Source organism: Notolepis coatsorum (genome assembly GCF_963971535.1).
Source record: "Notolepis coatsorum genome assembly, chromosome: 8".
Taxonomy (NCBI): domain Eukaryota; kingdom Metazoa; phylum Chordata; class Actinopteri; order Aulopiformes; family Paralepididae; genus Notolepis; species Notolepis coatsorum.
The window spans coordinates 155731013-155803101 of record NC_140172.1 but is presented as its reverse complement, the minus strand read 5'-3'; the positions used below and the strand labels follow the sequence as shown (position 1 = coordinate 155803101).

At 44.1% G+C, this 72089-nt stretch overlaps 2 protein-coding genes across 2 annotated transcripts; one reads left to right on the top strand and one right to left on the bottom strand.

Annotated features, from left to right (window-relative positions):
• Nucleotides 1-22907: 22907 nt before the first annotated feature.
• Nucleotides 22908-37718, top strand: msantd2 (Myb/SANT DNA binding domain containing 2). The gene is made up of 4 exons (XM_084320010.1): nucleotides 22908-23373; nucleotides 28905-29160; nucleotides 34480-34543; nucleotides 36487-37718. The coding sequence occupies exons 1-4, from the start codon at nucleotides 22909-22911 to the stop codon at nucleotides 37385-37387; spliced, it is 1686 nt and encodes a 561-aa protein (XP_084176136.1). The 5' UTR covers nucleotide 22908; the 3' UTR covers nucleotides 37388-37718.
• Nucleotides 37719-55907: 18189 nt separating this feature from the next.
• LOC311233651 (G protein-activated inward rectifier potassium channel 3-like) lies at nucleotides 55908-63086 on the bottom strand (the record flags this gene model as incomplete). Its single annotated transcript, XM_084320616.1, has 3 exons — nucleotides 55908-56083; nucleotides 61316-62549; nucleotides 62964-63086. The coding sequence occupies 3 exons, from the start codon at nucleotides 63084-63086 to the stop codon at nucleotides 55908-55910; spliced, it is 1533 nt and encodes a 510-aa protein (XP_084176742.1).
• Nucleotides 63087-72089: the final 9003 nt, after the last annotated feature.

Below are 72089 nucleotides of genomic sequence, written 5' to 3'. Positions count from 1 at the left end.
GACTCCACTTCTTTTTGTAGAAGGGAGTGTCAGCTGTTTCTGCCTCTGCTAGAGCAGACTGCAGGTTGCCGGCTACGAACGGTGTGCTTGGCATGACAACAAGCCCTGGGTTGAAACCCTCTTTTCAGCCCGTCAATGAGGTAATCAACCAACTCTGTTGGGGTGTGATTCTAGTTGGGATTCTATCACAGCCAGCCGTAGCCATCTGGGGACCCATTTCAAGAGCAATTATGGGAGAAAAGAAAGACCCATACTCAGTGACCATTGACCCAAATTCACAACAGTGTGATTTATTTTAATAGAGGCATGCTATGGTATTAATCATTTAGTTCAAACTAATCAATTTTTTTAAATGCGTTTATTAAACTTCACAGAACATGTCATGCAAGTTGCCAGGCCACATTGAGAGAAAATAAGCAATTTATTTTATCAATACCATTGTTATTATTATAAACTCTATTTCCGCTAAGAAATAAAGTTTGATTCAACCTGAGGTAGTCCTGTCAAGCTGTCTACTTCACCTTCCTATAATTCTTGGCGCTGAGAATGCACTAATAAGTTCATCTTTGTCCAGCGACGTTGTTACTTCATGCTCAAGTGAGATGTGAGTGAGAGCTGCAGACGTCACCTCTCTGCGCGGCAGGATGGACCAGTGAGAGGAGTGCAGTGGCAACATTGGGAAGCCGCTAGCGGCAGGATGGACCAGTGAGGGGAGTGCAGTACTGCAGTGGCAACATTGGGAAGCCGCTAGCGGCAGGATGGACCAGTGAGGGGAGTGCAGTGGCAACATTGGGAAGCCGCTAGCGGCAGGATGGACCAGTGAGAGAAGTGCAGTGGCAACATTGGGAAGCTGCTAGTGGCAGAACTCTTGAATATCTGTGTCATCAGGTTGTTTTTTATTTTTTTATTTTTTTTAATTATCTTTTTTCCCCCTTTTTCCATTTTGCTCCCTTCTCAATGTTAGTCGTTGTGCCAATTCCCAATCCCCTTCCTGGTCGTTGCGCACTCTACCCCCTACCGTCGGTCTGGGAGGGCGGAGACTATCACATGCTTCCTCCGACACATGTGTAGCCAGCCCACCGCTTCTTTTCACCTGGCAGCGCGAACTCTCACTGGGAGAGTGTAACGTGTGGAAGGTCACACTACCTCCCTCCAGATCCTTCCCTCGCTGTGCAGGCGCCCCCGACCGAACTGTAGGAGTCGCTGTTTACAACGACCAGGACCCACCCTCGCCGGGTTTCCCACCCGCTAACACCACCAATTGTGTCAGTATGGACGGTCGGCCAAGCCGGAGGTACCGCGGCAGCTGGATTCGATCCCACTGTCTCTGCGGTGGTAGACAGACGCTTAGTCCGCTGCGCTACCCGGCCGCACCCCGTCATCAGGTTGTTTGATGAGATGGCCGCCTCATACCTCCCAGCATGGCTTAACACGGCTGTTAAATCTAGGATTATTTAACCCCAAATAATAGCTTAGAGATAATTTTTTTATTACGTGTATTTGCTTTAGTTTGAGAATTTACTAGTCATATTTTTGGTTCCTGGCGAGAGGAAAGGGGGGGACTATCGAATTGCTTATGGGTCAGTCGGGGGCCCTTACGAGGGTGGGGGCCCGTTTCAGTTGAAACGAGTGAAACGTAGCAAAGGCCGTCTATGGATTCTAGAGCAGACACAGTGATGGGGGTCGACAGAAAATATTTAACGGTTTTAATTAGGCAGCTTCTTTTTTTGTATCCACTTTTTCTCCTCCTATTTTTCTGTATTTTCCTCCCATCCCAATTTAGTCGTTATGCCAATTCCCCCCTCCCCTTTGGTCTTTTGCGTGCATGTGCCCCCCGCTGGTCGGTCTAGGGAGCCCTGAAGTCTATCACATGCTTCCTCCGATACATAGGAGACAGCCAGCAGCCTCTTTTCACCTGGCAGCGAGGACTCTCATTGGGCGAGGTGTAACGCGTGGGAGGTCACACTACCCTCGCCATCTCCCTCCCTCGCTGTGCAGGCACCCTGACCGACCTGTAGGAGTCGCTGTTTACAACGACCAGATTACCACCCCACCGGCTTCCCTCCCGCTGACTCTGCCAATCGTGTCAGTATGACGACCGGCCCAGTGTGCACAGATGTCTGTGAACCCGCACGCGTGCAGCCTCTTGAAATGACGTTGTTGCACAGCCCCCTCTCTCTGCTGAAGACGACGGGCCTTCCTGGTGTCCCACACAGGGGGGCCAGCCATGTAAAAACCGAGGGGACAAGAGAAGTGGACGGGGAGGCTCCATGAGGGTGTGTGTGTGGGGGGGGGGCATAGTGGTGGTCAAGTGGTGGTGCAAAAGTGCAGGGAGACCCGTGACAATCTGCGGGGGGGCAGGTCGCTCTCCACCGCTCCCCTGTACACCTGCTCCAGTGCGGGAGCCAAGAGGCGGCTTTGGCAGAGAATACCAGGCGATAAGTGCCTCGTCGAACCGCACTGCCATTTCTGCCACGATAGATAGATAGATAGATAGATAGATCGCACAGCTCCAAGCGCTGCTGGGGTAACTGGAATTTTATTTTTCCTTTTTAAATTATTATTATTATTATTATTTTTTTACATTCGCGTAATGTGAAAAAGCAGTGGTAAATTCCGGAAGAGAGAGGATGCAGGGAGCTGTCTTTTTGGCAGAGCTGCTTGGCTTGGGAGGGGTATATAAGGTGAGTTAGGACAAGTGATATGTTGCAAGGATTCTTTCTGTCTGAAGTGGAGGCTGTTGGAGGGTGGAGGGGGAACGGGGATAGCTATGGACCCAGCACCTGGCTCGACTGGGCTTGGATTGGAGCACCTGGGTGAGGTACCCATGGGTATGGTGCGCCCCCTAGTGGCATGAAGGGAGTTCCTGCTGCGTGCGGTAAGGCCTCCAACCGGACCCTGCCCCAGGGATCCACACTCACTCACAGATCCTTCTCGACTGCCAGGGACACGTGTCACCACTCAGGAGAAAACACCAACACCCTCAAAGTTCTGCTCCAGCTTACTGGTACATACGTTCATATATAATAGTCTTTAGATGACTAAATATAGATGAATACTCATGAAATTTGATATATATATTCTAAAATAAGTATAATTTCACTTCACCTACCCGTCGACATGAAAATCCCAACCGCTGACAGTAAAAAAAAAAAAAAAAAAACGGATGTCACACAAAATGGGGCGTGAACGAATTTGGTCATGGGCGTTCCCAGAGAAAGAGAGTAATCGAAATTGGCCAATGTTCCGTTAGGCCCCAGCAGCCCTCCTACCACCAGACCAGGCCTAGGCCCCAGCAGCCCTCCTCCTACCACCAGGCCTAGGCCCCAGCAGCCCTCCTGCCACCAGGCCTAGGCCCCAGCAGCCCTCCTCCTACCACCAGGCCTAGGCCCCAGCAGCCCTCCTCCTACCACCAGGCCTAGGCCCCAGCAGCCCTCCTCCTACCACCAGGCCTAGGCCCCAGCAGCCCTCCTGAGTCCTGCCACCAGGCCTAGGCCCCAGCAGCCCTCCTCCTACCACCAGGCCTAGGCCCCAGCAGCCCTCCTCCTACCACCAGGCCTAGGCCCCAGCAGCCCTCCTCCTACCACCAGGCCTAGGCCCCAGAAGCCCTCCTACTGTTACGACCCAAGGGCCGGTCCTGCTGACCGGCAGGAGAATAACATTGGACAGTGCTCTCCTCCTGACATTGCTCCCTCTGGTGACCTAAGCCCGATGGTGCGGTCGGCCATTTTGTGTTGGTTGCACATTGTTGATTTGATTTGTAATATTATGTTATGCTGGGCCATCCCTGTCTGTGTTTGATGTTACACCCCTGTTGAGTTGTTGTGTGTCATTGCCTTAGTGTCTAGTTGTGTTTAGTGTGTCATGGCCTTAGTGTCTAGTTGTGTTTAGTGTGTCAGTGCTTTTGTGTCTAGGTTGTGTTTGTGATTCTGTGTTTTGGCCTGGCCCTGCCAGGTGTTGATCGTTATTAATTAGTGTTAGTATTTAGGTGTCTGTTTGTTCCTCACTTCCTGTGGCGACATTCCTCCAGTATCCTGTGTGTTCCCCGTGTCGTGCCTGCCTTCCCCGTTGATGTCTAGTGAGTCCTGTATACTTCTGTCGTTTTCTTGTTTTCCGTCATTGTGTTATTAGTAGTGTTGTTTTGTATTTACGTTTGGATAAGAAGTAAACACCCTTCTTCAAGCATCGCTCCTCGTTTCTGCCTACGTTCATTCTCCCTTGTCTGCTAACTGTGCTCTCATCTTCAATTAGTACCCGAGCGTTACAGAATGTCGCCACCAATCAAACGCACAGCAGGCAAGGTGGTAGATACTTTTGTTATCCTTCAAAACTTGATGGACGGTAATCTGGAGCAGTACACGCCTGCCAAGTGGGTGTTCTGGCTCCAGACGATCGACAGGGTTGCAAGAGAGAGCCCGACACAGGCGCCTGCGATGCGGGTTATGGCCGACCACGTCTCCGCCCTCATGGAAGGGTTTATGCCGATCCCTAGTACCCTACCCACCAGTCTGGTCCCGCTTGCTAGCTTTTCCCCCGCAGCTAGCCAGCCGACTAGCATTCAACTCACGGTCAGCCTAGAGCCTGTAGCTAACCGTGCGTCCCCAGCTAACGCAGCTCCGCCCGTTAGCATCTCTCCGGTAGCTAACCGTGCATCCCCAGCTAACGCAGCTCCGCCCGTTAGCATCTCTCTGGTAGCTAACCGTGCATCCCCAGCTAGCGTAGCTCTGCCCGTTAGCGTCACTCCTACAGCTTGCGTGGCTAGTGCAGCAGATGAGGCCTCCACAGCTAACCCAGGCCCTACTGTTAGCTTAGCCTCTGTAGCTAGCCAGACCCTCCCAGCTGACACAGACGCTACAGCTTGCATGGCTGGTGCAGCAGATGAGGCCTCCACAGCTGACCCGGCCGTCGCTGCCAGCCTGGTTCCGCTCGGTGTAGCCCCGGCTGTCATCACTCCCCCTCCGGCTTCCACGACCAGCCCAGCCTCTACGCCACGCATCGCCGCCGAGACCGGACTGGTCTCCACGCCCAGCCCAGCCTCTACAACTGGTCCGGCTGCAACGCCGGGCTCCGGCTCCTCGACTGGTCCTGGCTTCCCGTCTGGTCCACCCCCACGCCGTGACCGGCGTCCTGGTCCTCGCCGTGGTCTTCGGCGTGGTCTTCGGCGTGGTCTTCGCCGTGGTCTACGCTGGGTCCTGCTCCGGGGGTCGCCGCCGCCGCCCCTCCGTTCCGTCTCCCCTGAACCGGTTCCTAGTCCGGCGGCTGGAGGGGCTCTCGTCCGGGATCCTGCTCCGGGGTCCAGCTCCCCTTCCCGGGCTTCGGCACCTGTTCCTACCCCCCCTCGTCGGGCCTCTGTTCCCAGGTCCAGCCCCCCTCCCCGGGTCTCGGTGCCCGTCCCCTCCCCCCCTCGTCGGGCCGCTGCTCCCTTCCCCTCCCCCCCTCTCCAGGCCGCTGCTCCCTTCCCCTCCCCCCCTCTCCGGGCCGCTGCTCCCTTTCCCTCCACCCCTCTCCGGGCATCTGCGCCCGTTTTCAGCCCCCCTGGCTGCTATGCCCCTCCTGGGGTTTTCGCTCTGTCTCCCGGCTCCTGGTCTCCGGGTCCTCTCCTTGTGCCCCCTCCGGGGTTCCGGCTTCCTCCCTCGCCTGGGTGCGGACGTTGTTCTCGGGGGTCTGGAAGCCCCCCGTTGAGAGGGGGGTACTGTTACGACCCAAGGGCCGGTCCTGCTGACCGGCAGGAGAATAACATTGGACAGTGCTCTCCTCCTGACATTGCTCCCTCTGGTGACCTAAGCCCGATGGTGCGGTCGGCCATTTTGTGTTGGTTGCACATTGTTGATTTGATTTGTAATATTATGTTATGCTGGGCCATCCCTGTCTGTGTTTGATGTTACACCCCTGTTGAGTTGTTGTGTGTCATTGCCTTAGTGTCTAGTTGTGTTTAGTGTGTCATGGCCTTAGTGTCTAGTTGTGTTTAGTGTGTCAGTGCTTTTGTGTCTAGGTTGTGTTTGTGATTCTGTGTTTTGGCCTGGCCCTGCCAGGTGTTGATCGTTATTAATTAGTGTTAGTATTTAGGTGTCTGTTTGTTCCTCACTTCCTGTGGCGACATTCCTCCAGTATCCTGTGTGTTCCCCGTGTCGTGCCTGCCTTCCCCGTTGATGTCTAGTGAGTCCTGTATACTTCTGTCGTTTTCTTGTTTTCCGTCATTGTGTTATTAGTAGTGTTGTTTTGTATTTACGTTTGGATAAGAAGTAAACACCCTTCTTCAAGCATCGCTCCTCGTTTCTGCCTACGTTCATTCTCCCTTGTCTGCTAACTGTGCTCTCATCTTCAATTAGTACACGAGCGTTACACCTACCACCAGACCAGGCCTAGGCCCCAGCAGCCCTCCTCCTACCACCAGACCAGGCCTAGGCCCCAGCAGCCCTCCTCCTACCACCAGACCAGGCCTAGGCCCCAGCAGCCCTCCTTCTACCACCAGACCAGGCCTAGGCCCCAGCAGCCCTCCTACCACCAGACCAGGCCCCAGCAGCCCTCATTCTACCACCAGACCAGGCCTAGGCCCCAGCAGCCCTCCTCCTACCACCAGACCAGGCCTAGGCCCCAGCAGCCCTCCTCCTACCACCAGACCAGACCAGGCCCCAGCAGCCCTCCTCCTACCACCAGACCAGGCCTAGGCCCCAGCAGCCCTCCTCCTACCACCAGACCAGGCCTAGGCCCCAGCAGCCCTCCTACCACCAGACCAGACCAGGCCCCAGCAGCCCTCCTCCTACCACCAGACCAGGCCTAGGCCCCAGCAGCCCTCCTACCATCAGACCAGGCCTAGGCCCCAGCAGCCCTCCTCCTACCACCAGACCAGACCAGGCCCCAGCAGCCCTCCTCCTACCACCAGACCAGGCCTAGGCCCCAGCAGCCCTCCTCCTACCACCAGACCAGGCCTAGGCCCCAGCAGCCCTCCTCCTACCACCAGACCAGGCCTAGGCCCCAGCAGCCCTCCTCCTACCACCAGACCAGACCAGGCCCCAGCAGCCCTCCTCCTACCACCAGACCAGGCCTAGGCCCCAGCAGCCCTCCTACCACCAGACCAGGCCTAGGCCCCAGCAGCCCTCCTACCACCAGACCAGGCCTAGGCCCATGCAGCCCTCCTCCTACCACCAGGCCTAGGCCCCAGCAGCCCTCCTCCTACCACCAGGCCTAGGCCCCAGCAGCCCTCCTCCTACCACCAGGCCTAGGCCCCAGCAGCCCTCCTCCTACCACTAGACCAGGCCTAGCCTCCTACATGAGTTGCAATAACAAGGCGATACAAGAGTCAAGAGTCCCTTTTGGGAAATTTGTCTTGGGCTTACACCCACACTACAGCCACAGACACATACATACAGACATGACACAACACAACTGACTCCAAACAGAGGAGATACACAATATAAAAGATACAGTAAAGTACCTGCACAGCAGGATGTCTGGCAACACACCACATTAGAATAGTATACCCAAATATCGGTTATCGAATATCGATAATATAACAACCAAATATCGGTTATTCGATAATTGCCATTTATCTGGCACTATTTAAAAGTTTAACTGAGATCGGAATAAAGGAGTTTTTTTAAACCTATTTAGTCTCTGTGATTAAAGCGTTGGTGGTATTGATGTGTCTGTCTACTGCTGCTACTTATATATACCGACATTCGGCGTGTATACAGAGGCCTTCTGTAGCCCACGGCAGGTTTTACACCTGCGATTATTTCTGCGTCGAATGTCGGCTATCTTTGGTCTTTCAAGTCGACCCCCAGTTATTTCACTAGAGTCAGCAGCTCCTCGTTGGATCCCACCGCGACCGCCGCCGCATTAATAATTGACTGTGAAAAGAGTGCATTCGGTGCCGCTTAAGGAACACACTTTCATTTTGGGAGCGGGTCGATGTATTGACCCACTTCCACAGATTTTATTTGGTCTTCTTCGACCGTGCACCGCCACTGCAGAGCTGCTCGATGCCGTCGACGGCACTTTCATATTGATCTCTCCGACCCATGCCACACGAATAAACATTGGTATTTGTTTATTTTTCAAAGCTCTTGTTGCTAAGCAACCCGTTTACATTACAACAAGGTTGGATTGGAATTCTGGATTCTATCAGAGTCTCTCAGGTGATCTGCTTAAGGTTCCCAGATCTTGTTCTAACTTTGGAAAAACTGCCTTTTCTTTTAGCGCTTCATACTCTTGGAACGCCCTCCAATGCACTTTAAAGTTTGATACTCTTCCAACCTTTGGACCTTTGCTTTTCCTGTTTCTTGTTTCCTGTTTTTTAATCTTATTTTAACTTGATTGTATCGTGCTGATTACTTGTTTTTATCTTATTTTAACTTGATTGTATCGTGCTGATTACTTGTTTTTTATCTTATTTTAACTTGATTTTATCGTGCTGATTACTTGTTTTTATCTTATTTTAACTTGATTTTATCGTGCTGATTACTTATTTTTATCTTATTTTAACTTGATTTTATCGTGCTGATTACTTGTTTTTTATCTTATTTTAACTTGATTGTATCGTGCTGATTACTTGTTTTTATCTTGTTTTAACTTGATTGTATCGTGCTGATTACTTGTTTTTATCTTATTTTAACTTGATTGTATCGTGCTGATTACTTGTTTTTATCTTATTTTAACTTGATTGTATCGTGCTGATTACTTGTTTTTATCTTATTTTAACTTGATTGTATCGTGCTGATTACTTGTTTTTATCTTATTTTAACTTGATTGTATCGTGCTGATTACTTGTTTTTATCTTATTTTAACTTGATTGTATCGTGCTGATTACTTGTTTTTTTATCTTATTTTAACTTTATTTTATCGTGCTGATTACTTGTTTTTTATCTTATTTTAACTTGATTGTATCGTACTGATTACTTGTTTTTTATCTTATTTTAACTTGATTTTATCGTGCTGATTACTTGTTTTTTATCTTATTTTAACTTGATTGTATCGTGCTGATTACTTGTTTTTTTTCTTATTTTAACTTGATTGTATCGTGCTGATTACTTGTTTTTATCTTATTTTAACTTGATTGTATCGTGCTGATTACTTGTTTTTTTCTTATTTTAACTTGATTGTATCGTGCTGATTACTTGTTTTTATCTTTGTGTTATTTTATCTTTTAGTTGTATACTCGGCGTCACTAGTATACATGATGGAAACCTCAGTGTAAATAAAGGTTGAATGAAAATGTAATGGAAAGATATTGGGGAAGATATACAAGTATTGTTGTACAATAGAGGCCTTGTATGCATTGCATGGGTAAACAAGACACTCAGCTACACAAAGCTATTCATGTTACACTTCATTCACACACACATTAATACCACTATAATCACACAGTTTAAAAGACTCTTAAGAACCCCTTCAGTAAAAGACACCTGTCATTTCACCTGCATGCTTCCCATATCTTTCCACCTGCTGTATCAACCAGGATACCAGCCCTCTTTCCCACTGACGGACCTGTGCAATACCCCTCCAAAGTTACATTGAAACATCACTAATACCTCTCCAAAGTTACATTGAAACATTACTAATACCTCTCCAAAGTTACATTGAAACATTACTAATATCTCTCCAGAGTTACAGTGAAACATTACTAATACCTCTCCAAAGTTACATTGAAACATTACTAATATCTCTCCAGAGTTACAGTGAAACATTACTAATACCTCTCCAAAGTTACATTGAAACATCACTAATACCTCTCCAAAGTTACATTGAAACATTACTAATATCTCTCCAGAGTTACAGTGAAACATTACTAATACCTCTCCAAAGTTACATTGAAACATTACTAATACCTCTCCAAAGTTACAGTGAAACATTACTAATACCTCTCCAAAGTTACATTGAAACATTACTGTAACTGAGGGGTACAATTCCCTGACTGTATGGTTAGATATGATACTTACTACCACTACCTCTTGTACTTTAGACTCTGGCCACCCAGTACTAGGTATGAATATGTTGAACACTCCCACCTGATAAACGGATCCAACACAAATGTACCAAATCGAAAGTTTGAGTTTTAATACATAGCAAAAGGTATGTACAACGATCACTTAATTACATTTATGATTTGAAATAGTATGCACTTTTATGGCAAATGAGTATTCGTAGGTAGATCAATATCGAATGTCCAATCTCTGATTGCGCAGGAAGCAAATATACAACCTGGAATATTTAGGGAACAATAGCGATGATACTTGAATGATTATATAGCTGGATACACTAGGGGAAGGTTCCGACTGCTTGTAGGACAGCTGGAGGGGGGGGGGGGGTTAGAGAGTCACTGGCTGGATCCCGTCTGGCCGAGGGTATCTTGGGAGAGTCCACAGTTGTGCGACACGGTGCCCAACGATCCTCGATCCACAGATGAATGCAGTTGGACCCTCTGTGGCCGGCGTCCTCCGGTCCACGACGGAGAGACGTGAGGCGACCTCACTGTGCAGAGCGCCGTCTCACCTGTCGTCCTCTCCGGGGGGAGTATTTCCAACACACCGCCGTGTTGGCCTTTATCCATAGAATAATCAAAGTACTCAAAGCATAATCCAAGCCGGGGAAGGCTAGCCGTCGTCGGTAGAATAATCCAATATACAGGTCCACTCGCTCTTTGGCCTGGAGCTCCTCGGGTGCAGCTTCACGTGGGGTCAACCACCCTGGATAAGCGTCCAGCTGATGCCCGAAACGATGGGGGTGCTGATTACTATAGAACTCTTACCGCACGAGGCACTATATATGAATAGACTATTATTAGCTTAATAGAATACGTCCAACTCGACGATATAGTGCCAAATATGACTATTCAAATATTAATATACACGATGTCTCAATGCCGATACTGGGCCGAATTGGCCTTACTGCCCACACGTGGTTCGCGGGGAGGCTTTTGCGTCTGTCACTCTGTTGGAGGGTAAGGAACTGGACTAAAAGGAAAGTTCTACTTTAATAGCGCAGTATATATACGCACTATGAACAAATAGTACCATTAGTGGTGCGGTAGACATATTCCTACGCGGAACTAGGACTTGTCCATACATGTTGAGCGGTACGATTGAACTTGGTCTGAGGGGTATGGCGACCTGGCACCAAGGTCTCGTCCAATGGTAGAATGGAGACTATTATGGGATGTTCAGTAGACTAGAAGGGATATTCAATGCATATTGTACAAGGAATATACAAGGGATATCAGGGGATATACAAATACAATTAAATATATATATATAAATAAATATATATATTCGGTTTAATCTGATCCTTCAGAACAGCCGCCCCCTAATTGGTCACAACCTAATTAGCTAAGCAGAGACAGATTAACCGCACTGTCTACCACTCAAGGGTTCGCTGTAAGGGTCAGTCAACTCACAAAGTCATAGGGTCATGGTCATCATCGATTGTGTCTGGGAGTCGGGGCAGTTCTATGAGCCTCGCCACAGGACGGGTGTAAGTGCGCCCTTGGACGAGTACTTCAGCTGCTCGGACCTTGCCATCGGCACCGGTGATCACTTTGCTTACGCGGCCAGCCGGCCACATAGCTCTGGGTAGTGACTGGTCAATAATCATGACGACTGTTCCTTCCGTCAAATTGTCTCTCTCTTTTACCCACTTCTGGCGGGTCTGTAGAGACGGTAGGTAGTGCAGTAGGAAACTGCTCCAAAACTTGTCGGCTAATACTTGGCTGTACCTCCACATTCGTCGGCCGTTCGCTTCTTCAGGCCGGTACATTGTCTGGGGTAACGCGGGATCTAGCCGCCCCATCAGGAGGGTGTTGGGGGTGACTGGGTCGACATCTGCTACATCACTGGAGACGTAACCGAGGGGCTTTGAGTTCAATACTCCCTCAATCTCCGTGAGGACTGTCATTAGGACTTCTTCCGCCACAGTCTGGGCCCCAAGTACTGCGTACAGGGCTGTCTTTATAGAACGTACTTCTCGTTCCCAAGTTCCACCGAAGTGGGGTGCGTTTGGGGGGTTGAATTGGAAGTCAATCTGGGCTGGAGCGAGGTGGGTCTTAAGTTCTGGGCCCATAGCTTGGAAGCTCTCCCTCAGCTCTCTTTCTCCGCCTTTGAAGTTTGTCCCGTGATCGGACAATAATGTAGACGGTTTTCCTTTCCGTGATGTGAATCTTCGGAAGGCCATAAGGAATGAGTCTGTGCTCATGGTCGGAAGGAGCTCGATATGTATCGCTCTGGTGGTCATGCATTTGAATACAATACCCCACCGCTTCTCGGTGCCTCTTCCTTTCTTTATGTGCAGCGGGCCAAAACAGTCCATGCCTGTTGAGTGGAATGGCTTGTCGCCGAGTCGGAGGCGACATGGAGGTAGGTCAGCCATCCGTGGTATGCTGGGCTGCGCGCGCCACTTTCGGCAGTCTAGACAGGTTCGCTGGAAGCGTCGCACCGCCTCTCTTCCTTGAAGTATCCAGTAACGACGTCTGATCTCCGCGAAGACTCTCTCTGCTCCTGCGTGGTGTACATCCTCGTCGTATTTCTTTATAATCAGCTCTGTGACCTTGTGTCGGCTGTTCAATACGATCGGGTACTTAATGTCATCCGGTAAATTGGGGGCTCTCCGCAGGCGACCACCCACTCTGATGAGGGTATGTGTGTCACTCTCGGGGGCCAGATGAATCAATCTGCTGTCTGATGGGACGGGCTTTCCTCCCTGTAGACAGTCTAGTTCATCGGGGAACGAGTCTCTCTGGGCTCGTTGCAGTAGAAGCAGTTCTGCTTCCTCGTAGTCAGCTGCTGACATATCAGCGGGGGACTGAATCTCTGGGTGGTGCCGCAGGAATGTCCGTTGCTGCGCACTCTCTATGGTAATGCAATCGTCTATGTTGGGGTCTGCGGAGACAACAGTGCTCAATCCACAGAACATAGGTTTCTTATTCTCAGCCTCCTCGTCACTTGCTTCCCTCGGGGTGGGCGTGGGCCAATCTCCTTCCGGGAGCTTGAGGAATGCTGGTCCGTCACTGTAGATGTTACGACGGGTTAAGTCATCTAGGGACATTCCCCGGGTGATGACGTCAGCTGGGTTGTGTTTTGTATCAACATAGCGCCAGTTTGCTTCTCCGGTTAACTCTCCGGTTAACTCTTGAATCTCAGTGACTCTGACTCCCACGAAGACTTTGTATTTGCATGAATCCGATTTGATCCAGGCGAGTACTGTCGTGGAATCTGACCACAGGATTGTTCTATGCACCGGAATGGTGAGCTCACGTTGGATGAGCGTGGCTAGATGCGCTCCTGCGAGGGCTGCGCAGAGCTCTAGACGTGGGATAGACTGTTGCTTGCGTGGGGCTATTCTCGAGCGGGCGAGGATGAATGCTGTGTAGATCTCTCCCCCCTCTTCTTGGGCCCGCAAGTAGGCTACTGATCCGTAGGCGACCTCGGAGGCGTCACTGAAGACGTGTATATCCATTTTACATGTCTCTGGCCTCACCGTGGGTGGGAAGTAGCTTCGGCGTATATTAACGCCTGGGAGTGAGTGGAGTTCCATCTCCCACTCTCTCCAGGTGGATGCAAGGTGTGCGGGAATGGGGTCGTCCCAGCCCTGGTCCTTGTCCCACAATGCTCGTACAATCATCTTTGCCCTGGTGGTGTACGGTAGTATACATCCTAACGGGTCATATTGTCGGGCGAGTGTTCTGTACACACTCCGTCTGGTGGTCGGTATTGCCGTCGACCTTCCCTGCTCCGTGGTCAGGGGTTTGTGTCTATAGTGGAGCGAATCTGTTTTGAAGCGCCACACTAGTCCTAGTGTCATCTCTTGGGCTTCTCCTGGGATTGTGGCCATCCAGGTCTCGCTGCTCGCTGCCTTGTCCTCGGAGGAGAGGCTGCGCAGTACGTGCGGATCGCTGCTGGCCCACTGCCTGAGATCAAAGCCGCCTTTGATCAGAGAGGCGCGGAGTTTAAGTAGGAGAGCCTCGGCTTCTTCCTGGGTTGAAACGCTTTGTAGACAGTTATCTACGTAGAAGCTGTTCTTCACACTGTGTCGGACCTCTTCGTCCGCTGCTGGGTCCTCTGCGACATGTCTCTGTAGTGCAAATGTAGCACAGCATGGGCTGCATGTAGTTCCGAAAGGGAGGACTTCCCATTGGTAGATGGCTGGGTGCTCATCTCCTGGCCTCTCTCTCCATAGGAACCGCAACAGGGGCTTGTCCTCCTCTACTAATCTCACCTGCAGGAACATCCCTTTGATATCCCCGCTGATAGCCACCTTGTCCTGGCGGAAGCGGAGTAGTACGCCTAGTAGGGAGGGGCCGAGTGTAGGACCGGGCAATAGCTCTTTATTCAGATTTTGGGATCCGATCTGGTAGCTGCAGTTAAACACGATGCGGTCTTTGCCGTTGTGATGAACCTTGTGGTGGGGCACGTACCACGATTCAGTCGTCTGGTCGGCCTCTTTAATGTCAATCTTTGTGACGTGTCCCGCTGTGATGAGCTTCTCAATCTCAGCGCGGTATACACTTTCTTGGGCGGGGTCCTTGGCTAAGCGCCGCTCTGTGTTTAGTAGGTACCGCTCTGTGGCGTCTTTCTTTGCGTGAAAGGTAGGCATCCCTTCCCGCCGCAGGAGTGGCGTGGCGTATCTCAACGCGCCGCTGACTGGGACTCTCTTTGTTCCCGTCTCGAGGAGGTTAATGGCGTAGATGTCGTCTTTAGAGCGAATGTCTTTCTTTTCGTTCTTAAAGGGCATTTGTTCTAAGGTCCATAGCCTCTCTACATGCTGCAGGAGTGCGGTGTCTCCCTCTGTGACTCGGGAGTGGAGACAGCTAGTGGCTGTGGTTCGGTTGAGAGATTTGGCGAGTGGGCCTTGGAGAGTCCATCCTAGGCGGGTCTCGACTGCTGCAGGACAGCCTCTGGGTCCGGTATGAACCCGGTCTATCGGGACAATGAGGTCTGCATGGTCGGAGCCTATCAACAGTGTCGGGGTAGCACCGTCTATGAGTGGGATCGGTAGCTTGCGTAGATGTACATATTTCTCCATCAGCTTGGCTACGGGGTATGTGTACCGCGACAGTCCTATTTCTTGGCTGGTGAAAGCGTCTGTAATCCTGTACCGTTGCTCGGGCTGGCCGCTTGCTGCGATAGAGAATGAGACATTCTCGCCCTTTATCGTTTTCAAATCTCTTCTTATTGTCCGAATTGTCATTTGGTTTTCGCTCCCCCGCAGCCCTAGCTGGGCCGCAGCGGACGCGAGCAGAAGGGTCTTCTCTGACCCGTCATCAAGGACGGCGTAAGTGTCCATGACTTTATTCTGGTAGCTCAATGTCACACGGACTACCTTTAAGAGCACTCTGGCTCCGCTGCTGCTGGCGGGGTCGATGTACATGACGCTTGCTTTGCTGCTTGATGGTGCGGGTGGAGGCCGCCGTCTGTTACTGTCGTGGAGTATGTCCAGATGGGCTCCATCGCACCGACTGCACTTTTTCTTTAAGCGGCATTCGGCTGCCATGTGTGATCGCGCACAGCGAAAACAGCGTCTGTTGGACTTTATCCATTGACTCGCTTCCTCCGCATTCATCTTGGGGAATGAGTCACATTGTGACAGCCAGTGTTCTTTCTCACAGTAGGGGCACACTATCTTCCACTTCTCCTTTCTTGAGGGGGTACTGTGGCTCCTACTGCTTGGCACTGACTCCGATTGGTGCATGACAGTCACCGATCTTCTTCCATCATTTAGTCTCCTGGTTCCTTCTCTGGAGCCAGGGGTGCTCTGTCCGAATGTATCTAGCCGTAAGCTGCTGACTTCTCTCGCCAGGAAGTCGGCTAGATCGAGGAGGTTCGGTTCGGGGCCATTAGGGTCTCGGTGGTCTCTCTGCCGCCTAAAGCGCTCCTGTCGGGCGGGCGGTAGCTTCTCCAAGATCCTCTCTACATTTGAGTTGGCGTATAGTTCATGCCTACCCTTTTCCCTCTGCGCTCCCAGCATCCCTACCAGGGACTGCACTCTGATGGACAGGTCGTCCAGTGCTCGATTGTCTGTTGCTGGGGGTAGGCGGTCGATGTGCCTGATCTCCTGGATCACGTAATCCCATATACGTCCATATCTCTGGTCCAACGCTACCAGCGCTGCGGTGTATGGGGTCGTGGAAGTGGCGTAGGCGAGCGCTATGTTGTGCGCGCGGGGTACCTTTAAATGCTTCAGTAGTATCGCGTATTTATGGCGTTCATCAATGACATCCACCAACATTGTCTCCAGACACATGCGGAGCTCCGTATACTGGGCCCGGTTCTCCTGGGTGAAGTCTGGTACCATAGGTGTGCCAATGTATGACGCGGATTGTTGATACATCGGCGAGCGTTGGGGGAGAGGCCTCCTAGGCGAGTCTCCTCCTGCTCCTTGGCGTGGGCTGGTACCGGCTGTGTACCATGGCCCGCTGGTCCAGGTGCTGTTCCTCGGTGCGGGTCGTGCGTCGTGCTCACCCGTGAATAGCGTCGGGGGTCTGTAGCGCAGCTCCGCGGGGGTATAGCCTGGGCTGTACTGGACCTCCTGGTCCGGTAGAGTACTGTGCTGTCGTCGGGCGTGGTTCTCCTCCTCTTCCTCTTTGTCTTCCGTTAGGTCATCCAGGGCTTGTAGTCTCTGATTTAGCCTCTCCGCAGTGTATGCTGCTCCTTCCCGGTGGCTGGGTCTCGCTTGGACCGGTTGGGGAAGGGGGTCTGCGGGGGGTATAGACCTCGTCTGTTGGTCAAGTTCAGGGTCGCTTACTCGGCTAGGGGATGCCGCCCTGGAGTGATGTCTAGACGAGTTCCTGGAGCCTCTGGTGGAGGGAGGGGGTGTTGTCCTTCTGATCAGCTGTTCTATTAGTTGCGCTTGTGCTCTGTCGCGCTCGTCTTCGCGCTTGGTGAGATCTGATTCTCTCTGGGCACCGGTGGCGGCGCGCTGGGCGTCGGCCCGGTCTCTTGCCATATTCTCTTCCATCTGAATGCGTCTTATTTCCAGGCGTATGTGCTCTTCTTCGCTCCGTTGCTGTATCTGCAATCGATCGCGTTCACCCTGGAGTCTATCGCATTCAGTAGAGGCTTTCAGGCTGACGAGGAATGCCTGCTGTAGTGTCCTCTCTGCCTCGCTGGGAGAAGACGGTTGTATAGGGGAGCCGTCCCTTGGGGTACTCCGTGCGGAGTCTTGGAGCTCTATCTCCACGGTGCTCTCCTCATCTTCTTCCGTGCCGAGTTCTCTCTCGGTAGTGTTGTCTTCCTCCCGGGACTCGTCGGGGACTACTTCTTCGGTATTGGCGGGGTGTAAAGTCATGTCTGGTTCCCCCTGGTCCCCACCGTGAGCTTGGTCAGTTACATTAGAACCCATAGGGGCCTCTATGGTCGGGGTAGCCTGGTCGTTAGGGTTAGACATAATTTTACTTTCTAGTTTTACCGCGTTTACTGTTGGTAGAAGACTAGGTTGTTGACTGACAGCGTAAGCCTCTAGGTACTGAGGGAGCTGTCGTTTGCGCCGCGGGCGTTGTTGGTTAGGAGGATCGTTTCGTGGAGTGTTCATCATAGGCCATTTTAATATTAATAACACTATATTAATATTACACTGATTACCCTCCGGCTCGAAGGACCAATTGTAACTGAGGGGTACAATTCCCTGACTGTATGGTTAGATATGATACTTACTACCACTACCTCTTGTACTTTAGACTCTGGCCACCCAGTACTAGGTATGAATATGTTGAACACTCCCACCTGATAAACGGATCCAACACAAATGTACCAAATCGAAAGTTTGAGTTTTAATACATAGCAAAAGGTATGTACAACGATCACTTAATTACATTTATGATTTGAAATAGTATGCACTTTTATGGCAAATGAGTATTCGTAGGTAGATCAATATCGAATGTCCAATCTCTGATTGCGCAGGAAGCAAATATACAACCTAGAATATTTAGGGAACAATAGCGATGATACTTGAATGATTATATAGCTGGATACACTAGGGGAAGGTTCCGACTGCTTGTAGGACAGCTGGAGGGGGGGGGGGGGTTAGAGAGTCACTGGCTGGATCCCGTCTGGCCGAGGGTATCTTGGGAGAGTCCACAGTTGTGCGACACGGTGCCCAACGATCCTCGATCCACAGATGAATGCAGTTGGACCCTCTGTGGCCGGCGTCCTCCGGTCCACGACGGAGAGACGTGAGGCGACCTCACTGTGCAGAGCGCCGTCTCACCTGTCGTCCTCTCCGGGGGGGGGTATTTCCAACACACCGCCGTGTTGGCCTTTATCCATAGAATAATCAAAGTACTCAAAGCATAATCCAAGCCGGGGAAGGCTAGCCGTCGTCGGTAGAATAATCCAATATACAGGTCCACTCGCTCTTTGGCCTGGAGCTCCTCGGGTGCAGCTTCACGTGGGGTCAACCACCCTGGATAAGCGTCCAGCTGATGCCCGAAACGATGGGGGTGCTGATTACTATAGAACTCTTACCGCACGAGGCACTATATATGAATAGACTATTATTAGCTTAATAGAATACGTCCAACTCGACGATATAGTGCCAAATATGACTATTCAAATATTAATATACACGATGTCTCAATGCCGATACTGGGCCGAATTGGCCTTACTGCCCACACGTGGTTCGCGGGGAGGCTTTTGCGTCTGTCACTCTGTTGGAGGGTAAGGAACTGGACTAAAAGGAAAGTTCTACTTTAATAGCGCAGTATATATACGCACTATGAACAAATAGTACCATTAGTGGTGCGGTAGACATATTCCTACGCGGAACTAGGACTTGTCCATACATGTTGAGCGGTACGATTGAACTTGGTCTGAGGGGTATGGCGACCTGGCACCAAGGTCTCGTCCAATGGTAGAATGGAGACTATTATGGGATGTTCAGTAGACTAGAAGGGATATTCAATGCATATTGTACAAGGAATATACAAGGGATATCAGGGGATATACAAATACAATTAAATATATATAAATAAATATATATATTCGGTTTAATCTGATCCTTCAGAACAATTACTAATACCTCTCCAAAGTTACATTGAAACATTACTAATATCTCTCCAGAGTTACAGTGAAACATTACTAATACCTCTCCAAAGTTACAGTGAAACATTACTAATACCTCTCCAAAGTTACATTGAAACATTACTAATACCTCTCCAATGTTACATTGAAACATTACTAATACCTCTCCAATGTTACATTTAAACATTACTAATACCTCTCCAAAGTTACATTGAAACATTACTAATACCTCTCCAATGTTACATTTAAACATTACTAATACCTCTCCAAAGTTACAGTGAAACATTACTAATATCTCTCCAAAGTTACAGTGAAACATTACTAATACCTCTCCAAAGTTACAGTGAAACATTACTAATACCTCTCCAATGTTACATTTAAACATTACTAATACCTCTCCAAAGTTACAGTGAAACATTACTAATATCTCTCCAAAGCTACATTGAAACATTACTAATACCTCTCCAAAGTTACATTGAAACATTACTAATACCTCTCCAAAGTTACATTGAAACATTACTAATATATCTCCAAAGCTACATTGAAACATTACTAATACCTCTCCAATGTTACATTGAAACATTACTAATACCTCTCCAATGTTACATTGAAACATTACTAATACCTCTCCAATGTTACATTGAAACATTACTAATACCTCTCCAATGTTACATTGACACATTACTAATACCTCTCCAATGTTACATTGAAACATTACTAATACCTCTCCAATGTTACATTGAAACATTACTAATACCTCTCCAAAGTTACATTGACACATTACTAATACCTCTCCAAAGTTACATTGAAACATTACTAATACCTCTCCAAAGTTACATTGACACATTACTAATACCTCTCCAAAGTTACATTGAAACATTACTAATACCTCTCCAAAGTTACATTGAAACATTACTAATACCTCTCCAAGGTTACATTGAAACATTACTAATACCTCTACAATCTAAATAACTAAATATATAAAAAATTTGCTGTTCACTGACCTTCCATGTCCTTCTTGCCCCAGAGCCTTGCTTTTACATTATTTAAATGCAGCACTAGATGTCGCACTAGAGCACCAGCAGCATGTCATTTGTCCAATCAGGTGCATTCCACGTGGGGAAATGGAAAGCAGGGAGGGGATACATGCATGCAACATGTAAACAACAACATTGACTTTAGAATGTTATTTGAATTATAAATTAATTAATACAAAATAAAAAGTTTATTCCACACCTTTCTAAAAGTTCTGTAGATATATTCTTATTTTTATTTAATGATTACTCTAAATACTTTTTTTTTTACGTTTTATCTATAGCACCTTTAAGTTGTACACACATACCAATCATAGGTCAAAACATTGCAAAATGTGGCTGAATTCTAAAAAGCCAGAAGTGGTACTGAAAATGAATGGCTCTGAAAAGAGACGGAATTCCTATCAATCCGGTCCACGTTTTGCGTCACGTGCGGCTCTGCTTGGATCAGAGAGGAGCTGTCTCAGGGGCGTGATTTCGAAACCTAGCCGCATTTCTGGCAAGACGCTCTCTGATTGGCCGCCCGAGGCCTGTTTCTACACTGGTTAAGCTTAGGCACTCTTTCGAAGTTGGTTAAGGTTAGAGTTTGTCTTAGAACGCCAGGTAGTTTGCAGGCTGTTTGACGTGGAAATGGGCAAAGACACAGCTCGTCACGCGATTGGGCAAACATGTCAGTGGCCAATCAGAGAGCGTCAGTCAGTGCCAATCAGAGAGCGTTTGCCAGAAATGTGGCTAGGTTTCTAAATCACGCGTCTCAGGGACACCTGGATATTTTCCCCAACGGAGTTTCACTTCTGCGGTCGGTTTGCACGATCTGATTGGCCACTGACGTTTCTCTCAGCGCCAATCGCGTTACTCCTAACAAACTGGTTAATAATTATAAGCTTGGCATCTCTTTCGAAGTCGCTCTCTTTCGAAGTTGGTTAGGGTTAGTTGGTTAAGGTTAGGGTTAAGAGTAGGGTTAGGGTTAGTTGGTTAAGGTTAGGGTTAGGGTTAGTTGGTTAAGGTTAGGGTTAGGGTTAGTTGGTTAAGGTTAGGGTTAGGGTAACAGCCTGCTGGCGCGATTGTTAGGAGTAACGCGATTGGCGCTGAAAAAAACGTCAGTGGCCAATCAGATCGCGCAAACCGAATGCCGTACTGTCTATCTATGTCGTGTGTGTCATATATGTTATGATGAATTGAAAATGGGGGACCCTGATGTAAACAAGACGAAAGTCTGCAAGCATCCCCTTAACAATTGTATGTATTGAGCTGTACTGTACTGTACCCATTCTGCAATCTGTTAATAAAGTTTTCAATCAATCAATCAATCGAAGTAAATATACACGCCTCAGGGACACCCGTCCAGAATATCCTGTGATCCGGTCCACGTTTTGCATCACGTGCGCGCGGCGAGCGGCTCTGCCCCGCCCGCGTGTATGCCTTCGACGACGGAACTGCGTTTTTCCGCGTTCGAGTTTTGCGCTCTGATTGGCCAGGTCATGTGACATGTGCACCAATCGTGGGACAGCAAGTTCTGCGCCTATTTCAGCCTGCAAACTACCTGGCGTTCTATCGCCATGCTCTAAGACAAACTCTAACCTTAACCAACTTCGAACGAGCGCCTAAGCTTAAGGCGAGACACTGCAGGTGAATAGTCAAATATACTTTTTTTGTTGATTTTGAGATTTTGTTATATTTTGCTTCCTAAACATGTCTTCTATGAACCTAGTGACAATAAAACGTCAATAACACACATTTAGTTGTTTATTTTACATCATTTTGCCTTATTGCATCCATAAATGTGCACATATTTAATGGGGAAGTGCCTCATTTGCATATATAAACATACATTTCAGAAAACTTGCAATATATTTTTTCTTAGTTTATATGTACATAACAAATTGGGAAAGTTTCATAGTGATATCTATTCAAATATTTTTTGCCTATTAGGGGGTACTATACTGTACTACACTGTTTGTAGCCTGTGTGTAGTTCTGTTCAGTTCAATAACATCATTATTATTATTATTCAGTTATCAGGCATGTGTTTAGGTTGTCTATTACTAATGGTTTGATTAGGTATTGTGTTTGTAAATATCTGTTTAAAAAAAAAAGTATGGCATTTTACAATACAGAACTTTGAAGGCGTTTTCCCAAAAATGAGTTTTAAGAGTTTTTCCTCATACTCTGAGCCAGAAATCTCCACTTCAGTAGCACTCACATACACCAAACCTTCCAGTTCTATTCATATCTATGTTCTGAAGGTATTTACAGAAGGGTTTGTTGATATCGCATTCATACCCTGATTTATATCACATTTTATTCCTAAAAACATGGCGAAATATGGAATTTTACCATACAAATGGACTGAATGGAGTATTTTCTGATTTATGGAGTGATAAAAAGAGATATCCAAAATCCCCTCTGTAATAACCTTTGGCTCTAATATGTCAACAAAATGAAACTATAATTTTGAAAATGGCTTTATCCAATGTTCAGATTTCTGTCCTGGAATTATATGCAAATTATGCCTCATTTGCATATTTAAACATACAATTTCAGAAAACTTGTAATACAAAAAAGTCTTGTCTTAATATAAGTAATCAACTGGGGAAGTTTCATTGTGATATCTATTAGTTAATTTTTTTACCCTATTCACCTCTGCACCCTCTGCACCTGCAGAAACTTGCGGTCCCACGATTGGGCGTACATGTCACATGACCAGAAATGACCTGGCCAATCAGAGACGCGGAAATGCAGTTCTGTTGTAGAAGGCATTCAGGCGCCCCGCCCCGCCCTCTCTCGACCAGCGCGGTGACGTCACGGCACGTCACCACCCTTCCCCCCCCTCCCCCTCCCCTTAGCAACAGAGGAGGAGGCAGCGCAAAGATGGCGGCGTCCAGCAGAAACGCCGAGCGTTCTCTCGAGATGATAACGAGTCCGCCGTTGTTAATAAAGATACCGAAGACGGAGGCGCCGTCGCCCGAATCCGAGGACAATCTAAGTGACAGTAACAACCAGTACCACTCGTCCAACCCGTCCACGCCGAACCGCTTCTCGCCTCTGAACGTAGCGGGCCGGAGCGGCGGCTTGGCGGCCTCGTCCTCCTCCAACAACGGCTTCCTGAGCTCCACGGCGTGCCGCGGCATGTCCTGGACGCCGTCCGAGACCAACGCGCTGATCGCGGTGTGGGGCAACGAGCGGCTGACGGAGGCGCGCATGCAGCAGCTGGAGGTGGCCGGCACCGTGTTCTCCGGCAAGGCCCCCGGGCCCGCCATGTACGAGCGGGTCTCCAGGGCCCTGGCGGAGCTGGGCTACGAGAGGACCCCCTCCCAGTGCCGGGAGAGGATGAAGGTATTGACATTAATAATAACCGGGGCTTGATTGATTGATTGATTGATTGATTGAAAATGTTATATTACCAGATTGCAGAATGGGTACAATACAGTACAGCTCAATACACACAATTGTTAAGGGGATGCAGACCAGAGACCACAAACAGTACTGTATTTGTAAATCTGGAAGAAGAAGAAGAAGAAGAAGAAGATGTAGGAGGCCATATTGTCGTAATATAGGTATATATATATAACGTGAGATTTGCATGTACATTAAAAAGGTACATGTCATGTATGTCCCTATGCCATAACATAACTGTCATGTATGTTGTCATAAATGTCACTATGAATTGAAAATGGGGGACCCTGATGTAAACAAGACAAACGTCTTTCTCTGGTCTTGATTGATTGATTGAAAATGTTATTAACAGATTGCAGAATGGGTACAATACAGTAGTACATCTCAATACACAATTGTTAAGGGGATGCAGAAGACCAGAGAAAGACTTTCATCTTGTTTACATCAGGGTCCCCCCTTTTCAATTCATCATAACATAATCATGCATGACATACAGATAGACAGTACTGCTACATCTATACATTTATGACATATCAGATTTACAAATACAGTACTGTTTGTGATACAAAAATAGTCTAAAAAAGAGAGTATATATACATTTGATGAAGACACTGTACACCGGGGCCATATAGTCATAATAAAGGTATATAATGTGAGATTTGCATATTACATTAAAGGTACATGTTCTAAAAACATGCCAGTTCTATCATCATCATCATCATCATCATCATCATCATCATCATCATCATCACCAAGCTGTCATCTTGCTGCTGACCCAGCTTGCAAGATTCAGACTCACTGTGGTTTTGAACCAGGCTTGAGGTTCTAGTAACAGGTGTGCTGCTTACTGATGTTGTTGCGATGCTCATCTCAAAGCATTGTTGCTGCACCACGGTTTGTGACACACACACAATCTGGTCTTCCCAATCAATAATATGGCGAGGATTTTATGTGACATACAGCAAACACTGACCATTAGGCATTAGCTATATTATGAACATCAAGTCACACTTCGCTAAAGCTGTCTGGGGTCTGTTGACAACACCAGGACTATCCACCACAGGTTCCACAACAAGGTCCAGCTCAGTGGAATTAGGCTACGTTCACACTGCAAGCTTTTGTGCTCAATTATGATGTATTGCTCAGATCTGATTATTTTGTTTTCAAGTCAAGTCAAGAGTTTTATTTGTCACGGCAATGATGGCATACAAGCATACAGTGAAATGCGGGCGGTCATGCCCGCAGCGATTGTGCAATAATACAAGTAATAAGAATAGGATGAGAATAAGACATTTGTGCAATAAAACAAGTAATAAGAATAAGACATAACAGGTATATGTACATACAGTTTACAAAAAGCATGGTAAGACATGCTAAGGTCCTGCGATAGTGCAATACAATGTTAGCTACGGATGAGGCACTGGGTCTTATGTCCACTACTATACAATGCTATACACTATACATCTACAGTTATACTATGTGTCCTTATGCTAGCTTGCTATATCCATCTGTTTACTATACAAGAACCACTCCTGTTTTGGCTGTCAATATCAGATTCCAGTGTGAACTGGTCACGCTCCTGAACTGACCCGCATATAATACGCACATGAACAATAACAATGATGGACGTAAACATGGAGGGTCACAGTTTGTGGTTTACTGTATAAGTTGAATGCAGTAAGTGGAGGCTGGCCAGCTGATTAAAACAAATCCCATCTGTATCTGATTTAGGACCACATGACATGACGACACAGTGGCCCAAATCACAATTAAAAAGATCAGATTGTGTGATTGATTTGTGCCGTTCACACACCGTCATGACAATGCAGATCTGAGTCACATATGAGCAAAATGAATCCGATTTGGGCCACTTTTGCCTGCAGTCTGAATGTAGCCTTAGTGATGATGAGTGGGGCCTAATAAATTCTGCCCCATAAGTCTTTAATATTTTCACGTTGGCTCACTTGATAAGTGTTCCAGCCTTGTTTTATTGTTATAGAACAGTGGTTCTCAACTTGGGGGTTGCCAGAGGATTTTGGCCGCATTATTAATATTATAATCTTTTGGATAAGCTAGATGTTCTCCCCCTTGAGAAATAATAAAGATTTGAAGTCTAAAGAACTCCTCTAGTCATTAATCAAGTTAAATATCCTGAAAGGGGGTAATAAAAATCATGGTTCACTATTTTGTCTATGCCTCACAAACAGGCACCCCTCTGTGTAAGGGGTCACAAAGCAAAAAGGTTGAGTACCAGTGGTATATAAACTTAGATACTTTTTTTTAACTAAATTCACATCGACAACAACTAGAAATGCAAATATGGATAAAGGGGAAAATAAGTAGATGGCAATAAATAAAAATATTTAATATTTTAGCCTACTGTATATACTTAGGCTATATCATTATTTATTCTCTCGCTGGTTTTCAGTTTACTGTGAGATTGTGAGACTATTGAAATGATTTTCAATTCTGTTCGAATCCAGCTCCCGGCGTTGTCACCAGCTTGGCTGGCCGTTCACACTAATACAATTGGCTGTATTAGAGGGTGGGAGAAGCTGGCGGGGTGGGTCCGGGTTGTTATAAACAGCGACTCCTACAGTTCGGTCGGGGCGCCTGCTCAGCGCGGATAGGATCTAAGGGGGGTAGTGTGATCCTTCCACACGTTACACCCTCTCAGTGAGAGTCCGCGCTGCCAGGTGAAAAGAAGCGGTTGATTGGCTGGACGTGTGTCGGAGGAAGCACGTGATAGCCTCCACTCTCCCAGACCGACTGTGGGGGGTAAGTGCGCAGCGACCAGGAAGGGGATTGGGAATTGGCATAACGACTAACATTGGGATGGGAGAAAATCGGAGGAAAAATAAGGGGGAAAAAGATTAAAAAAAAAAAAAAAATGATGCTCAATGATGCAGTTAATTGTTACCATTTACATAGTTTTTATGTACATTATTATGTTCATTGTTGTTAGGTACATTGTTACTAGGAACATTGTTATTTGTTACATTGTTATTATGTTCATTGTTATTAGATACATTGTTATTTGGTACGTTGTTATTATGTGTACACATCAAATATTATACCAGTTGGCCAGATAGTGGTGGCATCATTGAAAGTCATGATCTAAAAGGCTGTTATTCCTTCACGAAGTTCGATTGACACGAAACCTGACCAGCTGCCCTCGTTGCACATGATGTCACGCTACTTTGCCTTTTAGTACCAAAATACACCACATCAGATTTTCCACCATTTAAAATGTTTTTGTTGAACAGGTTTTTCCCCTCAAGGCTTTTAGGAAAGTAAGAGATAGGGGCATGAAAGGGACAACAGCGGCTCAGGAGGTAGAGCTGGTCGTCTGGTAATCGTGAGCGGTTCCCGTTCTGATTGCAGCTTCTCCCGGGCAGCGTGTCAAAAAGTGTCCTTGAGCAAGGCACTTAACCACCCCCTAACGGCTCCCGATGAGCAGGTCGGCACCTTGCGTGGTCGGACTGGTCGCCTCCGGGCGCCGTCTGTGTGTGAACGTGTGAGTGAGTGGGTAAAATGTGAGGAACACAAATTGTAAATCGCTTTGGATAAAAGCTGGTATGTAAATGCACCATTTACCATTTAGGGATAGGTGATGCAGCCAAAAATATATCACTATTTCTCTTAGTTTTGAAGGTATAGCCCAGTGTTTCCCACAGGATTTAGTGGGACTGTGGTGGGTGAATCTCGGGCCCTTTTTTTTTTAAAGCTAAATATCTGATGAACTTTGAGAGCAAAAGAAAGAGGCTAGATCTATGATGAACTTTGTGCTCAAAACACAAAATCGACTAGAGCATACATTTGAGCCATCAAAGAAATGAAGCAAAAGTGGTTACCTGTGTTGAACTGGTTTATTTTTTAGAAAATACCACTACCACTGCCAATACTACTGATGCATCCCTATTGGCAAACTTTATATTTAAAAAAATATTTTTATTTTTTTATTTCTTTTAATAATTTTTTGTTTCATTATAAAACTGTGGCGGGCCCGCCACAGTCTAGGTAATTAATGGGAAACACTGGTACAGCCTAATGCCGGTATTTAAGGTGGGTTTTCTCCAGTACAAATGACAATATGAGGAATTTTTGATGTCTTTATCGTATACAGTTGTCATGGTGTTGGCCATCTTGGTGTTACTTTACAATGTGATCTTTTCACATCCAATTTCAATCGCATACAGTATAAAACTGTTGCAACATGCACTTTTTATATATGGGGAGGAGGGGTGTATATTATTGATGAATCCTATGTTTAAACGGGCACTTCACCAAAAAACAATGCTGATTTATTTTGCACATAATCTCACACACATCCAAAAACAGCTAACTGCACACATTAATTTAGTTGGGCAGTGGGTGGTGAGAGTAAATCAGTTTGAATATGTCATCGGGGGCATTGCATCATTATGTTAATTACAGCTCAATGGAATGATGTAGATGAAAAAATAGCAACACCATGTCTTATAGGGGCTGCTACTTCATCAATTCATTGAGCTGTAACTAATGCAGCACAAAGATCCAACACCCCCGATGACATCACTGATGGCCACATTCAAACTAATTTACTCTCGATAACCGTCAATATGAAGGAAGGTAAATGGTGTATTTACAGTATATAGCGTTTTTTATCCAAAGCGCATTACAATTTTGTTCCTCACATTTGATCCGTTCACTCACACATTCACACATCGCCCGCGGAGGCGACCATGCAAGGTGCCGACCTGCTCACCAGGAGCAATTAGGGGTTAAGTGTCTTGCTCAAGGACACTTTGACACGCTGCCCGGGAGAAACAGGAATCGGACCGGGAACCTTAACGATTCCCAGACGAACGTTCTACCTCCCGAACCACTGTCGCCCCTATATAAAGGAACGTGCACAAAACCGTTTAGACTTTTTGGACATGTGTGTGAGATTAAGTGCAAAATAAATCAGTTTATTTTTGCCGAAGTTCCCTTTGAACCGATATCAGTACATGTGAATCGATACCGGTACACAACGATACCTTTTTCGGTACTTAAAAATAAAAAATAAAAATCATTATTATTTATTTAGAACAATTTGTTAATATATATATATATATAATATTGCAGCGAGCGTTGTCTGCATCTAGCTTTGTTTTCCCTCTCTTCCACGCCCCCCTCATGAAGCAGCGTTCCCTCTCTTCCACTCATCTGCATCCATTTCTGCATTGTACTGTATATTGTACTGTAATTGTACTCAAGTTACCTTCTCTACTCTGCATTGTATATTGTATATATGTATATTGAAATTTTTTGTTTTGTTTACACTTGTTTACGTACTTGACTTTCTATTTTATACAAAAGTATTCTGTATTTCTGAAAACGAATAAAGAAACTTGAAAGCGTGTCCCCTCTCTTTGACACGGCCCTCTTGAAGCGCGTTCCCTCTCTTTGACGCGGCCCTCATGAAGCGCCTTCCCTCTCTTCCCCAGACGCTGCGTCGCTGCTACAGCCGGGTGAAGGAGCACGGCGTCGGGAAGAGGAAGAGCAGCTACTCCATCGAGCAGCTGGAGAAGGTGTTTGGCCAGGGAGGCTGGGACTCTCAGAGCTGCGCCCCGGTGCTCATCAACAGCAGCGGCCTGTACCAGGACATGGAGTCGGACGGCAGCACCCTGGAGGACTTCTCCCAGGAGGACTGGTGCAACCAGGTGCTGGCCTCCGCCTTCCAGGAGGGCGACATGGAGGCCGGTGAGTGGGATGGGTGCGTCGGGGCTAAGAGCACCGTGAGGAGGTGATTGATGGATGGATAGATAGATTTATTGTCACAGCTTTTAGAATGTATATACATTCCGAAAACGTGAGATTCTTGTTTTCAAATCAAATCAAATCAAATGTATTTGTGAGGCCCGACAACACACGTTAATGTCCCAATGGACCGGACACGTCTTCTTTAAACAAGTCAAGAAGAAACATCACAATAAGTCAAGAACAAAACAAGAACACCATAAGGTCCAAAAAATGTTAAATAAATGCCATCTGTTCTCTAGTATTCAGTCTCGTCGTGAAGTTAAATTCTCTCTAGAAGTGAAACTGAAACTTAGCAAGGATAAGTTGTTAAATGGGCAGTAGGCAAGTGGATGCCTGAACACAGAATGACACCAGTATCACTGACTACCATGGCAAGCCTATCGAAAATTATTCTATTTAATAATAATAATTATAATAATTATCATAAATATAATATATACATTTAAAAATGTAAAAAATATTCTATTAATAATAATTATTATAAATATTTTTTTTCTGTTGTACCGAGCCGTGACCCCAATACTGAGGTACGTACCGAACCGTGGCTTCTGTGTACCGTTACACCCCAAATACAAATACAATACATTGCAATACAACAAATAGTCTTAAAATAATCCTATACTGTACAATATAACTTTAACAAGACATTTTGTACATGACCACGATGGTTCAGAGTCTCTCCGTCAGTAGCCTATTGGCCCGGTGGAAGTAGCTGGTCAGAGTTCTTTAGGTGATGTCGAGGTAGCGCTGTGATTGCAGCGCTGTGATGCAGGAAGCTTTCGGATGTAAAGGAATTCATGGGACCAGTGTGTGACCGGTTGCTATGGGAACAGTCGCTAACACAACTGATAAATCAATTGTCACTGTGTGGATGTTTTTGAACCAATAAAATGAACTGCACTGTCACTCACTCACTCCTACTGCTGGCTGGCTAATAGGACAGCAACACAGTCCCTCCACTTCCTTCTGTCTTTGTTCATCCTTCTCTATGGTATTGGTTTTGTTGGAGTTCTTTATCTATGGTGTTGGTAGTTCTTTATGTTGTTCGAGTTCTTTATCTATGGTGTTGTTCGAGTTCTTTATCTATGGTGTTGGAATTCTTTCCCTATAGTGTTGTTGGAGTTATTTATCTATGGTGCTGTTTGGAGTTATTTATCTATGGTGCTGTTTTGAGTTATTTATCTATGGTGTTGGAGTTATTTATCTATGGTGTTGTTTTGAGTTATTTATCTATGGTGTTGGAGTTATTTATCTATGGTGCTGTTTTGAGTTATTTATCTATGGTGTTGGAGTTATTTATCTATGGTGCTGTTTTGAGTTATTTCTCTATGGTGTTGGAGTTATTTATCTATGGTGCTGTTTTGAGTTATTTATCTATGGTGTTGGAGTTATTTATCTATGGTGTTGTTTGGAGTTCTTTCTCTATGGTGTTGTTGGAGTTCTTTCTCTGTGGTGTTTGTGTTGTAGGAGTTCTTTCTCTGTGGTGTTTGTGTTGTAGGAGTTCTTTCTCTGTGGTGTGTTGTAGTTAGTTCTTTCTCTGTGGTGTTTGTGTTGTAGGAGTTCTTTCTCTGTGGTGTTTGTGTTGTAGGAGTTCTTTCTCTGTGGTGTGTTGTAGTTAGTTCTTTCTCTGTGGTGTTTGTGTTGTAGGAGTTCTTTCTCTGTGGTGTGTTGTAGTTAGTTCTTTCTCTGTGGTGTTTGTGTTGTAGGAGTTCTTTCTCTGTGGTGTGTTGTAGTTAGTTCTTTCTCTGTGGTGTTTGTGTTGTAGGAGTTCTTTCTCTGAGGTGTTTGTGTTGTAGTTAGTTATTTCTCTGTGGTGTTTGTGTTGTAGTTAGTTCTTTCTCTGTGGTGTTACTGTTTGTGTTGTAGTTAGTTCTTTCTCTGTGGTGTTTGGGTTGTAGTTAGTTCTTTCTCTGTGGTGTTTGTGTTGTTGTAGGAGTTCTTTCTCTATTGTCCTGCTCCATGTTAGACTCCCTCTCCTTCTCTTGCTCTTTGGGGTTCAGTCAGTGTAATGTGACCCTTGGCATTTGCTTCGCTGTCCATCCTGAGCACATCCAGGCAGCCCTCTGCGTCTCTGAGGAGGAGTGTGTGTCGGAGTCAGTGTGTGTCTTGAGTAGAGATGTTCCGATACAAATTTTTCCTTCCCGATCCGATTCCGATACCTAAGCTTTGGGTATCGGCCGATACCGATACTGATCCGATACCAGTGCATACATAATCATTAATTGACAACTATGCTCAATGAGTTCACCCACGGAAAGGTTGTTGGGACATTGGTTCCGCACAGACGTTATACGTTGTTGCACTTGCTATCCAGGTGCTCCGGTTCAGTTAGCTAGTAGCAGAGGCTCTGGCTAGTAGTAACTTTATGTTGTGATTTTTAATGCACAATAAATATTCAACATTCTCTCTTGAGACTCCGCCTCAGACTCTTATCCTTTGGCACTAAAAGCTAAACATTGTCACCGGTATGGCTGTCCGCAACATGTCATTAATTGCGTACGAGAGGTCGATCAGTGACAACACTTAGGTTAGCCACGTTAACGTGAGCTAGATGGAAAGACAATGTAACGTTACTGGTGAAAAAGTGATTTACCTTGGAATACTCCTTTGCCAACTTGCTGTACTTTGCTTGCAGGTCTGCAGCCATTATTGCTGGATTATGAATAGCCCCAACTTTAGCCAAGGTAACGTTAAGCTAAAACTAGCTTTTTGGTTAGCTCTTCAGCTAATGCTAATAACACCAGCAAGCAAACACGTCAGAGCTCCCCGTCACACCGCTCTGTCGGGACGATGGCATTTAAGAAAGTATCTGCTGTTAAAATGACAAACAGCATTGACACTTTAATTCACGGTAGATTAAAACATGTTTATTTTATAATGCTCACTCTCAGCAGGAGGATACCCCACGTATTGTTGATAAATTACGTCATGGGATCGGAGCATAGATTTGACGTGTACTCGCCGATACCGATACCAGCATTTTAGGCTGTATCGGAGTCATTTCCGATACTGGTATCGGTATCAGAACAACTCTAGTCTTGAGTAGGAGTGTGTGTCTTGAGTAGGAGTGTGTGTCTGTCTGAGTAGGAGTGTGTGTCTGAGTAGGAGTGTGTCTGAATCAGTGTGTCATCTTGCTGGGTGATTTTGAGAAGGCTATTGTTGCGGGAGTTTGGCCACAACCAATATATTTAAAAGCGGATCAATAAAGCATGCACAACCTTCATGATACTTAAACAAATCTGTAAATCCAACTAATACAGCATCAAAACCGTACTATCAACACGGCTCTACAGTGCAGGATGCTGGAAAACAAGTTAAACCGATTAGATTAGATTCAAGATTCAAGATTGTTTTATTGTCATGTGCACAGTTAAACTACAGTTTGCCATACACAAAAAAATCACACAATACTTAACAAAAAAACTGAACAAAATAATTAATAAAAATTTCTTTAGATTTTTTAATTTTTTTTTAATCTCATTCATTCCATAATAACGTAGAATACACATTAACAGATTTTTTTTTAATATGGTCCATTTGCATGTTCTTGGTATCTGATTCTAGGGACATCTATGGATCTCAGTGTCAGAAATACTGTGTCTGTTACTAGGCTTGAGTAAATTGTAATAAACCAAATGAGAATATCAATACATTTTTTTTTTATCTTTGACTGTGAATAACACCATGCTAAAATTGACCAGACCTGAAAAATCTAAGCGAATGACTAAATGGAAGATGATTAAACAGAAGGTTCTGTAGATGCAGTACTGAATTCATGCCATTTGAAATATGATTATAGAATATCAGGCCTAAAATGGTTATGCGATTAAAATGTGATTAATTAGATTAATTAATTAATTACAAATCCTGTAATTAATTAGATAAAAAAAATTGAATCGCCTGACAGCACTAATAGATATATATATATATAATGCATATACAGCTATACAGCATTATTGTTCATGCCATCATACAGAGTTATATGCGTTACATGCAGGTCACAGGCAGGTACCTAACGGAACGTAGGCCAAGTGCGTCCACATTTTTATAGGATTCTATCACATTTTCATAACAATAGCACCCTGCGCCGTTTTCATTGAGGTTTCTTACAAATTAACGATGCTTTATCTTGTCCTTTATATGCCGATTATCATTAGAATCTTAAATTGTACCATATGTCCCCCTTTAGACAACATATGTAATGCTACCAGCGCACTTTTGTTAAGATAATTAGTTGGCCATTCGCGGTCGCTATACCGAGGTTGCAGTAATAGTTTAACGCTGTTCAGATCACGTCGGAGAATATAGACCCATCCCAGTGACCTGCGACCTGTGCTAACGCTCTTGGGAAATGCAGTGTTGTAGTTCTCAACATTTTCAGCCTTTAATTTTAAACCAATGCTGCCATCTACTGACAACAAAAAAGTGTTGTCTAATCGTCACCTTGAGAGCTACTTCCGTATACAGCGCCGCCCCAAACCCATTCTAGAGATTCCCACTTTTTGCTGGGAGTGGGGCGTGGCCGTATTTGGTCCCAGACAATAAGAGTGGCTGCAATTGGTCACCGTGACGTATAGGAGGATATTATGCAGGTATATTCAGAGTCAGACAGATGGTTATGTATATATGTGGTAAATATATAATATGCGGTAGGGATGGGCGTGAGTAATCGATTACTCGTATCTATGAGAAAAATCTATCTTAAATAATTTGTGTATAATTTTATATATATCTTTTTTTACATATTTGTTTCACATGTATGTGTAAGATTATAACTGTTTGTTGGTTTCCTTAAACATATACGTGAATAAACAAAATTAAGTAAAAAAAAATATCTATATTTTTTTAATTACATTTTTAGTTTTTTTCCCCTTTTCGAGTAATACACGATCACTCGAGTATAGCATGCGCCATGCGATCAATCGATCTGGATTTTTCTTTAAAATGCCCATCCCTAATATGCGGTATATATACAGCACATGATGTTTTCTGTCTTAGGCTCATTGACTCCCATGCATTCTAGCTGTGATCCCATGCAGAGGAATACTTCCTCATGAATGCAAAGAGATGTGCGATACATGGTCACAGTGGTCATCTCCTTCTATGGTGTTAATGTTTATGTTTAATTGTTTAATTATGGTTTAGATGCACCGATTAGGCTAATTGATAACAAGTAATCAATTGGATGAATTGATTCATTAAAATAATCGGCACCTTGGGAGCAACAAGTTGACCTCTTTTCTATTCCTTTCTGTACAGAGGAAGTCCCGGTGCCTAAAGCCAGACTGGTCCAGATTCAACCAGAGATCACAGAACAAACCCAGTAAGTCAACCTGGACAGCAGCTGTCTTCATTATGTCTCTTTGTCTTTTTCTCTTTTCCATCTCTCTTGTCCAGCTCTATTAAAGGGGCACTTCGTCAAAAAACAATGCTGCTTTATTTTGCCCATAATCTCACACACATCCAAAAACTAAACCGCCCCCCCCCCCCCCCCAGTACAAATTACAATATGATATATTTTTTATGTCTTTATCGTATACAGTTGTCATGGTGTCAGCCTACTTGGTGTTACTTTACAATGTGATCCAATTTCAATCACATATAAAACTGCTGCAATGTGCACTTTTATACATGGGGAGGAGGGGTGTATGTTGTTTATATAAACACACCTGTATGACTCCATGACAGTATATAGGCTGCCTTAAACAAAACAATGTTTTATTTTGCACATACTCTCACACACATCCCCAAAACCAGGGCCGGATTAACGACCGGGCCGTTTGGGCCGCGGCCCTTGGGCCTCTAGTGACGAGGGCCCTAAAAAAATTATTTGAACTTTTTCTTTTTATTTGTTTTATTATTTTGGAGATCGATGTCATACTGTGACACTGAAATGAAAAAATATTTCATCAACTAAAATATTTAGTCAACACAAATATTTCATCAACTAAAATATACAGTACGTCACACCCCAATATTGTCCAACTCTTAACACTATGGCCGCCAAGGACGCCTTCCCTCGTCATTCCCCGCCATGCTAATTCTGCCAATGACGCCGTAACACGTCATTGAGATCAATATTTCAAAAATCTGTGATCGCAATCATATTTCTCCCCCGCAGACTTGAGATCTACTGTTGATCCCCTCTCAACTCTCCAACGGTTCAAGAGCGCCATCTGGTGGCCGATCGGCGGATCGCCCAAACCGGAAACCGGAAACGGAAACTGGTGCTCATCCAAATTCGGTCCGATCACTCGCTATATGTCCCGGGACTCGAGCTAGACACAATGGATAGCAATCCGTTACCAATAACTCGATAAACAACATGATTTGGACGTATATACTATTATACAACCTGGCGATGGATCGCATATTTCAATATATCTCATAATAGGAATATTTTTGCTCATCGCCCAACGCTACGAGGAAGCTACGGTGAGTTTCAGCGTTTTTTTTTACCGTGTTCGATACAAACTGCTCTAATGATCATATCACCCACACTAGATGAATCATCTAACGTTGGCCACGGAATTATAAACGACCCCCCCCCATCCGGTCAACATCAGATGATAAGTAGTAACTTCTAGAAGCACGTCCATTTGACATTTTTTATCTCGCGCCAATCGCTATCAAACTGTATTTGATCATCAATATAATTCATTTAGGGCTATAAATCACGTTCTGCAGAAAGCTGCAGAAAACGATAAAAACATATTTATACTTTAGACCGTATTTTAGTATGAATATGTGAATGAAAAAGTATAACGTTGCTACACCCTGAACAATAGATACTTGATGTTGAATGGGCCATAGTAATGTCAATTTAGCAATACAATTTAAAAAGTTATAGCCCTGCAAAGAAGGGGAACTTCTCCATGTTAAATAGGGCTGGCAGAGGATGGTATAATGATGTACATAAGCCTGGCGAAGAAAGTGTTAATTTCCGATACCGATATCAACCGATACCCATATATGCAGGGTCCCCCCCCCCCCCCCCCAAAAAACGGAATAATTTCAGGTAATTAACATTACATATCTCTTGTTGTGGAATTAACACAACATTATGCATACTTTTGACAATAAATAAAATCAGAATTTGTTCTTACTTGCTTGCCTCGGTAAATAAAGTTTATATAAATGTAAAATTTTTTTTTTTTTTTTTTTGAAAACCGATACCGATATTTTCCGATATCACATTTTAATGCCGATATCGGCCGAGCCCTAGTATTTATTATTATTATTAATGATATGATCTCCTCCCCTCAGGAAGCGGGACGTGATGCGGAACGTGACGCGCATCCTGGAGTCGGTGCAGCTCAAGTGGGAGCACTTCCAGACGTGGACGGAGTTCTCGCGGCTGCACCTCTCCAACAAGCTGGCCATCTTCGGCGTGGGCTACAACACGCGCTGGCGCGACGACGTGCGCTACCACCACGCCGAGATCAGCTCCCAGGTGCCGCTGGGCAAGCGGCTGCGCGAGTACTTCAACCCGGAGAAGCCGGAGGGCCGCGTGGTCATGACCAAGGTGCAGAAGATGAACTGGAAGAACGTCTACTACAAGTGCCTGGACATCACCATCAGCGAGGCGCGCTGCCTGGAGCTGCACATGGAGGTGGACTGGATGCCCGTGGCCCAGTCCCGGGTGGCCGGCTGCGGCCGGGGCACGTCGCTGCAGTACCTCCTCCCCGGGGACATCCCCAAGACGTACGGACTCTACGCCATCGGCTACGAGGCGGCCGTCGACGCCTCGAACAGCGCGGCTCAGGCGGCGGCGGCGTCGCCGCGGGGCGACCACAGCATACCGCAGTGGCCGTCAGGGAGCCTTCAGGGCGGAGGAGGAGGAGGGGGGGAGACGGGGACTAGGCTCACGTACTGCTACCTGGGCATAGCGGAGGACAGGACCCTACAGCAGTGTCTGTTTCAGCACTTTCAGAGCTTCGGGAAGCCGTGCGGCCCGGGCGAGCCGTCCGCCGTCACGCGCTTCCTGCAGGAGAACAGCGGCGTCATGGGGGGGCAGGACGCGGCGGGAGACGACGGCGGGTCGGCTGTTTACATAAAATTCGTCGAGGTGGAGCTGGACTTCCTCTCGGCGGGTTCGCTGGTGGAGTGTCTGGAGGTCGCCGTGGGTTACACCTTAAAGTACAACAACAAAGAGATATTTATGTAACTCTGTGTTTTTTTTTTTTTTCGGACTTTGCGCCGACTGAAGGTTGTAACGTGACGGGCGCCGGTAAGCACCGCGCGGTCAGGGCGACCTACGAGAGGCCTCGCAAAGAATGTCTGGGATGCCCATTTCTCCTCCATGTTGGAAGAGGCAACGGTTGCGCTATTATGTGTCGACGATGACGTATGAGAATTGTATCGACAAGACTTGTGAATCTGTGTTTTATTACTGGATCTTGTAAAGACGTCACAGTGGAACAGTGATATGCTTTTTAAATGTTTTACCTGCTCTACCGCATGTGCTCTGCACATAAGTTAAGACATTTTCTTTCAAAAGTAGTTGGTAATGGTCACAGGCGGCCATGTCGGAAGAAGGTCTGCACAAAGTTTCTGTGCGAGGCCTTTATTCAGTTGCATAGAGGTGGACAGCGGTAACTGCGAGTAGTGAAACGGTGGGAAATCACTTTAAAGAGCAACTAAACACCAACAATACATCTATTTAGAGACTGCCACCTAATGGTCAATTGCATGCTATTGCAATCTGCTTTTCGCGGGAAATGGTGCATTTGGTCCGTCCTCTGCAACTCGTAAGTCGGAAATAGATCACGTGACCAAGTGGTGACCAAGTGGTGACCAAGGTGATGGCGTTCGGATGGGCTAGACGGGTTCACAGAGTCACGTCAGAAAGCCAGGACTAGGGATCGTGGCACGATACCACTTTTTCATGTCCGAAACCGATATCACAGCCTCGAGTATCGGCCAATTCTGATACCTAAAACCTGTGTTTAACCTAGCCATCTATAAAACATCGTGCTAAAACTGAAACAAATCCTACTCCCCTAAAAGAAATACATAGCATTATGCAATAGTGCTGCTGCTCTTTATTTTGTTAAAATCTTTTAGTTAATAAGTTAACACTTTCAGAGCCCAAGCTTAATTCCTTTTTACCCCCTTGAATGCCCAGCACCACTTCAATGTTAGCGTTAATATCGCCTAATCTAAGTTTTAAATTATGGCTATGTGTCTAATCTGCCCGTCGCTTATCAAAGACTCATTTTCCAGTCAACATTGTCAAAGTGGATTGTTTTTTTTATCGGTTCATTTTTGTTTTCTAGCATTTTGAAAAGCACTCGTTTCCACAGAAAAATAAGACATTCTATGATAATCGCCCTTTACTGGAATATTCTAGAACGTTGTCATTTTTCGGCCTATTTATGAATAGTTTTCAAATAAACGCTAGATTATCGATAGTATATGTGTACACATATAAAAATCGATTCTCCTAGTTCCTGACCGCTCGGACAGTCAAACAGCCTGGGGGACACATATGGGAAACGCTTATATCTCCGTGAAAACGAGTCCAATTATCCTAAGACTGGTAACATAGATTCCTTACCTGAGATCAGATGGTATCCAAATGGATTATTCCAATTCCTGATCGCCATTCGAAAAAATCTATCCTTTTATTGATCCCACCGTATACTGTAAAAACACATAATCCCTGCTGCTCTGAGGCTCCAGAGTGAAGCTGATCGACGCCGGTTGCGTGAGTGAGAAGTAAAATGTGGAGTCCGGTTTTTTTTTTTCTCATTCATTTTCATTGAGTTCAATCCAAAAGGGTGAATTACCATCTGGGAGACGATAGGGGGCGCTTTTTTCACATCTGAGCGCCTGGGGTGGCTTAATTTCCAACGGTAGACTCGGTTGATGAAATATGAATTCAGATCGCTAATAAAAAAAGAGAAAAACCAAATATTCTCGTGATGGGCATTCAACCCGCAGGGGGGTAAACCCGAGAAAACTCGGGTTGGGCAAAACTCGGGTTGGGCAATCAAAGTGTTAATAAGACTACAGCGATTTTATGACGGCTTCCTGTCCTGTTTTCCGGTGCAATACGCGGAGATTTTTTAAATCATTGGTAAACAAACGTAGTGCTGAAAAGTGAAAATATACACTTTGACTGCTGTTTTGATAGGGTTATGGTCTTTACGCTTGGCTACATTTGAAAAAGAAACACAACATTGTACTTATTTGGGATAGCCGTGTCGGAGATAAAAGTATGAGTCGTTGCAATAGTGACTCCTACTGGTCAGTCGGGGCGCCTGTTCAGCAGGGAGGGGGTCTGGGGGTGATAGCGTGAACCTCTGTGTATGTTACGCTCTCCCAGAGAAACTCCTAGCTGTCGGGTGAAAAGAAGCAGCTGGCGGCTCCACATATATCGGAGGAGGCGTTGTGGTAGTCTACACCCTCCCCAGACCAACAGTAGGGTAGTCTACACCCTCCCCAATGACCAGGAGGAATATGGCATAACGACGAATAAATTGGGGGATGGGAGAAAAAAGAAAAGGGAATCCTACAATGTCAATATGATATTTCTGATGATGTTTTATGATACGCCATATGCATAATAAAGTGTCTCTGCATAGCAAAAGATGAAAGGTCAGCGATACGTCACACAACTCATGAACTCCCGACTATACGAGTTTACGAGGACCGGCCGAATGTAGCGTCATCTCGGTGCCCTGTGATGTCATTACACATCTACACCACAGGGCATCAAGATCAGCCGCTAGCATAATGGCAAAAGCATGCATTTAACCATTAGATGGCAGTCTCTCAATAGATACATTTTCGGTTCATCTCCAGTCCCGCCATAAGTGTTATACATATTAATACTTGTACACAAGTACAAACATATTATTGCATTATTACCAGGGTATCTGATGGGTATTAAAAAGTTAAGTATTCAATTTATAATTCTCAATTTAAGGCCTTTAAAAGGTATTAAAAAGTCTTAAATATAATTTGCACAGGTATTAAATTGTTTGGTTGGGGGCCAGCCTGGCTGCCAGGAGATAATAATATGAAATATATTAAATGTTTTTGTATTCAAGTCGTTGGTTTTTTGCGGGACTACCGGGAGCTTTGTGCGTCTGGCGAGAGCTTGTATGGAAGTGCAGCCGCCAGTTCAGTGTCGCTATGTGTTTTTTATTTATTTTTTTGCTAGTATGAAATTGGTATTAAACTTTCCTCTAAGTGGTATTAAAAAAAGGTCTTAAATTGAACCCGTTGAAACCTGCAGATACCCTGTATACGATCTACCTTTGTACCAACAATACTTTTGGTGGGTCACTCGGTAGATAAACACTTTCTCCCAGATGTACGACTCTCGCGGTTACTGCGGTCGCCTTTCAGTAGGGCAGGTATTCACCTCCGCAGCATGGATATGTGCTAAACTCTTATCTTGATCATTTTCGCTGCCTTTTCAAACCGCCTCGGGTTTTGTTGTTATTGTTACCGCGCCCACCAGAAACGAGACGAGGTGAACGCGACGAAGGCGGCGTAACGCTTCGTATGCAAAAAGCGCGGGGCGACGCTCCCGCTCCAGTATCGCAAAGACGTTACTACGACTTGAGAAATGTGTGTTCCTTATTTTAGTGACCATGTGCACTACGAGGGGTCGTCCTGTTTGCCGACGACGCCACCGTTTCCACACCAACAGCGACGTCAAAAGGGGAGCGGTTCATTCCTATGGAGTGCAGCGACAGGGAGTGGGCGATGATGGGTCGCGGTCGCAACGATGAAAACCCTGAAATGTCCATGACGTCTTGAGCAGCGGTGGAAACGCCGACCGGAGGGAGAGCCCTCGCTCTGACGTTCCTCAGGTAAACGATTAAATGTTTTACCCTGCAGAAGCTAACCGCAGTTTATTTTTAATGAAAATTAATGAACACTGGAGTGTAAAAATTGCCGGATTTAGCACGAGGCTAATTTCCATCCGTTGTCCCCAAACATAAAAACAGGACTCATAGAAACCGTAAGAAATGTACAAATACATAAAAACAGGACACATAACAGCATGTCACATGTGTTCACATGACTGGTTGGTCTTCAGCCATTTTTTTGTAGTTGCCCTCTAAAAGAAGCAAGGGTGGGGCTTTCCCTTATGGAAATGGGGAGACTGTTCCATGTTTGACTGCCTTTTATGGACAGGACGTTTTGGCCAAACGTGGTCAGTCTACATTGGACCATGCAGTCGCACCTGGTGCAGAGTCCAGTGTTTTTTTTTTTTTTTTTGTAGATGAATTCCTGTACAGGAGGGGGAGCTAGTCCACGTAGTAACTACTGCTAATCGAGTTAGATGTGAAATTGAACTTCTCAATATCTGTTTTACCTTGTGACAAAGTTTCAGGGGTCAATCTTGCTCTGTTTTCTAGAGAAAAAGAGTATAAAGAATTGCAGTAACTACAAAAGCACTGGATATACTAATAGTCAAAGAACTTTAAAGCCATCTTTCTCAGTGTCACTGTTTGCGTGGTTAGCTTCTGCAGGGCAGTAGTACACACGGATACGTAACTGATGACAGTGGGGGCGTTAACGACCAAAGTAAGTCGCTGTTGGTGGGAAGAACGCTGGCGCGACGCGGACGGATGCAGCCCCATCAGGGAGCGTGAGGAGGCCGAGGAGACAGTAACGCATCCGTCTACCTCCTGGAGGAAGCCAAGGAGACAGTAACGCATCCGTCTACCTCCTGGAGGACGTAGCACTGACAACAAGGGGGACCGTAGTGTGTACTAGGGCTGTCCCCGACTAAGGATTTGGATGGTCGACTAGGATTGGCAAAGATTTGCCGTTAGTCGACTATTGGTCGACAAAAAAAAGAAGTATAATATTTTTTTTTATCGTTCCATTTGGGCTGTGGGGGGTGCTTAATTATCTGAAGGAGTCGACTGAAGGCTTCTTGTCCTCTGAAAAAGCATGCAATTGGTCCACTGATGGATACATCTTGATATTTGTCTAGTCTAGTGTGTTCATTAGACGGGTGAAATCCTCTTTCAGTGCCTCTGTGCCTGTTTTCTTAGGCAGTTAGCCGCTGGTATGCGTGCCATTAGCGTTAGCCACGCTTCTAGGCCTCTTCTTTTGGAAAGAATGATACTTTTTTTTTAATTTTATTTATTTTTTTATTATATTCGACTAAGAGGTTGGCCAGTCGACTACGGCTCCTTTCAACCGATTAGTCGACTAATCGATTAATAGGGGTCAGCCCTAGTGTGTACTCGTTCCCCAAACTGCCTTCTTCTTGTAAGCCTGTACAGGTCTGGGGCCTGTGCTTATGAAGCTTCAGAGACTGATCTAGGATCTCCAGGCGGATCCTTTTGAGGATCTTCTGATTGTGAAGAAGGGAAGAGATCAAGTTGGTTTCCGTGGTTTCTGGCGTGTTATGTACGTATGTGGTTCTTGGCCTAGCACTCATACACAAACACATTATTCACAAAGCCCCTCAAAGTGGGAGTACTGATCTAGAGTCAGATCCAGTCTGTTAGTTTGATTAAGGTCATGGAGGCAAGTGGTCCTGGTCACTGATCTGGAGTCAGATCCAGTCTGTTAGTTTGATTAAGGTTGTGAAGACAAGTGGTCCTGGTCACTGATCTAGAGTCAGATCCAGTCTGTTAGTCTGATTAAGGTCATGGAGACAAGTGGTCCTGGTCACTGATCTAGAGTCAGATCCAGTCTGTTAGTTTAATTAAGGTCATGGAGACAAGTGGGTCCTGGTCACTGATCTAGAGTCAGATCCAGTCTGTTCGTTTGATTAAGGTCATGGAGACAAGTGGTCCTGGTCACTGATCTAGAGTCAGATCCAGTCTGTTAGTTTGATTAAGGTCATGGAGGCAAGTGGTCCTGGTCACTGATCTAGAGTCAGATCCAGTCTGTTAGTCTCTGGGCACTGACCCCAGATCAGCACTCCTACTCAGGGAAGCGATGATGTGAATTATGGGACCAGATATACAAAACCAGTATTATCAGTACATCCCTAAACTTGATTAAGCTTTTGAGGTAAACTAGTCTCTGATCAGTATTCAGACTTTATAAACACAGCCCCTGAGGTTAGGTGCAATGTGCCAGAAACGGACTGTTAAGGATCCCCTCCACACGTGTTTTTAACACTTAAAATTGTTTTTGGATATTGAATAAAAATGTACTTGGTGTGGTTTTTCCACCAAACATGTTCAATCAACTACTGAAAATGTCTTAGCAACATCCCTACACCTTTACCCTCTAAGAGAAAAACAAGGATCTATGAAGCCCACATCGTCCCCTAAGCCGGTTTCTCTTTTTCCACCTAAATGGTTTGCCAAAAAACGTGTTTTCAAACACTACAAAATGTCACCCAAACACAGCACTTCTCAGCTACACAAACTTGTTATAACTAGGAGATTATGTTGGGGGAGGGGGGGGAAACAATTGTTTTCATGCATACTCTTGGATCACTGGATTTATCGACTTATAATACTCATTTCACGTTGGCAGTTTGTGTTTCCTGGATGACAGTGTGGCCAGCTGACCAATATCCACCATGATAGGGTTCACAGTAGGGATGTTCGATATTGGCTTTTTTTTTACCGATATCCGCTATACCGATATTGTCCAACTCTTAATTTCCGATACCGATATCAACCGATACCGATATATGCAGGGTTTCCCCCTAAAAAAAACGGAATAATTTCAGGTAATAAGTTCTTACTTGCTTGCCTGGGTAAATAAAGGTTAAATAAATGTAAAAAAAGAAAACTATTTTTATTTTTATTTTGAAAACCGATCATTTCCGATATTACATTTTAATGCCAATATCGGCCGATAATATCGGTAGGCCGATAATATCGGACATCCTTAGTTCACAGGATTAGTTGCGTTGCACAGCCGACTCAGAATTTAGAAAGTACAGAGATACCGCCCTCTCCGCTATACAGTGGAATCATGTGAAAAGGACGCTCTGGTGACAAGTTCTGCACAAATAATAATCTGTATAGTCAAAAGTCATGCCTCTAAGAGGAGTTAATCAAAATCATGCTTTCAAGAGGAGTTAACAGTAGAGAAAACACGTTTCTGAGTGGAGGGGACCTTTTAATTAAGGTGAAGAATTACTATGAAGTAATAATAAGGTGAATCAGTATGAAACCATTGAATGATCCATAAATATTGATTCTGTCTATATGTATAAGACATACAGTATATATACATATATATATTTAAGAATATTGATGTTGTCAAGCATTCCAGCTTTCGCAAAACTTGTGACATTCATTTGGATATAATACGAGTATATTTTTTATTTTACATAATTTTATTGGTTAACGCCATGTCTTGTATGTTATTGTTTGGAAGTCACAGTCTTGTATGTTTACATGTTTTAAGAAAAACAAAACAATAAATGGGGCTCGGACCGTCATTTGCCACTGAAGTAGGTCTCTTGTGTTCTTATCTGAAGTACTGTTTTGATTGATTGAACATGTTATTAACAGATTGCAGAATGGGTACAATACAGTACGGCTCAATACACACAATTGTTAAAGGGGATGCAGACCAGAGAAAGACTTTCGTCTTGTTTACATCAGGGTCCCCCATTTTCAATTCATAACATTTATGACATACAGATATACAGTACTGTTTATTTACAGACAGAGTTTCTAAAAGAATATATACAATATATACATATGTACATTGGGGCGCTTGGGTGGGGGGGGGTTGGACATTTACCGGGGCCAGTTTCGAATTGCGGCCTCTCGTAGGTGCTTTTTTATGTCTCTGTTTTCTTATCTGAAGTACTGTAGGTCTGTGTTCTTATTTGAAGTCCTGTAGGTCTGTGTTCTTATCTGAAGTACTGTAGGTCTGTGTTCTTATCTGAAGTCCTGTAGGTCTGTGTTCTTATCTGAAGTCCTGTAGGTCTGTGTTCTTATCTGAAGTACTGTAGGTCTGTGTTCTTATCTGAAGTACTGTAGGTCTGTGTTCTTATCTGAAGTACTGTGTAGGTCTGTGTTCTTATCTGAAGTCCTGTAGGTCTGTGTTCTTATCTGAACTACTGTAGGTCTGTGTTCTTATCTGAAGTACTGTAGGTCTGTGTTCTTATCTGAAGTCCTGTAGGTCTGTGTTCTTATCTGAAGTACTGTGTAGGTCTGTGTTCTTATCTGAAGTCCTGTAGGTCTGTGTTCTTATCTGAACTACTGTAGGTCTGTGTTCTTATCTGAAGTACTGTAGGTCTGTGTTCTTATCTGAAGTCCTGTAGGTCTGTGTTCTTATCTGAAGTACTGTAGGTCTGTGTTCTTATCTGAAGTCCTGTAGGTCTGTGTTCTTATCTGAAGTCCTGTAGGTCTGTGTTCTTATCTGAAGTCCTGTAGGTCTGTGTTCTTATCTGAAGTACTGTAGGTCTGTGTTCTTATCTGAAGTACTGTAGGTCTGTGTTCTTATCTGAAGTCCTGTAGGTCTGTGTTCTTATCTGAAGTACTGTAGGTCTGTGTTCTTATCTGAAGTACTGTAGGTCTGTGTTCTTATCTGAGTGATGAGGGTTGCTGTGTGTTGAGCTTCTGTTGTTCCCACACGTTCCCATTGTAGTTGACATGTAGTCTTAACTTTAAAGTTCCTTTGGGGGAAATGATTTGTCAATTTACACAAGGCAATTGACACGATTTCCTCAACTACTATTATGTGTGGTCTCTAACTACACACCCTCAAGACCCCTCCGCTCTCTGGCCGCCTCAGACCCACTCCTATATCGTAGCTCGGAACTTCCCACCACATGTCAGGACAGCCGTAACACGTCCAATTTCTCAAAACACACTTCTTCAATCACTATCTGAAATGAAGAAAGAAAAGGGGGGAAAAAACTACTAACATGAAATAATAGGGTAAAGAAAACGTTAGGAACGTGTTACATTCACCCACAAGGGCTGAGTGAGGACTCGCACCCCCCCACCCCGCCTCTCTCTCTCATACACACACTCTCCCAGCTCTCTTTCTCTCTTGCCCCTTCCTCATCTCTCTCGCCTCTCTCTCTCTCTCTCTCTCTCTCTCTCTCTCTCTCTCTCTCTCTCTCTCTCTCTCTCTCTCTCTCTCTCTCTCTCTCTCTCTCTCTCTCTCTCTCTCTCTCTCTCACACACACACACAGTCTGAAGACAAACATAGTAGGCCTATCAATGAGAGTATCAATAATACACCTGAGTGAAGTTTAGTTAAAAAAAAAAGAATTATATATATTAAAAAAAAGCGAATCTTTTTTTTGTATTTAATTTTTTTATAATTTTTTAAACATAACGTAAAATTAGACATACAAGCAAAAAAGCGAATCTTGCGTAAAATAAATAGTGGCCTTAAAAGAATTGTGCGTTAATAACGCGTTCACGTTGACAGCCTTAGTCTACCATGTCTATACTACTACCTACTATGCTAATGTGTCTATACTACTATGCACTCAAGACTGTAACACTGTTTGACGAACAATATAACTTTAACCCTTAGCTTAACCCTTACAGAACGTGTAAGTCGCTTTGGATGAAAGCTAAATCAGCTAAATGACTAAATGTAAACTAAAGGCCTGCTGTCGGGCGGCTAGGTGGTGTAGTGGGCAAGGCCCTCACCACCAATGCAGGAGACGCTGGGTTCGAGCCCAGCTCTCCGCATTGCTATCAGCTTGGCTGGTCGTTCATACTAACACAATTGGCAGTATTAGGGGGTGGAAAGCTGATGGGTGGGGATCGGACTCCTACAGGTCGGTTGGTGCGCCTGCGCAGCAGAATCAGGAAGCGATGGGGCGGCGTGTCCCTCCCACGCAGACCCCCGCCGCTGAGAGATCGCGCTGTGTAGGTGAAAAGATGCGACTGCTGCCTCCTCGTGTACCGGAGGGGACACGTGATGCAAGGCTTCGTCCACATTGCAGCCGACTTGTGGGAGGCATGGCCTAACAGCGTTCGAGACAGGGGAGGGTAGAATTGGACAATACAAAAATTGGGATGGGAGAAAAATAGAAAATGGGAGAAAAAGTAGATAAAAAAAAAACTAAAGGCCTGCTGTCCTCCAGGTGATATCGTCCGTGGTGTTTCTTACGGAGGCCCAAAGTGGCCGGAGCTCTCGAGACACGGAACATGTCGGTACGTTTTGTGTCACAACGACTTATCATCTTGCCTTAAAATGTGCATTGTATTGAGAAGAGAAGACGGACGGTGTCGGGCAGAAGAGAAGACTGTCATGTTTTGAACTATGGATACCGAACAAATGTTTGGGACGGCTTTGAACTGTTGAAACAGTAATTCACAACAATTTTACCATTGTACGACTTTGAACTGTTGAACAGTAATCCAGAACAGTTTTATTGCACTGTAAAATATTTTTTTTTAATCTATTCTATTCTACAATTTTTTTTTTTTTAGATTTATCTTTTTTTATTGGAAGAATTTGTACAGATTTATACATTTCAGTTATCCAAATTATACAACTTCCATTTCCTAACCCATTCCTATCCCCTAATCCCACCCCATCTCACCTAATGAGGGCGACGACAAACATACATGTAAAATAAAAAAAAAAAAAAATTAAACATAAATACAGATGTGACAGACAAAGCTACGCAAAAAGAAATGAAGTAAAATTTAAAGAAAACAAGAAAAAATATAAATAGGAAAGACAGTAATAATGATATATAAGTAATACTCTCCATTTTAGTAAATCCAAATCAAATTTATTTATAAGGCCCGACAACACACGTTAATGTCCCCATGGGCCGTACAGGTCTTCTTTAAACAAGTCAAGAAGAAAACATAACAATAAGTCAAGAACAGAACAAGAACACCATAAGGTCCAAAAAATTTAAGATAAATGCAAATAAATGAAAGAATGCAACGCTCCCAGACATACCCCACGCGAAGGTAAGGAACAACTCACTAAAACCTAACAATAGGGAAAAATGCTCCACAGGCAGTGTGGAGGAGAGAAACCTTAGAAGGGCCATTCAAGGGGGGATCTCCCTTCTTAGATGTCGGTGATAGTAGTGTTGCAGACTTAGTTGGTAAGCATGCACTCAAGTGTGTAGTGAAACACAGATGAGTGCATGCAATAGCAACTGAACATTTTGAAAGATTAAAGATAGAGCTGATAGTGATAGCAACTGAACATTTTGAAAGATTGAAGATAGAGCTGATAGCGGATCTATTTGAGGCACAGGGGCGGCGCAAATAGTAGCGTAATTTCCAGATGGTAAAACAAATAAAATGGAAAGTAAATTGAACACCCTTAGCAGACCACCACAATGCCATCTCCCCAGCCATACGTGGGCTAGCAGTGTCAGGAAGGTAGATAGGGGAAGGAGGGGGGTCATGGGGTCCCAAGTTTGGAAGGAGTCATATGGGTTTTGAAATTAGATAGGAAGGGCTGCCATGTTTTGTGGAAGGTATCTGTGTGGCCTTGTGTTGTAAATCTGATTTTCTCTATATGTATAAGAGACATAACATCCCTCATCCAGTGTAAGTGTGATACAATTTTATTGCACTGCACTATTTTACTCTGTCTATTTTATCTATTTAAAACTGAATCAAACCATAATACACAAGGTGGCCTGTTGGGATGTTAGATCCTAATGTGAAAAACTGATTTTATATGTCTGCACTTTATGTGCTCATTTTATGCCTTATGTCTTTTTTCTGTTGTGAAGCACTTTGAGCTGCAGTTTCTGCATGAAAGGTGCTATACAAATAAAGTATTATTATTATCATCTTGTTCTCCTCACCGAAAGAACGATAAATGGATTCAGGTAAATAATTGTCGAGATGCCTCCTAACAGCCGTTAGAGCAGCATACACAAACACATTCATGCTCGTACAATGACGTTGCGGCATGAATGCTCAGTGGCTCAGGAGGTAGAGCGCTTCGTGGGCAGCGTGTCAACGTGTCCTTGAGCCCGATGAGCAGGTTGGTGCACCTTGCATGGTCTCCTCCTCCGCCGTCCGTGGGTGAATGTGTGAGAGAATGTGAGGCATAAAGCACTTTGGATGAAAACGTTGTATAAATGCAGTCTGTTTACCACAACAGGTTTGTTCATATCTTTGGCTACAGTGTGTGTGTGTGTGTGTGCGACCCAACTATTATAGTGATAATCAGTGATGCCAGTAACTAGTTACTCTAATCTGATTACTTTTTTCAGTAAATAGTCATCTAACTTACTTACTTTTTACAAGCCAGTAATCTGATTACAGTTACTTTTCCAAGTGGCTGTGCCGTGTTACTATTTAGTTACCATCTCATAATGCTGATGATGAGAGCGCCAGGGGTACAGTCAGCTAGACCGGAGATGGGACGTGCGCTCACACACAGCCACACACATGTTTACGTTTATAGCTGATTTTAGAATGGCTTCTGCATGAAGTTAAATCAACTATCCAGTTCGTTTTATAGTGTAATTTGGCTACTTGAGAGAGAGAGTGAGAGTGAGATTCCTGTTACGCGCGACTTGCGGAGTACGCACTGAGTCCGTTGTCTCAGAATGGATTTGGTAGAGAGAGAGAGAGAGATGTTTTGTTATGTCGTGGCAGCAGCAGGGGGGACGACGACGACTTCGTAAACCTATTTACTTTCAGAGTAACTAAGTTACTTTGATAATCAAGTAATCAGTAAAGTAACTAGATTACTTTTTAAAGGAGTAATCAGTATTTTTTTTTTTATAAAAAAAAAAAAAATTATCCTTTATTTATCCAGGAATGTCCCATTGAGATACAAGATCTCTTCTTCCAGGGAGTCCTGACCAACACGGCACACAACAAGTTTCAACATAAAACAGGGCATTAAACAAAAAACATACAATTCAAATATAAATACAGAAGGTCATTTGTGCAGTGGCAAGGAGCATAATCAGATCAGCAATAGCATCAGGTAAAACAGTTACATGTTTCATAAAGGGCTAATCGTAGCATACCTTTAAAAGCATTTACAGTAGGAAGTGCCTCTAGACAAAGTTTTACTTGCAGCGTATTCCATAAAAAGGGAGCATAGTGGGAGAATGCAGCTTTACCAAGTAATCAGATTATTTTTTACAAGTAATCTGCGGCATCACTGGTGATAATTAGGATTGGAACCCTATTGTATTTGTAAGGATTCCTCGTATTATTTCTCTCTCCGCTGGAAGCGTGTGCAGCTCGTAACATAAACCTCCTGAGTCCCAGAGCAGCGCGTCTGGCAGGTTGGTTCCTGTGGCCCCCGCTGCTCGCCACGCACTACAATAACATCACACTCAAAAGGCCATAACTCCCACAGCGTATGTCCAACTGACGTGTAACATAATAATACACACATAATACAGCCGGACACGCTCGACAACCGGGACCACCCGTGTCGGGCCCCACCGAACCGCCGCTGGAACCAAAACATAGCATAGTTTTCCTGTCATTTTCTCCAGGTTGAGCAGCCACACAGCATCTGGCTATACTTTTGTTTGACAGATATTCAGATGTTTGACTCCTTTGGGCACTCCCGCTAACAAAACACAGCAATCAGAGGCAACGTGGTGTTTAATATATGATTATTTTATATGAATAATGTCTGTCCATATTGTTGTAGAGACGGGACCTGCTTGTGATGGTAATGGTTAGTGTCTGTCCATGTTGTTACTTGTTGTAGAGACGCTTGTGATGGTAATGGTTAGTGTCTGTCCATGTTGTTACTTGTTGTAGAGACGCTTGTGATGGTAATGGTTAGTGTCTGTCCATGTTGTTACTTGTTGTAAAGACGCTTGTGATGGTAATGGTTAGTGTCTGTACATGTTGTTACTTGTTGTAGAGACGCTTGTGATGATAATGGTTAGTGTCTGTACATGTTGTAGTAGAGACAGGACCTGCTTGTGATCATGAAACTCGAGTGCTACTGCCCTCTACTGGACATTTTCTGAAATACCTGTTTACACCTGGCCCAGCTGGGATAGTCGAACCCTTTTTAGACGTGCACCTCTGTGATCAGCAGCTGGATAATATGATGTGTTCTCTGACTCCAGATTAAAGGTGCTTTAAGTGGTATTTTGTAGTTAAAATAAGTGTTAAATAGCTCTACATTATTTGCTATTTGTTTGGTCAGTAACATGGGTCTCCCAGTATTTAGCTTGTTTCAAGGACACATTTGCTTAAAACTAGTTTTTATATATTTTATATAGAGTTCTCTCCTGGTTTTATAAAATGAGAATGGATACCAGGAAATGTATTTTGTGTTTACTGCAGAGCAGAGGGACTGGGAGACCCATGTTACTGACCAGACAATCTAGCAGTGATGGCTGTCGGAATGTAGAGCTATTATTTTAGCAAACCAGTAAATACCACTCATAGCTCCTTTAAGTTAAAACAATATAAATATTATAAATAAATTTTCCTGAACAAACATGGCACTGAGTAGTAGTATCAGGGTCGTTTTACAAGTAGATGAGCACAGATACTAGGCCATCCCTAATTACAAAAGGCCAAAATCCAAAGAGATGTATTGATGTGTTTACTGTCTATCCACAGAGATATTTTAAAGGGAGACTAACACACATAGACTCTGTGGTAAAAAAGGTGAAACAGCGCCTCTACCACCTGAGACAGTTAAGGAAGTTCAGAGTATCGGGGAAGATACTCCACTCCTTCTACTCCGGGCTGTAGAGAGCATTCTGACTTGAAACATCACTGCCTGGACTGGAAACAGCACGGCACAGGACAGGAAGGCCCTCCAGAGAGTGGTGCGCTCAGCAGAGCGTACTACGGGTATTGCACTACCACCCCTAACGGGAGGTGTAAATCCAGAGCCTGCAGAATAATGAAAGACCCCCACCACCCCAACAACAGCCTGTTCAAGCTGCTGCGGTCAGGCAAGCGCCTACGTACACATGCCACAAGAACAGAGACTAAGGCTCAGCTTCTTCCCCCAGGCCATCAGAACACTGAACTCTCCACACACACACAAGTACACATGAGCACACACATACACACACCCAACACACATGCTGCAATCGCTTTAAACAATCGCTTTAAACAAAATGTCACTTTAAAGGAATGAGGAAAATGAAGGTCACTTTAAGGTAGAACCGAAGTGGTTCTTGTATAGTATAGTTTAGATATAGTAAGTACAGCATAATGACATATTATAGTTAAAACTGTATATTGTATACTAGTGTACATAGGACCCAGTGCCTTCTCAGGAATTTAGCATGTCTATTTTATCATGCCCATCTTATGTCTTTTTATTATCTTTTTTTATGTCTATTTTATTATTAGTATTATTGCACAATCGAAGCGGGCATGACCACCCGCATTTCACTGTATGACCCACTATGAATTGAAAATGGGGGACCCTGATGTAAACGAGACGAAAGTCTTGCTCTGGTCTGCATCCCCTTAACAATTGTGTGTATTGAGCCGTACTGTATTGTACCCATTCTGCAATCTGTTAAATAAAGTTTTCATTCATTCATTCATGTATGTGACAAATAAAACTCTTGAATCGCAAGTCCTCCCTTCAGGAGAATAAAGCGGCACAGGCTCCAAATGAGAGACGTAGAGGTTGTGACCTGAATGTGGCTGTTTGATTCTTTACCATAGAAACCAAGGTAAATATTAGACCGTGTCTTACAAGCTCAAGGTGTTCTGAACATTTCAACACAAAATTGACGAGTTTGTTTTGAGACTTGTCCTCAACAGTGCTAATGATGGCACCTCTCTGAGCTGTTGCAGGTCTATCCACCTTCTCGCTCTCTCTCAGGTCAGCTGACCAGCTGCTCCCAGTAGTGCCTACAACTAGGCGTAAGCTCAGGGGGGGCCGTGCCTTCTCCGTTGTCGCCCCCAAAATGTGGAACGAGCTGCCGCTGCAGATCAGGTCTCATCACTGTCCCGTTTCAAAGGCCTCCTTAAGACCCACCTTTTCTCTCTGGCTTTCGACACCATGTACTGTAGCTTGTTGATTTTATGATCTTATTGTTTTACTGTGTTATTGTTGTATCGTTTTGTTACTGTGTCCTTTGCTTTTAAATATTTTTTAAGTACTCAATCAATCAATCAAAACTATCTAAATCTATTTTAATTTGTATTGCTGCCTATGTTTACCCCTTTTCTTTTCTCTTTTTGGTACTCTTGTTTTTTTGTATCTATTTTTAGTGCTGCTTATAGTTTTTTAATATGCTGCCTCTGTACAGCACTTTGTGCCCCTGTGGCTGTTAAAGCACTTTATAAATAAAGTTGGATTGGATGGCACGTTTCAGTGTTGGACAGTAAAATTATTGTGGCTGGTCTTGATTATTATCGCCAGAGGCTATGGCCATAGAGACAATCCTTTCCCAACCACAGGGGGTCGGCATGGTCCCTGTTAGTTATGTTAGTCCTACAGTCTGAGTAACCACTAATATAACAACCTGCCCCAATACGAGAGAATGACGGGCAACATCACAAGGAATCAACACAATATTACTACAAAAATCATAGATTTGTTAAAAGTTGTACCAATAACATACTGTATTTTGTTTTATTTTCTCCACCCCCCCCCCCCCCCCCCCCCCCCCCCATTACATTTACCAAAAATAATTTCCTCATTCACCTCTTCCAATAAACTACTACATTGGTTAGAACCATTAAAAAATAAATTAAAAAATACAGCATTGAAATATTGGGCAACATCAGGTTTTTGGATTCAAATAACTAATATAAGAATAGACAAATATATTGTAAATCAGATAAACATTTATTGCACACTCTTCAAAATCAAAAATTGCTTGATTTACAAACAGTTATTGCACACTCTTCAACATCAAAGAACAAAAAAAAACACTTTCATCTGTATTCACATGAAATAATCCTCACCCTCTTGACATCATGAAAGTCACTCTTATGATATTCTATTCATACACACAAACAACCCGGCAAGCACTGGGCCGACCTGAGATAGGAGACATTATAGGAAGACTTGACCTGAAACTTTGAAGATGCTGTTAGGAGGGGTTTTGATTCTTGAAGCAGTTGTAGTCCTCGCTTACATTTTACACCTCAATACTGCACGTTTGAAACAACATTGGTCTAAGAAAACTCAGGAAAACTTTGATTTGACATTCCTCTTTGTTGTCGATGTCGTGACCCAGACTGCCTCACTGAGCACAGAGTAACATATCATTATTAAGCATTAAGGCATCTACCAGCGAAGCATAGTAGATCATATTTTAAAATATTGAATTTAATGACTATATCCATAAAACTATATCAGAGACTAAATTGAATTTGAAATACATGAAAATGTATTTATCAATGTAATCTTTTTGCACCGGACTCAGGGCTGTATAAATCCTTGTATATCTTCCTGTACATTTTACATTGTACTGTACATATTACTGTACATTTTACTGTATATTTTTGGACTGTATATTTTAGAATGTATATCTTTGACTGTGTATTCTTAATTTTTTTTGTGTATTCTATATTTTTTACTTATTTATTGTGAGCGATCTGTGGAGCTGAATTTCCCTCAGGAAACAGGCGCCACCAAAATTGGCCATTTTAGTTTTAGTTTTTGAGGACTGCCTACTTCTTTTGCAAACCAAAACACTATACTTTATACTTATAGCACATGCATGAGCCTGGTCTCGTTTGAAAGATGACACTCTGAAGTTTCTGATACAATAAAGAGAATTCACTTTTAGTGCTAATGAAATAGTGTAACATAGGTCTGAACCTATTGTTTTTCTCTTCCTGTTTTCGCTTGTGACTTTTCACCTAGAACCCTGATTCATACATCCCCATGTGGGGTATCATTGGAAAGCCACACTCATTGGCTACAACCCTGTCCAATAATTTCCAAGATCGCCAAATGATTGACGGAGCTAGAGCCCCGGGAGTCGGTGTTGTATTTGTACAACACTGTGTACTTCGGCGCACGCCTCGCATATCGGCATGTAACTCGAGAACCGCTGAACGGATTTTGTCACCGGTGTCGTGCCAAAATCTTACCGCTTGCCATAATCTTACCGCACCCACTCAGTCAGCGTTGGTTAATACTGCTGGAGCATTTTGGCCCGATTTCCTTGCGTGATTTTGCGCGCCGCGTGGGAGTAAATTCGAGACACATATTCGGTTGCAAAAAGGTGTCACACGGTCTCCTCTATGGCCGTGAATATTTTCACGCAGATCGGAATCACGGCGCGCCCGTGGGACACTTTTCCGTTTCGGCGAGTTTATTCCACGCTTTCGGCTTTCCTTTTCTAAGCATTTTCGGGGCTACATGTGAATGAGTAAAAGTTGCGGGACGCCCAGATGTACCCACGGTAGAAAGCTCGCGTGGAGCCCATAATAGGCTCGTTTTTAAAATCACGCGACATTTTCAGGGTCGACCTTTTCCCCTCGTTTTCGATGATGGAAGTGATTTAGGAAAAGCTTCGGCACGCCGAGAGGTACCCGTGGATTTAATCTCGCGAGGATCGGGGCAATATTCGGCCCGTGGGAGCAGTCACAAAGGAAATCGGACCAAAATGAACCAATGCTCCAGCAGTATTAACCAACGCTGACTGAGTGGGTGCGGTAAGATTATGGCAAGCGGTAAGATTTTGGCACGACACCGGCAACAAAAGGGGCTTTAATTCGATATATATATTGTATTAAAGAATATGCACACCCGAGCCGCTAGAGGTCGCCAAAGTGCATGTGGGCCCTCGCATGGTAAGAGGATCTATTCTATTCTGTTCTAATGTGAGGAGGGGCGTCTCTTCCGGTTCATTCTGCGCTCCGCTCTTTAGCGCTCAGCGGGGACATCTGCACCTCGAAGGTCTTGTTGAACGCGCTGTAGTCCACGAGGAACGCCCCCTTATCCACGGACATGCAGGACTCGAACCGGTGGCCCCACAGGATCTCATCCACGGTGTAGGAGGTCCTGGCCTGGCACGTCATACCTGCAAACACGAGAGAGAGACCGCACCGAGGGTCAGCGGCTGGTAGGGCTGTACCGAATGCTTCGAAGCTTCGATCATAATGTTGACATTCGAATTCTAAATCAACATTCGAATTTTCTTTTTTTTAATAAAAAAAAATATATATATATATTTTAATCTTTTTTTTGTGTCTATTCAATCTGTTTAAACCAATGGGGGTTTTCTTCACAGTTGCAGTTAAAGATTAGGCTACACTAATATTATAATATTATACTATAAGACGTCACCATCACTTTCATACCAACCGTGCCCTTATTGGATTATTTATGTTGACGAAACTGAGTTATATTCATTAAAGAAAGTTGACTTAATAAAAGAAAAAAGACTAATTTAATCAGATTAATCACTTTGAGGATTTAGTTAAAAAATTACATTTTGTTTTATAGACATTCGAAGCTTCGTTCGAATACTTCAATCGATGCTTCGAATGTTAAAAAATGACATTCGGTACAGCCCTAGCGGATGGCGTCAAATCCCAGCAAGCATCGGGCCAACTGACATCTATAGGGATGTTGATGGTGTGATTATAGTCTGAGTAATTATCGCCGGTTGAAATTACTCAACCCTTAGCTTTTACTTATTTTTTTTACTGTATGAAGCACAATCTCAGGAGGCTCATACAGAACCAAGCATTTCACTGTAATGTACCAAAAGCCCAGTTTAAGTTTCAAGTTTTGTTTTATTTATAAAACAAAACTTGAAACTTAAACTGGGCTTTTTTAAGCTAGGATAGTCTGATTTCACGACCTACCCTGTGTTCGATTTTTCTGTAATCAGCCAATCTCATCTCATCATCTCCTTTGTGACTCTGTTCTGCGTTGTGTTTGTATCAACCCCTGTTAGTACATCCGTTAGTCATAAGAAAAGACACTGCAACGTGATCTCTTTCCTCAGATGAAAATAAACATAGCCTTGTACCCGATGTAACCCATTCTGTATTGTCATTGTTCAGTCTTAATTCTCTTCAATCCAATGGTTCTCTCTCTCTCGTCGTAGCCAACCACCATTTCCTGTTAGCCGAAGCTAATGATGATGTGTCACTATTTCCCCTCCCCCACCCAGCGAGGGTGGGGAGGGATGAAAGTCTCTGATCCACGTCTGCTCGCGTCTGCTTCATGTCTAGATCTAACCTTACCCGGAAGAAACTCACATCATAACTTCTTCCCCCTAACAACAGGCCCGCCCCCTCTCCTCGTTACTATGTGACACACTGCCATGGCAACTGATCTTCACCTTTAGCATGGTTCTATCGATGTCAAACTCTCCATAGTTCTCTCTGACCAATCCTGCCTGCTCTCAGTCCTTATCAGTGTTTATGTTAACAAGCTGCCGAACGACCTCGGAGCCACACACCCTGCTTGCTACCGTGGAGACACAGAACTGGCTGCTGGCTACTTTCAATATCTATAGATCCGTCTGAGTAAATGCTGTCACCCACCGATATATATACATTATTTACACATTGAAAAACATAGAACTTTCTTCACCTGTTTTATGTTATTTTTCTATTTCTTATTCTTTCTATTTCTTACTCATTGTCGTATTTGTATCTCTTTTGAAGATGATGCTAGGAGTGTGTTTACTTTGAAGATGTTGTTAGGAGTGTGTTTACTGAAGATAATAATAATAATAATACATTTTATTTGTAAAGCGCTTCTCAAGAACCCGAAGTCGCTGACATTAGGCGGGGAAACAGAGAAAAACAAAGAAACAAAAGGAACATAAGACCACGGGGGAAACAGGGAAAACAGCAGGATACACAAAAACATAAAGCCACAGTAACAACGATCAAAACAGGTTGGAGGGGAGAGAGTGGAGGACAGGAGTGATGTGTTCACGGGACCGGGTGTTAGTGAGGAGGTGGGCGGCTGCAGTTTATGGAGGGAGCGGGAGGTGATGCCAGTGAGGAGGGAGTTGCAGTAGTCCAGGCGGGTGGAGATGAAGGCGTGTATGAGGGATTCAGCAGCAGGGGGGGAGAGGCAGTGACGACTTTTGGCAATGTTGCGGTGGTGGAAGTATGAGGTTTTGACAATGGAGCGGACATGGGGGTCAAATGAGAGAGTGGGGTCAAGGATGACACAGAGGTTGCGGACTAGGGGGGAGGGGGTGATGGTACTGAGGGTGGTTTTGGTGCCGATGATGAAGAGTTCCGTCTTGTCACTGTTTAATTTGAGGAGGTTATGAGTCATCCAGGTTTGAAGTTCGGAAATGCAGGACTCAATGTGACTGAGGGGAGGGTTGTGAGGGGATTGTGTGCTGATGTATATTTGGGTGTCGTCAGCGTAGCAGTGGAAGTTGAGGTTGTATAATTTGCAAATGATGTGACCGAGGGGGAGAATGTAGCAGATGAAGAGCAGGGGCCGAGGACTGAGACTTGAGTGACCCTCTGTGTGACTGAGGAGTGGGAAGAAGTGTGGCCGGAGAGGGAGATGAATTGATGTCTGTCAGTGAGATAGGAGGAAAATGATGGATCATTCCATCCTTGGTGGAGGATGGAATGATACACTGCTGTTAGGAGTGTGTTTACTGAAGATGCTGTTAGGAGTGTGTTGTTTACTGAAGATGCTGTTAGGAGTGTGTTGTTTACTGAAGATGCTGTTAGGAGTGTGTTGTTTACTGAAGATGCTGTTAGGAGTGTGTTGTTTACTGAAGATGCTGTTAGGAGTGTGTTGTTTACTGAAGATGCTGTTAGGAGTGTGTTGTTTACTGAAGATGCTGTTAGGAGTGTGTTTACTGAAGATGCTGTTAGGAGTGTGTTTACTGAAGATGCTGTTAGGAGTGTTTACTGAAGATGCTGTTAGGAGTGTGTTTACTGAAGATGCTGTTAGGAGTGTGTTTACTGAAGATGCTGTTAGGAGTGTGTTGTTTACTGAAGATGCTGTTAGGAGTGTGTTTATGTCACAGGTTGACCGGACCGTCATGCCATTGATTGTTATTGATGTGACTGAACCTGTGTGAACTACTATTTTGGCTCCAGGTTGTCTGCTGTCCCTTTGAGGAGCTTCCCTATAGCATCACGGTGACATTTTAGGCTGACATCTGGGGTTTAAAACTAGGAGACATCATATGGGCCGACAGTCCATGATGAGGACGTCTCACAACACACAATGACACCGACCGCCTTCTATCCTTCATGACAGTTATTCAGCCTTGTCGATGCTATTTCCAACCCAACTACGTGACAACATACTCAGCTTGACGGCACCTTGACATGGGCACCGACTCAATTATATCTCCCCAGGTAGCGCTCTTTTCTGCTTCCATGTTAGTATTCGATGTTGAACTGTGAATGCGTATGCCACTCATTCAGCTCTCCTTTGACAGGTCGACTGAGATCCCTACTACACACCCAGAGCACAGTGGTTCTGGATTTCCCCAGTGGCCTTTCACTGTTGTGGTTAAATTAGCCGTTGGGCCGTTGTTTGCTGACCCAGGATCAGAAAATATTTTATTACCCCTTTCCTGTTTTTAGTAGCTGCCTCCCCCATGGTTGTACCTTTCCCTTTCTCCAGCATTTGTTGTTTTTAATAAGCCGAGTAGGTATTAACAGGCAGGTGTTGGTTTGCTTTTAAGGGATGCTTTTAAATGTTCCTTTGATGCAGTCAGAGCTTGGTAAAGCTGCATTCTCCCACTATATGCTCCCTTTTTATGGACTACGCTGCAAGTGAAACTTTGTCTAGAGGCACTTCCTACTGTGAATGCTTTTAAAGGTACGCTACGATTAGCCCTTCATGAAACATGTAACTGTTTTACCTGATGCTATTGCTGATCTGATTATGCTTCTTGCCACTGCACAAATGACCTTCTGTATTTGTATTTGATTTGTATGTTTTTTTTTAATGCCCTTGTTTTTATGTTGAAACTTGTTGTGTGCCGTGTCGGTCAGGACTCCCTGGAAGAAGATATCTTGTATCTCAATGGGGCATTCCTGGATAAATAAAGGATACAATAAAAAATGAACAAGCAGGTACTATTTTGAGTTCCCCCTTGTGCATGGCTCTTTGTCTTCCCCCTTACAGCGTGTGGTGAAAGCCCAAGGCTAGTGTCCTGCTGGCTGCAGGCAGTGATTCCCCTCATCCCCAGCCTACTAAGTGTGTAACCACCTTTTTGTAGGGCTGTCCCCGACTAAGGATTTGGATAGTCGACTTTGATTAGCCGAAATGAGCCGATAGTCGACTATTAGTCGACTATGAAAAAATAAAATTTGAAAAAAATAAAGTAGGCCTATATTCTTTATTTAATTTTTTTTTTATTTAAATTTTTTATTCCATTTGGGCTGTGGGGGGTGCTTAATGTCTGAAGGAGTCGACGGAAGGCTTCTTGTCCTCTGCAAAAGCATGCAATTGGTCCACTGATGGATACATCTTGATATTTGTCTAGTCTAGTGTAAGTAAGTAAGTAAGTAAGTAAGTAAGTAAGTAAGTAAGTAAGTAAGTAAGTAAGTAAGTAAGTAAGTAAGTAAGTAAGTAAGTAAGTAAGTAAGTATTTATAAAGCACCTTTCATACATGTCATGTAGCTCAAAGTGCTGTACACAAACATAGGCATATATAACGATAAAAGCAATAAAGTCAAATAAAGTGTGTTCATTAGATGGGTGAAATCCTCTTTCAGTGCCTCTGTGCCTGTTCTCTTAGGCAGTTAGCCTCTGGTATGCGTGCCCTTAGCGTTAGGCCTCTTTTCTTTTGGAAAGAATGATAAAAAAAAAAAATTATAATAAAAAAAAAAATTGTATTTAATTTATTTTTCATTCGACTAAGAGGTTGGCAGTCGACTACGGCTCCTTTCGATCGATTAGTCGACTATCCAACTAATAGGGGTCAGCCCTACCTTCACACTAACATGGTGGCGGAGTGAACCGCCTTGTCTTTGTTTAGACCCACTTTGTTTTAAGACCAGTGCCAGGTATAAAACAAGGCTGAAATCTTTCACACTTGGTTCCTGGAACCAGGTGGGCTTGTGTGACGGAGATGAGCGAGGAACCCGTGTCATGGAAAAAACGGTACTTGTAGCATCTAATTGTATGGTATAGAAGACAAGGTGAGACTTTTATAATTAAACTAGTGCTGTCAGGCGATTAAAAAAATTATTTTGCGACAATGACCTCGCATTACATTATCCCTTACTTAATTAACGCGATAAACTGACGGCCCTAAATTAAACATTATGTGAAGAAGAGAAGCAATGCCACGTACCCGACGCCTCCACGATGCCCTCCAGGATGATGATGATCTCGAACATCTCCCTCTTCAGTTGCGCGGCGCCCAGCTCCCAGAAGGGGCTGGTGTCGCTGACGACGTGGGTGATGGTCTGCGGCTCGACCAGCAGGAGGCGGTCTCCCCCGGTGTCGTAGCCCAAGTTGATCTCCGACTGCTCCAGGGGGATGAACTCGCCCTCCTTGGTCTGCCGAGACTTGATCAGCTTGGCCCGGATCTTGGCGTCCACCATGTGGCTCGCCCTCAGGTCGCCGATGCGGAAGGACAGGCACAGCTTCTCGTCGCGGTCCGAGATGACGCAGTGCTTGCTGAAGATCAGCGTCTGGGCCCTCTTCTGCGGCCGGGAGATCTTGACGAACATGCAGCCCACCATGAGGGCGTCGATGATGGACCCGACGATGGACTGGGCCATGAGGAACACCACGCCCTCGGGACAGTGGGCCGTCACCATCCGGGAGCCGTAGCCGATGGTCCTCTGGCTCTCCACAGACAGCAGCAGCGCCGACAGGAAGCTGTCCACGTTCTGGAAGCACGGCCGCCACGTCGGGTCGTTGACGTGGGCCACGTCGTCGCGCAGCCAGGCGTCCAGGAAGTAGACCTCGGCGAAGGCCACCCACGTGACGATGTAGCACATGGTGAAGACGAACAGGAACCACCGATACTTGAGGTCGACCAGCGTGGTGAAAATGTCCGACAGGAAGCGGCTCCTGTCCTCGATGGGGCCCAGGTTCACCCGGCACTTGCCGTCCTTGGTCACGTAGCGCTGCCGCTGGTTGCCGCCGTGTGCCGCGGGCCGGTCGTCGCCGCCCCCCAGCAGCTTGCAGCGTTGTTTGTGGGGTTTTCCGCCGCTCGGGTTCTCCGCCGAACCGTTGGCGTAGATGCCCCCGAGAGCGCCACCGCCGTTGACCCACCTGGAGCTGAAGCGCTTGAGGTGCCGGCCGCGGTGCGAGCGCGGGGGCTTCGGGGGGATCTCCTCCACCGCTGCTTGGACGGCGTAATGACCGCCGGCGGCGGGGGGGGTTTCTTCTTGGCCGGTCGAGTCCTGCTGAAGGGATCGGTGGCCGACGCTCTGCGTCCGGAGGGAAGGGGAGGCCTCCGCGCACAGCGGGAGGGGGAGAGGCGGGTAGTTGTCGTAGCTGCTGGCGCTCAAGCTGGACATCGGAGAGGCTCCTCTGGGACCCAGCACGACCATGGTGGACTTTATAGAGGCAGCCTGGGAGGGAGGAAGAGGAGAAACAAGTGGTGTCACTAAAACGCTAAGACAGGGGTTCTCTTTTCCATGTCAAGGACTCCCACATTGATACGCGTGTCAGATACACACGTGTGATGAAATGTCTCAGGGACCCCCATCTGAGAAGATATTTGTCGTTCGAGATGACTTAGTCCAGAATACATTCAAGGATAAGGCCGGTGGGGTTTTATTTTTCTCTTATCATCATCATCAACATACAAAAAGACCAAAACCTACAATGCATTTCTTCTACTTACTCTAAGTACGGTCCATCCCGCCAACACCAGACTCTAGCTCATATCCAGAAGGCCTAGAACTCCTCCTTTGTGCTTCTTGTAAAAACAAGTCACAGAGCCGCACTTTTGGGGTTTGGGGTATGACGGATACGTGTTGTACCTTCTTAGGGTAAGGAGCGTAGCGCACGGAGTCTGCCGGCGGTCTTCTGGGAAGGTACGCCAGGAGGTGTTTGGCTCTGAGAGTGTGCGCGGGAGGAGGGATGGTGTACCTGCGCGGCTCCATTCTCGAGGGGCTCCTCCTGTTCCGCGTACTACCGTGCGTTTCATCGTGCAGCATCACCCCGCCGCGCCGTGCGCGGTTACAGTCGAGACCGTCGCCGAGGCACGAGGTCTCGCTCTCTCTCCGGGCGTCTTGAGACGTCGTGGACGCCTCCCGGCAGGTTTCTTCAGTCTCTCTCCTGTGTCGGCAACGACAGGGACAGGTGGAATATGTCAGTGAATACCGGGGGCCATGCAGTTGGTGGGCACAGACTTTTAGGACGCGTCCGTCCGTCTGGGGATGCCGTCCGGTCCTGCTGCTTTCCTGGTATTCACTTTCTTAAAGGTCCTCCTCAACTCATGCTCTGTTAAGATTTGCACTACATCTCTACCTCGTTTTAGCATTTTAGCATTTTTTTTGTTTTGTATATTGTATATTTTCTTGTATAGTGTTTGGTCTTTATTCTTTTTACCTTTACTGTATGAAGCACAATCTTAGGGGGCTCATACAGAACCAAGCATTTCACTGTAATGTACATGTACCTTATATGTGACAACAGGGACGTGCACAGGACTTTAGAGGGGCAGGTGCTCAAAGGCTGAAAAGGGCACTACCTGTGTGTGTTAGAACAGAACGCGCTTCGCGCGCAAGCCAGATTTTTGGGGGCCCTTTTTGGGCGGGGACCCCCTTTTTATGCTTTTTGGGGGGTTTTGGTGATCAAATATTGAATATTGAACTATAATAATCAGTGCAGGAGCTCACTTATCCTTGAAAGGCACTTTTATCACTGACTTAAAAGGCCCATACATCTCCATAAATGTTCAGGGCGGAGGGAATAAGTGCTTACCCTACAGACCCCAAGAAGTGCTGTATATTCTGTATTGTTTAATATAAATGCCTTTTTTATTCCAATCCCGATTTGTATTTGAGATTCCCAAATCCCATCGGACTTGACTTCTTCGTGTCCCTCAGTGAGTGTAATACCAGCATTCAACTGTATGTGCCACAGCGGTTTCTATCATCATCATCAGCGTAACAGTAAGAAGCATTTTGTATAAAAGTATTCTGTACTTCTGTATGACAACTATTAAAGAAACTTGAAACACCACCCACGCTATGCATAAAATATATAGGTCTGCAGAGAGGCACGCTGAGGAGGCCGTGCAAACTGCAATGGAATATGTGGCATCTCTCTCTCTTTACCTAATATTTTATTCTATCCTGAAATGTTTCAGTTGGAAGGGCAATCTATATGCGCAACGGTAAAAAAAAAATTGAATGGCACTTTTTTACGAGGCTCAAAAGGGCAGGTGCTCGAGCACCCCTTGGGCTCTATGTGAGCACGTGCCTGTGTGACAAATTAAACAAAACTTGACACTTGAACATCACGGTGGTGGGAATCCTAAGCGTTTCGGACCTCCCCCGGTCTCCGGCGACAGCGGCTGAGATACAGGCCGCTGTATCCCTCTCATCAGGACCGTTTTAACAGCTCTGTGTGCAGATGAAGTGTGGTAGGTAATCATGTTGGATCAACAGGGGTGTAACCAGCAGGACAAGTTGGCATTAGCAGGGGGTTATTCAGGAGGCTTTGAGATTATTATCAAATTATGTAAATTCGGTTTGGACGCAATTTCATTCCCCCTAAATGGAATTTGGGAACAATTTACAATATCCTCCTCTAATTCAACCTGCTCTAATAATATCCTTGTTACAACAGATCCCCCCGACAAGATACAATTCAATACACGAGTCAAACGTCAAAGATTACTGGACTCGGCTGCCATCTGGGAGTATGACATAACTGGTGCAAATCTCCAACCAAATCTCTCTTTCTCTCTGTGGTGTCTAACCTCCTCAGTGTTCTATGAGGCCTTATCCTTCTTCTTTTCTGCAATCAACAGTTTTAGTTATTTTCTCATTATTTCCAAACACAAACATAAATAGATACAGAATTCTACCAGCTTTCTTTCTGCTCAGTGTTCCTAGTCCAGTAGTTACTGACAGATCATGTTCCCAGGAGGTCTCATGCGTCTGCGGTTGGGAGGTCACCACCCACCAGTATCTGAGTCACGCTGAAACTTATTATTACACACCCAGGGATTAATACCGATCCGCTAAATTAATCTGGTGGGGGTTGGATTTGAGAAGATTACTGACTTGATTTACCAGAGGGGAGGCTTAGATAATTGTTTTTGTGTGTAGATCGTGGGGTCAGTTCATTTGATTCTTGTACGATTGAACATAATGTGTTTTTTTTTCTTCTGTTGGAGCCCTTCACTACTTAGGCTACAGCACGGCACCGCACACATGCTATAGCAGCAGCATCATGTTTCTTTTTGGGATCCTTACCAAATATCTGATCTGAGGCCATCAAGTACGTACACTGCCCGCAGTGGCGTCATTTCAGTAAAAGCCAAGGTATGGCAATTAGGGAGGGGGGGGGTGAAGGGTGGATTTTTTTTTTATCAAATCAGTTGCGCAATAGTCACTTTTGGTGAGTTGTTTCTATACAATTCACTTATATGACATTTAGGTATGACACAAGCATTTTTAGTATAGAAATGTGTCAACAGACTAAAGCAGGGAACCACAATATTATGCATACAATTTATGCAGAATGTAATATAATAACTGTCTATTATTTTTCTTGCAATTGAGCCAATTTTCCTTAGGTACGGTTTTGAGGTGTGTGTTCAACAGAATGTAGTATCAAAAACACGTTCACAAAAAGTATGGGTTACTGAATGCTGAACTGCACTGTTATAATCACTAAGCCAGACCTTACCTGTGTCCCTGTATCACTTGTCTCTGCTGCCCTTTGATTAAAAAACGTCTGTATGTCCATTTTCCTTTTTTTCTGTGGCATATTTGAGTTAGTAGTAAAAGTCACCTAGTAAAAGTGAGATAATTGACAATATCAAAACATGCTAGGGCTGTACCGAATAGTTCGAAGCTTCGTTCATAATGTTGACATTCGAATTCTAAATCAACATAAAAAAAATTGTAATTATAAAAAGAAAAAAAAAGAAAAAAATTAAAATGACGCCCCTGACTGCCCGGGGCAGCGGATCCATCGACGTGGTAAAAGCTTTTCTAGCAGAACGTTTTCGCGGCGAGGGGAGCCTACGAACGCCTCAGCCGACCACCGCGGTTCACAGTATATTTATGTGGAGTTGTTGGTATTATGGCTTTCATTCATAAAACAAAAAATGACATGTAATAGAATGCTCAGGTGAATAACTTTACAGTGAAAAAAAATTCAAATACTTTAGGGCTCTCCACTTCTTTTTTGAGATTTAGTTAAGATGAGGCAACAAGGATGTAACTGTAATCTGTGTAATATAAATGTTAATTGATTAAGTATTTAGATTATAAAATAGAAAACAATCTTTTGATATCCTGTCACGTCTATTGCAATTTAATGCATAATAGGCTTTTCTGAATTATTATTGTTGTTTTCAGAGGATGATGATTATGATTATTATTACTACTACTGCTACTGTTACTCTGGTGTGGATTACATGGCGGATTAAATGTCAAGGTATTGAGGTCCTGAGTAATATAAACTATAGTACCTCCTTGTTTTTATAACCGAAAAAAGACACAGGTATGTCTACCCTAACCCTAACAGGGAAATTCCATCGCAAAACATTGGCTGCTCTGTACAAATATGTCTACATGGCCCTAACTTTGGAAGCTTTTGAATCTGCTCAAAGACTCTTAGAACTTAGAACTCTCATAAATTAGTGGTTCTCAACCAGGGAGTGAGTTCCAATATAACAGCCCAATGAGAGAACATGGAAAAGTGACTCTCTTGCTCATACGTTTCACTTTTACTTTTGTTATTTCAACTGCAGAATTCTGGACTAAATCATATCCAACAACAAAAAAAACATCTTCTTAGATGTGGGATCCCTGAAACGAAGTCGGGTCCAAAGCTTAATGTATATGAATCGATTGATTGATTGATTGATTGATTCTACATATACAAACAATGCAATGGTGTACACATTTTCTATATAAAGATTCTATATAAAAAACAGTACATGCATGAAATAGAATATATGTACTAGTATTGTTTTTAATGAAATATAGTTCATAAAAAACAATACTAGTACATATACTATATTTCATAAAAGACAATACTAGTACATATACTATATTTCATAAAAAACAATACCAGTACACATATTCTATTTCTTAAAAACCAATACTAGTACACTCTATTTAATACAAAACAATACTAGTACATATACTCTATTAAGTCTATTTCATGAAAACCAATACCAGTACACATATTCTATTTCATAAAAACCAATACTAGTACCCTCTATTTCATAAAAACCAATACTAGTACACTCTATTTAATAAAAAAAAAAAAAATACTAGTACATATACTCTATTCCATAAAGACCAATACCAGTACACATACTATATTGCATAAAGACCAATACCAGTACACATACACAATTTCATAAAAAAACCATACCAGTACACATAGTATTAATACATACAATACAAGCTGTTCTATATTTTCTCCCGTGATTTACAAAGTTTACCACAACGAAAGTAGTCTTCCTGAAATACAGCTAAAGTATTTCACGATGTGACTAAAATAAACGATCAGAGATCAAAGAGTACATGTCTTATTTCAACATCACATACGGGACAGTAAAATGTATTTCTCCCAAATCACATACACAACCAGTGAATCTACATGTTTCTATGTCAACTAATAAAGAAACTTGAAACTATGTCCAGTGGTGATGTACCTTAGTGTAATTGTACACAAAAAGGACGTCGACAGATTTTGCACAACATATGGTTCTGAATTATAGCTTTTCTTAATGAGACAATTTGTTGTTAATTTTGGTTTATATCATGTTAACAGACCATCTTTTATATATATATATACATATTTATTTAAGAATTTACTCCCAAATGTCCTCAATATCACAATAATCTATTTTTGAAAAACTTTTTTCTAAACAAAAACTCTAAATACAATATAGATATTGTAATAATAAGATGACTTATAATAATAATAAAAAAACACAACTATGTAAAACGTACCTTAAAAGAGGAAGAAGAGGGTTGCGCCCTGGCCTCAGCCTTCATTAGATGGAGTGTCAGCTGAAGCCTTGAGGTGGATTGTTAGATTGATGAGCTGTTGCTGCTACTGTCTGTGAGGTCCAGTGACAGTGAGACTGGCGGGGGTGGCAGGGGTCCAGACAGTCCAACTGTGGGTGGAGGGCTCGCACCCTGCTCCTAGCTCCTCCCCCATGCCATATGTCTGAACACACACATACACACACACACACACACACACACACACACACTGTAGGCCTACATACTTACAAATACAGACATTATGCTCTTTCTTTCTCTTACAGTCACGCACACACACACGCACACACACACAGAGTGAGCTTTTAATCTGGCAGTGGGTTTAGTAGAGCCAGGGAATTGGGCCGGACCAGCTGACTCCAGACCAGCAGCCTCAAGGCCTGGACCAGCTGACTCCAGACCAGCAGCCTCAAGGCCTGGACCAGCTGACTTAAAAGGCCCATACATCTCCATAAATGTTCAGGGCGGAGGGAATAAGTGCTTACCCTACAGACCCCAAGTCTGTTAGGACAGCAGACTTGGTTGGCACTGCTCAAAACTTACCTTTTTAAAATAGCTTTTAAATGAATTATTATCTTTATTTCATTGTCTTATTTTTCTTTATTTCTATACATTTTACTTCAATATTTTATTATAGTTTTTTGTATCATTTTATTTGTTCTTTTTTAATGTCAACATATTATTTAAATTATTCAAATGAAACTCAAACATGTTCCGTTGTGATGTCACCAGTGTTGGGCAAGTTACTTTTAAAAAGTAACTAGTTACAGTTACTCGTTACTTCTTCCAAAAAGTAACTAAATTACTTACTCAGTTACAAATTATAAAAGTAACTAGTTACTTCAGAAAGTAACTATTGTGTTACTTTCAAGTACATTTGTTACATAAACAACATACACAAATCTAAACTATTTTAATGTTGCTGTGGGACAAAGTGAGACTAGCCTCCAATCAAATGCCATGTATGTAGATATTATAATTACTATGTTTATATAGTGGATCATACAAATACAAACACAATAGATGTTTTGGAACTTTTGATATGTATTGCCCCTCAACAGGCCACAACTGGGCAACATTAAATTATGCTTGTTAAGCACTATACCAAAAATAAATAACAAATATATACTGATTGATTGAACATTTTAATTAACAGATTGCAGAATGGGTACAGTACAGCGCAATACACACAATTGTTAAGGGGATGCAGACGAGAGAGACTTTCGTCTTGTTTACATCAGGGTCCCCCATTTTCAATTCATGACATTTATGACATACACAACATACAGATATAAGAATCTAATCTAATCATCTAAACCAGTGGTTCCCAAACTGTGGTGCGCGCACCCCTTGTGGCGCGCGAGCGCCCTCTAGGTGGTGTGTGACATGAAAAGGCTAATGGTGGTAAATAATCTTTTAAACATTTTTTTACAATAAAAGTTCATAAAAATCTTAGTCAAACCTTTAGTATTATGGATATTAAACATGCTGGCAGAGTACATGCATCCATGTTGTCGTGAACATTTTAATTAAATAAAGAAATTCCCTATCCATAGTCGCCGTGGGAAGAGATAAAATAAAAAATTAAATCTGTGCACGGAGACCAGCAACAATTTTTTCTAGCAGAAACCCATTGGGGGGTGCGCAAGCTAGGTCGGGAGGTGACAGGGGGTGCACGGCCAAAAAAGTTTGGGAATCATGACATTTAAGACATGCATGACATACAGATATATATCTCTGAACACCTGAAGACTGTGCTATTAAACCAGGAAGTGCAGCACTGTTGATAAGGCTGTAGCCTCCACTACTGTAGTGTCCTGCGCTGCAACACAACTAACACAAGAGTGAACAAAAAATGCTCATGTCTGTCGTTGACTGCTCGCTTGTGTTGTTCGTTGGATTAGTTTTGGATTATTTGGGCTCGCCAAACAAACTATCAAAACGTACACGGAACCGCGGTCTGTCATTGACTGAGTCGCTTGTGTTGTCGCTGTGTGTCAGACTCTGGATTCTTTCGAACACCCGCCCACCTCTACCTCTGATTGGCTTACCATGAAATTTTACTCAACCTCAGCCAATCGCGCACTGCCCACTAACCAAGGAAAAAAAGTATTGCTTCTCAGGGCAGAGATCTGTCTGATAAAAAAAACAGCTTCAATCATAGTAACGCGCCACATTTTTTGGCAGTAACGGTAACAGTGTTATTAAGATTGGAAGAGAGATTACTCGTTACTGAAAAAACTAACGCCGTGATTTATAACGCCATTATTCCCATCACTGGATGTCACAGTATGATGTCATAATCAAACATTCTAGAACATTTGTGATGTCACAGTATGATGTCATAATCAAACATTCTAGAACATTTGTGATGTCACAGTATTGATGTCATAATCAAACATTCTAGAACATTGGTGATGTCACAGTATGCTGTCATAATATAACATTCTAGAACATTTGTGATATCACAGTATGATGTCATAATAGAACATTCTAGGACATTTGTGATGTCACAGTATGATGTCATAATAGCACATTCTAGAACATTTGTGTACAGCATATATTCAACAATTCTCTCAGAAGGTCTCAGATCTCAGAAGACCAAGTGAAGATATCACTTGTTGTTTCCGGCTACTTGTCTGTAAGCTTGAATATATTCTGTAGATACAATTTAAAATCCCCACATGGAAAAGGAAACAATGTCCTGTACAATCCTTAATGAGCTGCGTCTGGAGGGAAGGCTCTGTGATGTGGTTATTAAAGTCAACAGCACTGAGTTGAATGCCCACAAGGCCCTCCTGTGTGACTGCAGTGACTATTTCAGGTAAGTTTAGCTTGGTTCAGGTTAGCTTGGTTAGTAAACAGATACCATACTGTACTTTTACTGTAAACAGATACTATACTGTGCTTCAACTGTAAACAGATAATATACTGTACGTCTACTGTAAAAAGATAATATACTGTACTTATACTGTAAAAATATACTATACTGTATTTCTACTGTAAACAGATACTATACTGTACTTCTACTGTAAACAGATACTATACTGTACTTCGAATGTAAAAATATACTATACTGTACTTCTACTCTAAACAGATACTTTCGAACACCCGCCCACCTCTACCTCTGATTGGCTTACCATGAAATGTTACTCAACCTCAGCCAATCGCGCACTGCCCACTAACCAAGGAAAAAAAGTATTGCTTCTCAGGGCAGAGATCTGTCTGATAAAAAAAACAGCTTCAATCATAGTAACGCACCGCATTTTTTGGCAGTAAGTTATTTATAACGCCATTATTCCCATCACTGGATGTCACAGTATGATGTCATAATCAAACATTCTAGAACATTTGTGATGTCACAGTATGATGTCATAATCAAACATTCTAGAACATTTGTGATGTCACAGTATGATGTCATAATATAACATTCTAGAACATTTGGGATGTCACAGTATGATGTCATAATAGAACATTCTAGGACATTTGTGATGTCACAGTATGATGTCATAATAGCACATCCTAGAACATTTGTGTACAGTATATTATTCAACAATTCTCTCAGAAGCTCTCAGATCTCAGAAGACCAAGTGAAGATATCACTTGTTGTTTCCGGCTACTTGTCTGTAAGCTTGAATATATTCTGTAGATACAATTTAAAATCCCCACATGGAAAAGGAAACAATGTCCTGTACAATCCTTAATGAGCTGCGTCTGGAGGGAAGGCTCTGTGATGTGGTTATTAAAGTCAACAGCACTGAGTTGAATGCCCACAAGGCCCTCCTGTGTGACTGCAGTGACTATTTCAGGTACGTTTAGCTTGGTTCAGGTTAGCTTGGTTCAGGTTAGCTTGGTTAGTAAACAGATACCATACTGTACTTCTAATGTAAGCATATAGTA

Excerpts from the sequence above, each read along its gene's own strand:
- msantd2 (XM_084320010.1), top strand. The coding sequence starts at position 22,909 with ATGGCGGCGTCCAGCAGAAACGCCGAGCGTTCTCTCGAGATGATAACG. Across the intron at positions 29,161-34,479 it reads GGAGGGCGACATGGAGGCCG|AGGAAGTCCCGGTGCCTAAA; the intron begins GTGAGTGGGATG and ends CTTTCTGTACAG. Across the intron at positions 34,544-36,486 it reads GAGATCACAGAACAAACCCA|GAAGCGGGACGTGATGCGGA; the intron begins GTAAGTCAACCT and ends TCCTCCCCTCAG.